We start from the raw sequence: 72089 nt of genomic DNA, 5'->3' as shown, positions 1-72089 counted from the left end.
CTTTAAATAAAAAATAGTTCTGTCGAGAAGCCTAAAAAGAGTATTGTGGTGCCTGAGAATGCATCATATGTATTTTAATTACCGCTACCTTCTCAGTGACGTTTCATAGCAGTGTGAGGCCACGGGGATACAGAAACTCGCGACGTACTAGCGGCAAATCCGTCATCTGCTCGTGGTGCACATAAACAACGATGAGTGAATTGTCGTCCAGTGACCCTGACTGAGATTTCTACGATTTAGGCTGCATGCAGGACGCAGAACTCGCCAACTCGGTGAACTTTCTTGACTCGTCGGGATAATGTCCATTGCACTGTGGCTGCCTTAGATGCTCAGCGACGAAAGATTCAAAGTCAAATTAAAATATTTTATGCGTGTTCTCAGGCTGCGGTGTGTCGACAGCGTTGACACTGCATACCAAGGAAACGAAAAATGTTCCTTTTGCGATGTCTCAAAATTGTGTCAGTACTCCTTTAAACTTCTGACGCTGATTGTACACCCCGTAGGTGGAGCCGCTGTTCGCTGTGTAATTGTTCTCAAAGCTAAAAAAAAAAAAAAACTTTTGCAAGACTTCGCACTGCAGTGAAACTTCGCGTCACCTAATTCAGAGCCCTGCGCACTCCTATGACACTACGTAAGTACAAGGATGGGTACCAAGTAATGAGGTTTTAAAAAAAGAAAAAAAAAAGCGCGTCTGAAAGTGCTGCTGTGTGCGAATGAAATTTGTGAGGAAACCGTTGTGCAAAAGCGTTGTGCAAAATGTGCCTGTCGTCTCACCGTGCCTAGTCGCACGTGGGACATTCTTAAAGGTGTAGTTCCACATCATGAACCATGTTTCTGTGGCGTAGCGTCGCGCTACCGTTCTAGAGGTGCACGGTTCAAATGTACCCATCGAGACACTTTCTACTCGAATGATTCAAATGGCTCATTCAGTGAAAAATTTGGGGAGGGGCGAAACATGTAGGGTAAGGTGTTTCAGCTCCACTAACGTGAAACCTGTGGAGGGTCGAAGCATGCTGTGTGCGCCGATGTTTCCCACGGCAAAATCATTGCTGACGGGCAAAAAAAGACAGAAGAGAGATTAGACACAGAGACCCGCAGTCCGCTTTTAGTTAAAGTGCACGCTGCGAATCTTTATTGTTCAACTACGCACAAGAAAAATACCTCACCGGCACTACATTGCAGGTCAAGATCCAGTGCCTATATATATGTGAACGGTTGGGCAGCGCGATTAGTCACTTGTTTCAATCAAGAGACTCGCTAGCAGACGCTGCCTGCGTCGGCGTTGTCTCTCGCGGGCGAGGGCGCGTTCTCGTTCCTTGCGAGCTGGTAGTTCAGCGTTCATCGCAGAAATAGTGTTTCCATAGTCAACGCGCGCCGTTCGCTCTCTCTCGCCACACGGCGAGCGCTTAGTCGGTGGCGCCCTCTCTTGCGATCAAGCAAATGGACCGTCACGACAGCAGACGACGATGCACGCCGTCACGCGGAGACCCTACTAAGGTGCTTCTGCCCTAAAACTTGCCGGAGTGGAAATTACGTTTGGAAAGTGAAGCCAGGCCGTCGCCATCTTACTCCAGGCACGATAAAACGATAGCATACAGCGACGAAACAACAGCGCTTGCCCACACGCAGTACGAATTTAACAGCGGTAATTGTCCCGGACACATACTGCTCAAGGGGTGTCCTAGTGCTACTGGTTTCCTACAGAAGCCTCAAGATCTTGGCAAATTAGTTGAAATGAAGTTACTTATACAAATACTGATGCATTACTTTGGTCGGGAACAGCGATCTCTCATTTTATATTTAGGCGAACAATCACGTTGGCAGAACAAAAGCACTTTATCTCAGATCGGGTATTACACTAGAAGGCCAGCCATGTTTTGATGTAAACTCTAGGCAAACGCTCGCTTCATATAAGGCTTGATCACTACTTCTTGCGCAAAATTTTCTAAGACGACGGACGAAACAGACACGGACGGACGCAATTTAAAACAAAAACACCAATGCCACAGGTGTGCAGTGTGTCAGCGCGCATCAGCTACTCACTCCCCCAAAATGTAGTGACCCTTCCAAGAAAGCCATTTCCTTCTGTGTCAATGACACTGACGTCATGCTCACGCAGTTGCTGCCCTCCCTTTGCATTTTGGCTGCCTCCACAATCTCTCGCGTGCGCTGATCCGCGTCATGAAAAACAGCAGTACACTGTTTATACAACGGTTTGCACACACTCGTGGCAATGAATGGCCAAATTTCCATCCCTGCCCCCGTCCGTGTCTGTTTCGTGCGTCTGTTTCGTCCGTCGTCTTAGAAAATTTTGCGCAAGAAGTAGTGATCATGGAGTACCAACTAGCTCGAACCCACACCTCATATAAGGCCTTGCGAAAACCTCCACTCCAGAATTGTTTTAAACTTCCTTGGTACCGACGTGACCTGTAACAACACGCCGACTGAGTTCTTTAAAATTTAAACGCAGAGTAAGAATTCAATGCATTGTATTGGTTTCTGTCCGTGTTGAGGCGCATATAATCAGTTTTACAGTGAAAGCTGTTATGAGATCACAACAAGGGCCGTTTTTGGCGCCGTAGATGTCCGCCGCCACAGGTGTCCGTAACCACTATCGCTCGAAATAAGAAAAAAAAACGAAATAAGATAAAATTTCCAGGATAGAACGAAGTTCGAACCTGGGCTCTCTGCGTGGGAGCCAAGTATTCTACCTCAGAGCCATGCCGGTGCTTGAAACTGCATGACGCCTCAAAGCTATAGTATACGGTTTTCAGCTAGATGGTGTGTTCATTCGTAGCCATGCAGTATATTCAATGCTCTTGTATGTTACCGTGCATGATTGGCAGCGCTTCGGTTCTGTGACATTTTATTGTCAGAGAGCAGTCGTTGCCCCTCGAACGGCCATTGGACCTCGAACACTGCCCATCGCCTATGCGTGATCGAGTGCCTGCTAACTTTCTTTTTGCGGAGAGCCTTGCGCATCGAATAGGGCTGAATTGAAATTTTAGGTTTGTGTTGTGCAGTTTTCTTTTTTTTCTTCGAGATCGGAAACCGGATTTTGTGATATAGCATTGCCATAGAAGTGCTGGGGGTGAAGCCTGACCGTGCATGTTGTGTCATTATTCATTCTTCCTTTCTTATTTCAAAGTTGTGATGTTAGCGTATATTTGAAGAAAAAGAAGGAAATACACCGACGATTCTATGACGTGATTGAAAGGCCGCTCAAAAGAGGCTGCCATCGCAGGTCAGGCCTAGTACATGAAAACCTATGCGAATTAGGGTTCACATTTCAAGAGGAGGTAAAGGAGTTGAACTGGCAGTCTCATGGAGTGTAGTACGCGCTGCCTCCGTGATCGAGAGTTTAAAAAAAAGTCGTCAATAATCTTCGATCGGGCCCACGCCGTGCCCATGCTGCTTGCATACATTCTTGTGGTAGATCCTATCGCTTCAATTCATTTCAAGGTTAAATGATCGACAGCTTTTCCCTTATCAGCCGCAGGCAATCTTGTCCAGTCGACCTGGCGGAATAACACCAACTTGGACGCTGGAAGTATACATCGTGTCTGGTGTGGAACTTTTTCTTTTGTTCTGGATCATGAAACAGCATCTCCTATCGAAGTCTGTCCGCTCATTGCTGGGCTCCCCGTTAATGGTCCATGTGGCCGTTCTATAGAGTTAGACATTCTCCTCCTGTCAAGCATTCCGGTCTTGTACGTCATATAGAAAACAAGTGTACCCTTTTGAAAAATGTATTCACCAAAATTTGATCAAGCCAGTGTAATGGGTATAACCTTGGCGGTTGCCTAAACCCTATGAATACAGCCGAGATACCTATATTATAGATTATATATGCGGTAGTTGCATTAGCATGGCTTGAATAAATTTTTGTAATAACGTAACGGGCTACGTTGTTTGAGTGAAGTGATACCTTTGGAGAACTGATCATGGGCAGTTCTAACTTTTTGTGCACCTAGTACCTAGCACTTAGCACCTAGTATCATTTATAGCGATGAACCACGAAAAACTGTAACCTAGGTTGTAGTCCAAAGTAACAAAAGGACATCACATGATCAGTACTTAGCACCACAGCAGCTTGTGCCTGTTACCACGAAGCACAGTGGATACAAGTGTAGCCAAAACTCGACAGTTCATCAGCGAAATTCTTTTGCGTGTATGATATGTTGTGTGAACTGCTGTGGAATATAAAGGCAAGCAAAACTAGCTTCAGCTTATTGTTTTGACACTAACATTGAAGAATGCAGCCCTGGCGCTTAAAAGTTGATGGCCCTTTGTACAGCAGTATCAGTCCATATATCTAGAAGTGTCAGCAGCATCGGTACATCAATAGTCTATGCGCTCAGCCACATGCGTAAGAATTTCCGTAGTGTCAATTCAATATAAGCTAAGAGGCTGTATTTCTGTTTAAGTACCCATTGACTTCAGTAAAGTGGTAGTACACTGTCTTCCAGCGGCATGTTTACATTTTTTGAAGGAAAGCACGAAATTTTAGTCGTCTAGATAAAGGAAGTGCAGCTGCATATCAATGGGCGGCCAGTACTCGGGCACACAATCAATTTTAGCAGTTTATATACGTTATAAAAGTAATATATAAATGGTTTTATGGTGCCGCTTTCCTTTCGCTGCATTTTATTTGTCCATTACTAGGCAGTCCTAACAATTTTTTTGTGAAGTACTGCTTATGGATACCTTAACCTCTTCTGCATAACTGCCAAATGCAAAACCTATTCGCTGCGTTCAGCTACCTAGATGTGTTCACCTGAGGAATGGCGCTCTAACAGAAACACGAAGTTTTTTGTTACTTGTGGTTTTCACTTCACGAAGACACAGGATCAAGAAGCGTAACATTTTGTAAGGCCTAAGTTGACACAGCCTAGCCCCCAAGAAATTATGGCGAACGAAATGAACAGGTGGAGACATCCGGGTCTTACGATTTCCAGTGTTTTATTGAATGTTCTGATTACAAATAGAGTACTTGAGAAGAGTGTGTGATGTAAGCTTTCTTGCTGTTTATTACACGCAAGAATAACAAAAAGATAATATTGATACTGCACATAAAGGTAGAAATAATTGAATGGGGAGGCCCTTCGGTTATCTTTATGGCATAGAATTACCAAGTTACCAGATTGTAGTTCTGCGTAGAATTTTGGGTTTAGAGTTCACTGACTTGTACAAGTTAAAGTGCTCAAACAAGGTAATTCAACTTATCCGTATAAGAAAGATACGCTGTTCGTTGTGCCATTAGAACTTCATTCTCCTATTTCAGCAAAAAAAAAAAAAACAGAGAAGAATATGGGGAGAGCTCAAAGTAGTGCAAAAATAATAATTGTTAAGGTTTAACTTCCCAAAACCAGGATACGATTATGAGGGACGCCGTAGTGGAGGGCTCCGGAAATTTCGACCACGTCGGGGTCTTTAACGTGCACCTCCATTTACGCGCATTGACCTCCAGCATTTCCACCTCCAACTAAAATGCGGCCCCGGCGGCCGGGATTCGATCCCGCGACCTGCGGGTCAGTAGCAGAGCACCATAACCACTACACCACCGTGGTGGGTTGCCTCTGAGGCCCCAGCAGCGCAGGTTTTGCGGCGAAAAGATCGCTGCCAGGTGCGGCCACTGCGTCCAATGATGATAATGAGGCACCAGGCGATGTACAGCGCCATCTATAGCGATACGTAATCCTAATCGACAAAGCAGTTGCCCAATAAAAGTGAGTTACTGGCGCTGTAGTCATATTTTGCTCCTTTTTTAACACGAAAGTGCTTTATGCCGGGTTGCACCAAGACTTTCATACGTAATTCCGTCACGGAAGTACGTCAGCAAAAATGAACGCCATCGGCTGGCAAAGAAGTTCCGTTAAGAGGGAGTCGAACCCATGACCTCTCGGTTCACGACGATGGCTGGCGGGTGTTCAGCCCACTGAGCTACCGCCAAACATATTAAGGAGGCTACATGAACGCGGCTTTTATCTTTCACACTTTCCTCTCGCAGTGCTCTTGGACTGATGGATGGATGCTATGAGCATCCCCCTTTTAACGGGGCGGTGACATCTGTGCTACCAGGCTTGAAAAAACAACAACAACAAAAAAAAACGCGCCGTTGCTACGACCGTCCCATTCGGCGCGTTTCCAATACGAATTTAATGTCGTCAACGCTTAAACGCACCGTGAGGTGGCAGCTTTAGCTCAAGCCTCGCTCATAGCATCCATCCATATCGAAATATAGCTCTCCGACGCTCGCCTGGCTGTCGCACCGCGTTCTCCGCTCGCCCTGTGAGAAGTAACGGCCAGGCTAGAGGGAATACACGACGCGCGTAGCGTTTTAAGGGCGAAGCTCCTTAAGGCGGCACCCGTTCGTCCCTCGTAGTCGTAGTAGTCGTAGTGCGTAACCAGTCGTAACGCTAGTACCAGATCTTGACCTCCAAGGTGGTGCGGTGGGAGATTTTTTCCTGTGCGTTGTTGAACAATAAAAAATTCGCAGCGTGCGCGTTAACTAAAAGCCGATTCTTCTGTCTCTCATTCCCCATTAGCAGCCATTGGCATGTTCCAGTAGGAAACGTTAGTAGAAGTAGAAGTGTAAGTGTTAGCTAAAAGCCGACTTCTTCTGTCTCTCATTCCCATTAGCAGCCATTGTTTACATCCAAGGTAGTGCCTGGTGAGACTTCTCCTGTGCGTGATTAAACAATAAAAATTTTGTTCAAAACGTCGTTGATTGATGAAATAAACCAACGAAAGACGCCAGATGTTTTCTAAAAGCAAAACGAAAGAACGCCAGATGTTTCTAAAGCAAACGAAAAGACGCCAGTGCTTAACGAAAGACGCCAGATGTTTTCTAAAGCAATGGTTTTCTAAACAATGAAAATTCACAGCGTACATGTAAAATTAAAGTGAGCTGCAAGTCGTCATAACTCTCATCGAACCTTTAATATAAACACACCCGATCTCACGTCGGTGATGATGTACTGGGCAGAATTCACGGAAGATTCACGGTTTACCGATGAACCTCCGCAGCTTCGCCCACTCATCATCATTGACTCCGTGGATATGCTGTGATTTTTTTCGTATTTAGTGGATGTGTGGTGAGTAATGGGATTTGCGCAATTTTTGCGGCACATACCCGTTTATGATCAGGATAATTTTCTGATAGGCCGCACAAATTAAAAGAAGAAAACACCTATTTATTATATTTAGGGGTGTACATAAGAACTGTCAGTGGTAAATGTTAATCCTTACTCTCCGCAATGCGGTGCGTCTGATGGCCATATTGTGGTTCTGGTACGTAAAATTCCAGAATTAAATTTTGAAGAATTCATGTCACGTAAAAAGCAGCCTATAAGCTACTTCAATTTCAAATAAATTCAAATACCGGGACCTCTGTCACGCACATGCATTTCGTAATTTGCAGAGCCAACTTCTTTCGTCAAGGGTGCTTCACTGCAGTGATGTAATGAAATGCAGAGAAGAAGCATACACGTGTGAATGTTTACAGTGAAACATTCCCGTGGTGTACAATGATGAAAAAATGGCAAAATAAGACGCGCCTAGATAAACACTCCTGACGCTCTTGCTAGTTGTGATGATGAGTGCCAGAATTAAATATGAAGCTCCAGCATCAGGTTCAAATGCACTCGTTACTGTTTGCAGAAACCAGTGCGCAGACGATTTGTAGCGGACAGCCAGCGCCATCTGTTAAGAATTTAGCCAACTCTCTCGTCAAAAGCACGGCCTTCGAGATGAGTTGGTGGGGGCACAACGCAACGGTACGTCTACGCATCCCGACCGAAAAGCAGTTGACGAGTGCAAAAGAGCATAGGCGTGCGCAGGGTTCCCCATCAGGGGGCGAAGGTTCATCGCAGCGCCCCCCCCCCCTACTAGGAATGTATGGGGTAGTTTATGCGCCCCACCCCCTTTTAGGTGACTAGAAGGGTCAATATACCGGGCAGATTTCGCGCCTCCCCCCTTCTTAGGTGATTGGGGGGGGGGGGCGCCCCCGCCCCCTGTCCCCCCTGTGCGCACGCCTATGCAGAAGAGGACGAGGTGTTTGTGCTGTCTAAGTTGCAGTACATGGAAATGACCTGCACAAAGTGAAGTACTCCTCAACAAAACGTCATCGTCGTCTGTGTGCACTATGTTAAAATATTTTACCGTAGCGCAATGAGAAAGTTAAAGGGTTACTGAGACGAAAATGTTCATTGTTTTCTTGCGTCGTATGAAATTCCAGGTGCTCAAGAGCCTAGAAAATGTACTTGAAAGTGTGAGTGCTCCCTGAAAATGAATTACGTGTTTTTTTAAAAGCTGGCTTCGGTTCATGACATCACCACACGGCATGGGCGTCTCGTCACGTGCTCTTCGTAGCGTTTCCACGGCCGCTCCACTCCATGTCTCCGCTGAGGAAGTGCAAGCGGTCAGCTTGTGTATTTCGATACGTGACGTCATCAGAAGTAGCCATACGGGTGCGTGAAATCAGTAGAATTGACACTGTAGTCTAACATCGCGGTTGTGCCATTGTCGGTGGGACTGCCGTGCGAAAATTGACACTAATGTAAAAATATAGTGTCTTAGCGTTTCCTAAGCTTCAGACTTGCTCACAGCCGTTTCAGTGTACAGGAGACTGGTATGCCGAAGTAAACTTAAAGTCAGCTTCGAAAATTGCTGTCATACCCCTTTAAACATTATTGCCTGCAACTTCAACTTGGTTATGTTTTGAAGACGGGGAGCTTCTTAGGCATTATAATTTCCTCCATCGAAAGGCAACATACGGAACAAGCAACCGCTACAGCCATAGGTGTACTTGTTGCACATTTGAGCAAACGTAAATGTGTTTTGTCTTCCTTAATCACACGCACAGTTGTAGTTAAACAACCCGCGTTTTTATTTTCTGTTCCAGCTCCGGGAACCAAACGAACGCAGCTCATTCTCTCAAAATGCAAACAAAATAAGCGCTTCATAACATGAAGTCCGTTGCAATTACACTCTTGAGTGCATTTCCTTAGAAGCAGTTGCAAGCAGGCCCGTTCCGAAAACTTTCTTTCTACATTTCAAATTCGTGGTACTCGAATTTACCAGTGCGAAGAGCTATCAAAGCAGCTCCGTCGATGCGTTCTTCGATTAGTTTGATGACTCCGAGAGCCGTTTCTTCGGGGCTGAAAAACAAGAGTAAGTCCGAAAAGTTCGCGACATGAGGACAAAGAGCCGTTGCTGCGATATATCGAACCATATAGACAATGTCTATCAAATCTGTGACGCATGCTGGCATGCTTTTAAAGTTTTAACACCAGACGATTCGCTGTAGTAAATCACCATGCTGGATTACAAAACGAAAGATACTTTTATTGCGACAGCTGGCGTTTTATGTTCGGAGAGTCAAAAAAGCGCCGTCATCGTGAAGCGCACATATTTCGAAGTATGCACCCCTACCAACTCGCTCAAGCTTCAATACTAATGCAACCTCGGAGAGAATTAAATATCGGAGTAGAGAGGGCATCGTTTGCTGAGGGCAGCGCGACCCGGACTGAGGACTGAGAGACACGTACACAAACAAGCGCTGACTGACAACTGATTTATTTCATCACACATGCAATAAATAAGTACACACAAAAAAATGAACACGTGGCGCGTGTCTGTCGTGATAGGCATTCATTTGATTACATGTTTCAAAAACTGCACTTCTTTATCATGCTGAGCAACCGAAGTCTGGCTGACGCATGCGCTCTGATTTATATGTATGTGGTATGCTTCCACAATTTCGTGAAAGGTTTGGTTAAAATTTCTGTATAAAACTCGTGTTTCATAAAACATTGGCTCACAATGGCACTCTCTACAATGTATAGCTAAGTTCGTGCTGGTGTGATTTTTGACGGCTGTGTGGTGCTCCCTGAGACGAACATTAATGCACCGTCCCGTCTGCCCAAAATACTTCCTTCCACACGATGCCCTCAGCAAACTACCAACTCGCCCAACTTGCCGTTTTGATTCGGAGTAGAGAGTTTCTCTATAAAAAGACAGGGCGTGCAAACACGGACACAAGAAAAAAGTCAGGACACCAGAAACGCCACAAACGGCGTTTGTGGTGTCCTGACTTCTTTCTTGTGATCGTGTTCGCACGCCCTCTCTTTTTAGAATGAATACTTGCCAACTAGCTCAGCTCTCTCTTATTCTAAGAGTACAGAGTGATTGACACACCCTTGAAGTTCTCACATGACATTACAATGACGTCATATCTTGTTACAGTTTTTTTGTGTTTAGCTATTCTTGATTTCTCAAGCGAGGGATCAAATAGCCTTCTAAATGGGCCAGAAAATGAATTCCTGGAACTTTGAGTCCGTCTATTTGCGGTAACAGTCAGGTCAAGCGAAAATGCATTGAAATTCGTGCCGTCATTAGGACGAACTGATGCGGAGCATCCGTAGATGAACTGCAAAAAAAGAAAACAAGAAAGGGAAAGCAGAAAAATGCTTAGAGCGCATTATGATCGTGCAAAGAAAACCTTACCGCAAACCAGATTGAATGAGTAGTGTTAAAGGGTGCTTTGATTTTTCGCGGAGCATCTATCATTTCGTTTTATTGTCCCTTCACAAGGATATTTCGCGTATTGAAATTGATCCTGTGACGCTCCGTAGGACGGTTGACATTGATTAACTTTATTGTGTTTCTAAGTGACATAGTGGACCTCGCTGTAGGGCGGCAGTAAGCAGATGACAATATATTATAGTTTGTTTTGGTGCCCGTACGGATCACATTTTTATTTTACGAAAGCGTGCAGCAAGAACATACCCGTACTCCACACTGAACATAGCAAAAAAATGGTGTGCAACTCTAAAAAAGAGATAAACGCGTAAGAGCCAATAAATCTATGCCAACTGGTATGGTTATTCTAACCTGTCATAACTAAATTATAATTTCAACTTAGATGTTGAATGAATTTAATTTACCTTATCACATATCGCAGTCTAACGAAAAGAATATATATATATATATATATATATATATATATATTATATATATATATATATATATATATATATATATATATATATATATATATATATATATATATATATATATATATATATATATATATTGCGACGTAGCACTTGGCACGCCTTTAATATACGCCTTGAAGATGTAGCGAACCGACCGCATCGGAGGCACAGAACGATCTAAAGGTGTATCCCCCCACAAGGGATGATGACGAAGAACCCTATGTGATGATGATCAGGTAGAGATGATATATATACAAATATATATATATGCACAGGAATAGAACGATGATTAAGAATGCCTAGAGAGAACACAAAATAGGCATCTTTCAAAGCAAGCAATCTGATTTTCAGCTTGTTGTGCCGTATTAAACATCCCGGTGCCTCCGCCGTGCATATGCAAACTTTGTACAGCATTTCTTCGAAGCATCAAACTCCCACCCATGTGCCTCACGTGCGTTTAGATTAAAGACAATGACAATTTATGGTCCTCAGTAAGCAACGTTGCAGTATCGTCACAGTGACTTTTTATGAGACTATGTGAGAAGGTTTTTGTAATATTGAATCGAATGATATATTTTGATGTTATTTCTTATTTTCATGGCTGTAATAAACGAAGGTTCAAGTGTTAAACTGAGTGTCTTTTCCTTCTATTAAGCCACTGGTAATCAAGCTATCACTACACAAAGTAACGATGCATAAGCCCGTACTCGAGTATGCTCTCTTTAAAATACTCAGCAACAGCCATAGATTCGGGGCCACCCTGCACGGACGAATCCAGCAGTCCCTTCAAAAGCGGAGTCTCCATTGCATCAGGACAGATGCAGTTCACAGTGACGCCTGTTCTGTTGAAGTGCTGGTCACTCTAGAATGAAACAACATCGATTAGTTGAAAAAAGAAAGCTATCTTGCTGGCATTTTAGTTATAATGTCATGCAACGCCCTCATGCTTTAAAGAATCTCGTGGTACGCAAGGACATTCACATTTGCTGGACGGTGAAACGCGAGCGGAAACGGACTAATCAACGCGCGAGGCAGGGAAAGTATGATACCTAATTTCTGTGTAGCTGGCATTTTTACCATGGAAGGAATCAAAATTGCGCTGTTTGTGAGCGCAGTACAGCATCGGTTCCACAGGATCCTGGCAGAAGTTCAAGTAAACGATACTTGAAAGTTCTACGAACATCGATATAATAGTTGATAAATGTCAGCGGAATGCATGTGATTGTCAATGGGAAATCCTTCGAAAGCCTAAAAGAAAGTTTAACCAGGTTTTAATATAAAGTGTGAGAGAAATACCGCCACAATGTCCGACATGGCATCAGCACTAAGCTGAACATAAACTTCAAGAAGAAATCTGCTGAGCTTCCATCATCAAGTTAAGCACGTCGGCAGAACGTTCAACAACATATCAACAGAAGGTCCAAGTAGACTTTTGGGTTCACATTCTTAGAAAGTTCTAGGCATTTGTGTGCGCTTCACTCACTCTCTCTCTATCCTCAACGGGGGAAGTCGGGACTACATTAAAAAGGGTTCTAAGGAAAGCAGACGTTGCCCTGACGAAGAGGGTACACTTTTCAAACGTAATTGGCTGTGGCGACGCTCCTAGTTCAAATACTTCTCGCCACTTGAAGCGTCAATCCTTTCCTGAAACTGTCTTCTTTGGCAAACTGATGTATAAAACTTCATTTATGTATTACACTATGGGACAAGAAGCATGATTCCGGCTTGTTTAATGTCACCTCTTTTAGACTATAGCTTCTTCTATTGTCTTTGTACAGACCGAATTTAAATGTGCAAACATGCGTGCCCACACTCCGCACACATTCAATTTTTCCGGTAAAGAAATACCGGTGCTCTTACCTTATACAGGGACAATCGGCGGACTACAGGTATTACAAACACGTGTGGCTCACCCCGAAAGATCTGGTGAAGCTGATTACCGCAGCTTTAGCACTAGCATAGGAAGGCACAGGTGGGCATGACATGAAACCTGTCCAGAAAAAAGAGACAGTTATTCCGCAATAATATCACGTTAGGTATAACAAAAATAAAGGAACGAAGCGCACTGTCACAGCAACATAACTTTCTCCCTTTCACGGGCTATATGATGGTTGTAGTCGTTCCTATTTACGTATTATATCCGAATTGACGTGGCATGAGAGCGATCATAATGCTTGTTTCTATGGTTTTTATTGCGTTTTTTTTACATTGACATTATTAGGCAGAAGTTGTTAGCCATGCAAAAAATGGTAACCAAAATTAGTAGCCACGTAAGCTTGTCAATATTTCATTTTAATTCTACTTGCCTATTTTGAATGTCTGTACATATACAGAGACATTGCTCCTCTTTACGTGACAGTTGGCAGTCTTGTCCCGCCTTTCAGTTCCTCAGCGTCAATTGCATATATTCATCTCGCAAAAGTATGAATAATTGGAATCGAGTGAATTCACGGCACATCATATGAACACGCAGTATCGAGCTCTATGGGGCAATGGCTATGACTTTCTCCTGCTGAGCGTGATGTCACTGATTCGAAGCCCGACTGAAGCCTCTGCATTCCGATGGGAATGAAGCACAAGAACAATCGTCCAGATAGATTTCATCATCATCATCATCATAATTATCATCATCATCATCATCATCAGCCTGTCTACGCCCACTGCAGGGCAAAGGCCCCTCCCATGTTCCGCCAATCAACCCGGTCCTGTGCTTTCTGTTGCCACGTTACACCTACAGACTTCTTAATCTCATCTACCCACCTAATTTTCTGTCTTCCCCTCACGCGTTTGCCCTCTCTTGGATAGATTTATGCATACGTTAATAAATACCTCAGTCTAAAAACAGTTAATTGAGAGTTGTGCACCACGGCGGGCTCATCACTGTAGTTTTGATTCCAAAAGCTTGCAACTTAAATTAACAGTTAATTTAGCATTGCGCTACGTTGTCCTTTATGCTCAACGTGTAGTTTGATGTTACATTCAAGGTTTAAGCCCACTTTCATGAACATAGCCCAGTATGCTGAACTAAGTGTGACAAAAATGCATCACTAATATTTGTTGGCAATAATATGCGCACTCCAGGGCAAAGTGACTGTAGAAAAGGGTGTGTAACGTTGTGATGCAAAAGAGATCATTGATGCGGTCCCAGGCAGCACCACTATTTTTCGCGTCACTTTGGGACATGGACAGAGGAAAAGAGTGATAATGAATACAACTTACTCTGGCCATTTCATACCTCATACTTGTCCATCTTCCAGTGCATTCTGTCCATTCAAGAATTATCTAATGCACCACTGCATGACTGGTAATTAAATACTTGTGTTCTCTTTTAGTACTTGAAGAATACCAGAACAGGGACGAATGTGATGCAGCTTTGAGAACAGGGGCCATCTCACCTGTGATAGAGGCCTACGTTGACAACGTGCCCCCCTTTCCAGCCACAGCTTTTGTCCATGAACTTCATGGCCAGGAGTGTACCTTGGTACACCGCCATCTGGAGGTGGCCGAAGCAGTATCCATTATATGAAGCGAGAAATACAACCAGGAAGACATTTGTCAGAGTAAAAGCTACTACAATATAGCGTCATGTTTTCGTGCTATCTAGGAGGATATGAAACTGCTTTGTGCAACGCGGTTTCAGCCGGTGAAGACCGACGGTTTCGTAGACCATCATATGCTGGGTGCCCGATTGTGCCCGACACAGATATAGTGTCGTAGCTAAAGGCATAATTTTAGCAGGACACTATCGCTGATATGTAGCGCAAAATTGAACAACGAATGTAGCGTTAATGAGTTTAAAAATACCATGAAAGCTAGTCAAAATGCCGTGAAGCTAGACATGACCAAGCACTGTCTCAACTTGAAATCTTCATACCATATAATTAAACAAAGGGACCCGGCTTTTCGCGTGCGTGTAGGCGGCTACACGCGTGCAAACGGCGATTTTAGGTTACATGGTAAGAATATCTCACGACACTTACGGCGTCAATGGCGAACACTTTCTTCCAGTCTGGGAGCTCTGGAACGCCAGCGCTGTTGACGACAATGTCCAGTTTTCCGAACTTGTTGATTGCCTCAACGAACGCTTCTGTTAGGGAAAAGAGAGATTTACAATTTTTACCCACAGCCATCCGTCAGAAATTACAAGACGACGTCTGTGAACTGTTTCCGAAATAGGTATATACCGAACAAATAATAAATGTAAAAGAAAGTACTACTTTAGTCATTGAAAGAAACTGCGCAGCAAATACGTGCGGCAACTCTTTCAGTGTTCCGCTACAGTACTGGTATGAGCAAGTAGACGCAAGTGGCCACGGTGAAATTGTTGACGTTAGCTTAGTTTGAGTAGAGATCCACAGTGAAAACTAACTCCAGAGCGCCGCGTGACGGAATCGTGGCTTTTAAGGCATATCAGAACAGATAAGTTAACTTTATCGATTGCCTTGCGAATTGGTGGGATGTGCCTGGATCCCGCCTAGGCTTCGGCCAAGGGTTGGTGGCCATTGGCGGCTTCTTCGGCACCACAGTTGGTGCTCCAGGTCCGAGGTGAACAACGCAGATTCACAGCGCACGTGGAGGCTGTCTCTGTTTAAGGCTGCATCACGGCTATTGTTTATTATTTCTGGACATCTCCTTAGTATATGATCTAAGGTGGCTCTAGAGTAGAAATGTCTGCACTTGTCTGTTGTGTATAAATCTGGGCGTATTATATGCAAGATATCTGGACTCGGGTAGGATCGGGTTTGTAACTGCCGCCATTCGACAGACTCTTTCTTGCTTAATTTCGGCTGAGGCGGTGAGAATGTACCCCTCTGCAAACTATGGTGTACTGTAATATCGTGAAATGTGGCATATGATACTTTCTTTTTGTCGTTGTATCAGCCGCGAGATTATATAATGCAAGTCTTGCGCAGTTTCACGTGGAAACAGGTTTGATAAAGCGTACGCAACAGTTTGACAATTTGAGATGATAAGTACTTGTATGGCCGATCCCTCCGAAAAGAAAACGCGGGTGCATCAAATGGCAAGTTAGAGTGCTTGAATTTACGAACTGATATATATTATGGGAGCACTCGGCGGCTGCGAGCGCTTATAGAAGAAACGAGGATCACGTGTGCGCTCGCGTCACGCGGTCAGCAGCCGCTGGCAGCGGGAAATTGCGGCCGAGGCTCGGGATACGTTAGGGGTTACTGGGCCAGACGCAGCCCGAAATCCTACAATATATATATATATATGCACATCCGGATGAGGTACATCTAGATTATATATATATATATATATATATATATATATATATATATATATATATATATATATATATATATATATATATATATATATATATATATACACCCGTCTCGTACCAACCACACAGCAGAAACAATGACGGTGATCGTCAAAATAACTTACGCTCGAATTGCTCGACATTTGTGACGTCACACTCAAAGAATGCTGTCTTGTCTTCCCCATACTTCTGGCTTAACTGTCGACAAACGTCATTGCCAGTCTTCGCCTCTATATCAACGATGCCGACCTGACGAAAAAGAAAAGAACCTTCAAACTCTAAATGTTCCGCCTTAGTTCTCAACATGGCTCAACATGGCATGTGCCTTCAGAAAGCCAAATGGAACATTTGTAGGAAGCATTTTTTTCACTGACGTCCACGGTAGAACACATGTCGATCACTTCAGGCGGAAATGCAGTTTGCTGCACCTCTGGGGTCTTTTATTTCGTGTAGTGTACGTCATGAACTTATTTTGTCCTTTCAGAGATCCGTCTCTTTCTTCACTCCCCTTACAATGAAAAAGGAAAAGCATTTTAACCAGGTTTGTATAATAAAGGAAGGACTCATGAAAAAAAGACATGAAAGAACTGCGGCAATTTTTTTGAAGATTTGTCGCTATAGGGTTGAGTAATATCGGTCGCCTCGCTGAATGAGTTCAGCATGACTGCATAACATGGGACACACATACGCGACAAGCTTTTTTTTTTTGGGTTGTTGTCTAAAATAGTAATGAAGACGCGACTGTAGAGGTACTCGCAGTCAGCATCCATCTATTGCCTGTCCAAATTTTGATTGAATGCCGGCGTGGTAGTAAAATTTCTTGCATATGCGTAGGCCAAGTTAAGCATAACATATGGTTCTATAGGCAGTTGTCCTTTCTTGCCAACTAAATTGATGTATCGGGAAAAATATCGCTCCTATCGTTCTGGTCGCGTAGCTCTTAGGACAAACCCATAACAACACACGATACTTGTTAACGAGACCAAAATGTTATTCTGTGCCTAACAGTGGCTTAGTGCTTCCCCACAACAGCCATTTGATTTGCCGCATTTTACTTTTGCACTCTGTCTTATACCCAGAAAATGCCGAATCCCACCAACATTTTCACATTGCAAACTCACAGTACATTCTAAAAAGACAGGGCGTGCAAACACGGACACAAGAAATGAGTCAGGACACCACAAACGTTGACTGACAACTGAATAGATGCACAACGGCGGAAAAGAAAGAAGGCACGACAACTTGTCTGTGCATGCCCATGCAATTGGCGAACCTATCAATCCGGCACGCGTGGGGGCCTACGCGAAAGATGACTGTTAAGGCATTTGATTTCATCTTTATGCAAGTTAATCGACGGTTGGCTCACGCATGCGCTACCACTGTTCTTGATATGCCATGCCTCAATCATCAGACGCGTTTCTTCGTTCCTATGTCGGTACAAAACTGCGCATTCATTGAATTTTGGCGTACGCTTACAATCTCGACAATGTAACGATAGGTTAGGTGGTGAGCCTCCAGTTAGTGATTTTTTATGTTCTAATAATCTCTGGTTAATGCAGCGGCCCGTCTGTCCTACGTAGAAGCGGCCGCAGCTGAAAGGAACCTTATACACCACACTTGTACGACAATCAGTGAATTTGTTTATGTGTTTTACGAAACAAATATCGGTTCGATTCTTGTCTTTTACTCGCTCATTCTTCCTCTGCACAACGGCACATATCTTACCTAGCTTATTGGCAGCCGTGAAAACAACATTCACGCCGTATCTACTTCCTACTTTTTTTAGCCTGTGAGACACGCAATGAATGTACGGTATACCTACAACACGTTTCTTCCTATCGCTTTCTGCAACCATGCTCGGACTTAACATAATGAAATTCTTTAAACGCTCAGCGACAGTGTCCACTGCATCACGGGGATAACCTACAGCTAAAAGACGCGTAAGCTGTGCGTTAAAGCTATCACTCATTTTGTGCTCACACGACTTGGTGAGGGCAAACTTAAGGCAAGACATGGCGATACCGTTTTTTACAACCTTCGAGTGCTTCGACGAAAAACTTAATAGCGGTTTTGAAGATCTAAGAGCATGCTGCCAGTACACGTGGTTCTTCGGAAACGTTAAGGAAATATCTAGAAATTCCATTATTCTGAGGCATCTCTTTAGTAAAGTTCAGCCCTCCTCCATGTAATTCAAATTTCTCGCTCACTGAGGTTACCACGTTTTCAAAGCCGTCACCACTACAAAAAATCACGTAATAGTCCACATAACGAAAAACCTTAATAACCGAATTACCTAAGGCGCCTTCCAAAAGTTTGTCAATCTTGCTAAGGTATAAATCACTAAGAACCGGAGCAACCTTACAACCAACACATATCCCTGATTTCTGCACATAAACGCCTTCCTTCCAACCTGCCAGCGTTAACTTTAAATACATGGGAAAAATTTCTAGAAAAGCCCCGGTAGAAACAGCACATTTATCGGGGAAAACAGTCTCGTGCCCTTGTTCGTTGATACATTCATTGACACATTTTAACAAGTCCTCATGCGGCAAGGAGTAATAAATGCATTCAGTATCCATACTAAAAGCTTTACAATGGCCGGGGTTCTCCTCTGAGAGGAACTGCACTAGCGCCCGCAGAATTACGCATACGAAAAGGGTCTAGAAAACTCAATGACGTTAAGCAGTTCTGCAAATAACTATATGCAGCGACTCGCCAGGTGTCGTTTGTGGTGTCCTGACTTCTTTCTTGTGTCCGTGTTTGCACGCCCTGTCTTTTTAGAATGAATACTTACTAACTAGCTCAGTTCTCTGTTATTCTAAACTCACAATAAATCGAAAAGCACATTGCTACCGCTATCACACCTAAACTTCTTGGATGCGAGAGAAACTCGTGACTCCAAGTCCCATCGTGGGCGGAGCCACGAACTTGATCTGGAGGCCTTCGGCTCCACAGATTCGAGTTCCTCAGGACTCCAATAAAGTTCATGTCATGTCATGTCCAAGCCGAGTGCCAAGAATACATTTTGTCGTAGAAGGAAGAGGGCGAACATTACACGCTGCATACTTTCCTGTGTTGTCTAACGTTGCGGCATCGTTGGGATGGATGCCCAGTGATGATGGCTGGCTATGATGTTTTCTTACCTTTGCTCCCCGGTCTAGAAGATGCTTAGCCACTGCCCTGCCGAAATAACCGCTGCCACCGGTTACGAGGGCAACTGTACCTCGAATCTCCATCGGTGTTAAGAATGAGGATGAGGTGCACAAGCCCGTTATATAAATAACACACGATATCGCTTGTCATTTGCATTGTGTACAACATGCGCATCCATTATTGCTTTTCAGCATGTAGATCAGACTAGATATCAAGTCTACACGAATGAAATGGACTTGCTTCGCTAGATGCCTTTCTTCTTTAAGATACATTACGATATCCGTATTGGGAACCAAGCTTGTGTGTCGTTCGCGCGTCCTATATTTTCAGAATCCTGTACCTTGCTCGGAACGATAAGCAGCAACAAAAGGACCTTTCAGCCAAGACTGAAGAGGAGTAGACGAAAGCACACTTTCCAGCCGCAAGACATCATAATGTCCTGTTTTAAGTAGGCACATATGTAGTGCGCGATGATATCTAAGGTCAATGAACTATTCACACGGGCTGATCTATTCACGGTTGCGAGAAAATGCAGTTCGCATGAGCAAATCAGTAATGTGTTGCATAGAAAATAGGCACCGCTGTCACGTGTTCATTGGACTTGCGTTTACTTTGCGCCGTGGTCGGAACGCTGGGGCAGTGAAGCATTCGAGCGACGTGGTTGTTTGCGCTTAAGCGCTCTCGCAGGGGCACACCTTATCGAAATGGGTCAGGCGGAACGCCGGCCGCTCCAGCAGGTGTGACGAAATCTAATGTGCTAGAGCTTACACACCGACTGCACAAGCAGAAGCAAAATGAAGATGGTTTCTGCTTGTTGATACGAAAAAATCTGTTGGTTAAAGTGATACGGGACAGTCGGCAGGAATTCCTCAAGATCCGCAGCCTCTCGTAGCACTCAAATGTCTGGTTGGTTGGTTCCTTAATGAACTACCACAACTCACCTCGGGGGAATCGGGCGGTGCATTCGTTTAGTATTAATAATAATAATAATAATAATAATAATAATAATAATAATAATATCTGGGGTTTAACGTCCCAAAACCACCATATGATTATGAGAGACGCCGTAGTGGAGGGCTCCGGAAATTTTGACCACCTGGGGTTCTTTAACGTGCATCTAAATCTAAGTACACGGGCCTCAGACATTTTCGCCTCCATCGAAAATGCAGCCGCCGCGGCCGGGATTCGATCCCGCGACCTTCGGGTCAGCAGTCGAGCGCCATAACCACTAGACCGCCGTGGCGGGGCTCGTTTAGTATTAAGAGTGAACAGAAAAAGAAGAATAAAAGTTACTAGATTTCACATTGTGAGGAAAATGTTACAAGAAAACTGAGTATATAGTACTAAATCATGCGCAGCATGAAGGTAAATTTTTAATGACGCCCTACCTTAAGCATGCAGCATTCCAGATTGGGCGCCCCATTGTTCAACACCTCACATGTCGCGTGCACGAAGCTTGCACACAAAGTATGTCTCTTTTACAGTGCAATGGTCGTACAATATATATTCTCTGCCGCTTCGTTTGCATAAGAGGTCTCCAGATGCAGAGGCATGGTGTAACCTAAATCATGTTTTGCGTCACCGAGTAGCAAGGAAGCCGTTTTGTTGCGCACGTATGCGATGTCTGAGAAAAAATTTATGATATTAAAGGTCAGTCGTGACACCGGAAAATAAAAATTGGACTGTAGGTGTCTCAACCAGGCCCTTTCGGAGCATTTGTCACGGCGATGAATGCGACGAGCAAGAAGTATAGAGATAAACAATCGCAATGTTGGTGCACAGAATTAGAGTTACTGTATATGCTACCAACTCTACCTATAATCATCATGGGCAGCTCTAACAGCTTGACAGAGCGTAGGCTTGGGAATGTTGTTAATACATTTTACTATTTTAGCACACTTCTTAAACAAAACAGAGAGAGTGTCCGTGTCGTTCTTCTGTCGTCTGTTTTGCTTAACAAGTGCGCTAAAATAGTAAAATAGGTGTGATCAAATGACATTCAAACCATAAGACAACCAACAAGAAGTGTTGATTTATAGTTTGCAGATCCACAGTGAAAGGTATGTGACAGCAGGGCTAAGTGGACTTGCCAAGGGCCTAGTTGATGCATATGCGTCGTAAACGGACTCCACCTTGAATAATAATGGGCTCCATATCAAACTGAAAGGGGCGCTTGCATGTCGTCGGTGCCTGTTTCTATACGGTGTGTTTATGTATTTGGGAGTACTTAATACTAGAACAGCCCCCCTACACCGTACTGAGTACTCAAGTGAAGTACTGCTTTGATGCTCGTCGTTTTTCTGTAGATATTTTGTCGATGGTGTCACTCACATTACTCAGGCTACTGATGTGGGTCATGTTGAAGTTGTTCACAAACTAAGAGCCGTTGACTTGACTAATGACTCAGGGATTTCGTGCGCGCATTCGCGTGTGTACATCTACGTACATTTTGAAATACTACAAAATAAAGAGCTAGACTTCAGAAATCTGCAGATGTTTATTGTTTTGTAAACAAACGTGAGTGAAACAGCCCCTCTTTTCTATTCTTACTTCAAGAACATTGCCTGCGGGCAATGTTCTTTAGTACCAGCGTATGCATCAGAACACTGTCGTTCCGCAATGTGAAATCAAGCTATAATATTCCCGCCCTCAAGAATTTCTGCGCTTAGAAGTATTTGCAAGAGGTTCAGTGAACAATGTTATTATAAATATTCTGTGACGTATCGGGTAGGATGTGAACCACAGGGATTTAAACATATTGGCAATCAATACTGCGCCCATTGATGGGCAGGATCATCTGACGCTTGTGAATGCATGGTACACTAGTCCTTCGTCATGGAGTGAAAGTAGTGCCGCGCCGTTGATGCCATCTTGAATGAGTTTAATCACTCCCTCGGCGACGTTCTCTGGCCTGGAAGAAATTATGAACGATAGTAAAACACAATGTGAGAGTCGATGCAATAAATGAATTCTATGGACCCAGAACATGCACCCTCTCTATAGAAGTAAAAAAAAATGAAGAGGCAAAATTTATAACGATTCCTCCAGTAAGACCTCAAAAAAAAAAAAGAGCACTAAATACATTTCGTTGGTTAGGATTTCACACCTAGGCCATGTCACTTCTTCTAAGCCGATACACCCAGACACCAATTTGTTCCTTTAATTCGATCCTTTTACCAATTTTTTCTCTCACAACCATCGGTTTCCAGTCGCTCGCAATTGCACCGTTTCAGTTTCGCCACAAATAATGCTCGCGATATTGCAGCTCTCTAGAGTAAAACCAATTCATAAAAAACAGTATGAATGCTCGAATATTGGACACATGCACAAAACGAGAAGTGTACGCCTCCTGCTGTCATCGAAGTCAAAGTCCTTAGGGTGAAGAAAATGTTGCTGTATGTTCGCATAACTTTCACTGTTGATATAGATGTTGTATTGCTCGCATATAAAAATAAACATGCTTTCAAACAAAGAGCAATGACGCCGTTTCTGTATGAATACTTGCCGAAATTCCAAAAAAAAAGAAAGACATAGGGAATGCATAATAAAGGTTGGGTTTTACGTCCCAAAACCACGATATCGTTATGAGGCACGCTGTAGAGGAGGCCTTCAGAAATTTCGGCCACCTGCTATTCTTTAACGTGCACCTATACCTAAGTACACAGGCCGCTAGCATTTTGCCTTTATCGATTCGCTCCCACGACCTTCGAGTCAGCAGTCGAGCGCCATAAATTCTAGACCACTGTGACAGGTATACTTAGTACAGAATACAGTATGCTTTACTTCACGAGTAAACTCCTCAAATTCCATAATACGGCATATCTAGGAATATAGCGGGGTAGTAATGTTTTGATTTTGTGATAATACTCGTGAAAAGATTACACAGAACGTTGAGGGCGTTTTCCTGAAATTCTTAATACAATTACCATGAGAAAGTATATTGGCAATCAAATGAGTGCTCTGAAGCTGCCGCTCTACATAGCACCTTGTTCTAAGATACGTGTGTTACTTTGGAAAACAATGTGACAGGGTACGTTTCGAGCACGCCTGAAGAAATTTTGATACGTTCCTGCGGGAACAAAAGCGCTACATATCGGGTGATGGCCACCCACTTCTCTCCTTGTTTAGGCTTTTATGGCATATTCCTCACCTCTGCACACGACTGCTGTAGTTCTCGGTGATGTAAGGTGTGTTCAGGGCTATCTCCTGGCAGAAACTGGTTATTCCATGCCACAAGTCTGTCTCCATGGGTTCCGGGCACAGACAACTCACCTTCACTCCCGTGCGTTTGTAGTAGAGATCGGTCTGAAATGCAATGGTTGAGAATAAAATTTTTTTTCTCGAATAAGAACCGTTAGGAATAGTGCGAGCAGAGTGCTTATCATATATAGTCATACGACAATAGCCTTCTAATGTTTATTAGCTGGTGTTCAATAGCGTAAGTGACCTCAGCGATACAAACGCAAGGGCACAGAAGAGTCCGTAAAAAATTATGGTCATCTGTGTATACCAGAAGGTGAAAAATATTCGCGCCATGCTTACCCCGAATGCTCTCGTGAGTCCGATGACGCCATACTTGGAAGCGTTGTAGGCGGGTATGGGAGGGCAGACTATCAATCCTGAAAGATAATGATTATACTAGTAATGAAGATTTACGTCCCAAATGCACAATTTGGATGGCTTGAAAGGCATGACATGTGACCACAAATATTTTCAAAAACAACACTAATTTTAACTGCTCGGGAATTCCAATAAGCGTAAGAGCATCTGTTCGCTGGCGCCTACAGGCTGTGGTTATGGTGGCCGAGAATAACGTTCACGTTCAGCAGAAACACATATTTGCGGAGTCGTCAGAGCGAATAAATATAAAACGATTGTGAATATATTTCGAAGTATATGCTTCTTAAAATATGATTATTTAACTAACATCGACAATGTAGCAACTGCTACACTAGGCAAGAAAAATGCTGTTAGCACTTTTACTGCACTAAACTGTGGTATGTATGAATACTGAGTTATACGAGGACTCCATATAACTATTAGGCAATTCCTTTTGCTGGGAACAGTTCCCTCTCTTGTGCGGTATTATGAAAGGCAACAAAAAGAGAAATTCTCACTTAGCTTACGTATCAGATGACGCAGAAACACATAAAAACAGGCTGTTCCCAGGGTGCTGAGAGCCAAGAAGCGGACGATAAGGCGCGCGTATATAGAGAGGCGCTCGCACGAATTTATGGACGCTTCATGACGAAGGTGCCGATCTCAACAAGCTTTGCGGTAAACTTCTGAATGAACGCGCATAAAAAACATCATGACTCATAGACTTTCTTGGCTGTCCCAACGTGTATCGTGTTGCTATGAGTAAGACTTCCTTGTTGCCCTCTAAATACAGATAAATATGACGAGATAAGCTCCGCGTTTTACTGTTGTGCGTGCTCTCGAGCTGCGTAGTTATCGTTATATAGAACGCCGATAAACACTTGGAGTTATTGCCGTGGCAATTGTAAAGCATCAGAAGCCCCCTTATGATAACAACTCGGTTTCGTTTTTCTCACTTGCCTTACACATGTGTAACGTCTGCGGAAGTCATTGACATTATTCGTGCTTGTGTTGCCCGGCAGAAAATTATAATTTGCTTAGTTCGAAATGCATGAGACTCAGTGTAATCAAATCAAAATTTCCTAGAGACTGGGAACGTGAATGCACTAGAAAGTTAAATTGATGTTCAAAAGCATCCGTTCATGACTCGACGTACCACAATATTCCAAGCGCTGCTTGCATGAGGTGGTCTCATTTAGACACAAAAAAGATATACACGCTGCTGCTCTTCCCCAGATACATGTGAGGCTGAAAACAGCATCTTAGTTTGATGACGTGGCCAGAAGCTTAGTATCCGCCATTGCCATATTCGCTTGACCTATCGCTGTTAGTTACAGTGGTGATTGTGTGTTTGAGTAAAAAAATGTCCAATACTTACCTGCAATGGATGCAATGTTGATGACGTAGCCGCCTTCTCCGCCTCGGTCCTTTCCCATATATTTTAGTGCCAAGAGGGTTCCAAAGTACACCGCCATCTTAAAGGTATATATGTTAAGGAATAAAGAAGGAATGTACACGCACAATTAAGACGTAATTAGGGGTAATGGAGGAAGTATACTGTTGTACGCTGTGCCGGAGGTATTTAGAGGGCAACAAGGAAGTCTTACTCATAGCAAGACGATACACGTTGGGACAGCCAAGAAAGTCTATGAGCTGTGCCGGAACAAATAAAAAGTAGGAACTCAAACATGTCTATCTTCAGGTTTGAGATAACGGTATCTTTGGAGTCGCAAGTAATGTGAAAGATCTAGTTGGGAAAAGTAAGGCAAGTTTGAAGGCATAAACCAATTAACTTCGGGACGTTAGATGTTGTGCGAATGTGTGCACAAGAATATGGCGCATACAGACAAGGAAAGTGCTATGATACTTCTGTCAATATTCATTTACTCAGGTAAAGCAATGTTTATGTTTAAATGAGGAAACTGCTTGACGTACAACTATTTAAACCAAGACAGATTGTTGCGCGAGAAAAATAAGGCAGAATATTGCGTGCTTCGTCATGGAAGCACAGAAAACCATATTTATTCAGCCTTGTTGCAGAAGGTCTCTCCCGTTTAAATGTTAAGCAAAAATATTATTCCGCCATATTTGGAGTGTCTAGGTCCGGTGCGGAGATCTTGGCCTCCCGCGTCTCGGCGAGGAGGTTGTTGGGACTCGTCGCCAGGGCCCGGGAGGCGATCGTGGCCAGAGGATTCCTGGACTAAGGGACCCTCCCACCTAGGGTGAACCCAAGCTTAAGAGCTCGGGGACACTGTTTTGGCAAATTAAAAGTTTATTTCATCATCATCATCATCTATTTGGAGTGTTCGAACTTAAATTGCTGGAACAGAAAACGACGGTATGCCAAGATTTCACGTAATGAAGGTGACGTTCACTGCTTGACGTCTGGTGCAAGCGACAATATTGTACGTCTAGAATAGAATGGCACCTTTGTAGCAACAAGGCAAATTGCAATTGTCTCCCTGGAAACGCGTTTGAACTATGAATTTCGTTACTACGTGAATTGTTCATCGAAAATAGGGATAAATATGTGCCGAAAAAAAAAAGATAAAGCTGCCTCGTCCACTGCACAAAAGTTATACAAGAATGGTTTCGTTAGAACGGTTCAGCCGGGTTCACTGATGGTGTCCGGAACATAACAATCGGCTTGTGCTGTTTCTTACGAGTGATTCTAGCGTATGATGTTTTTAGCGAATGCACAACCAGGTCCTCTATGTGAGGGCCACAGTAAAGTGAAGTAGCATTGATGTCATGTCTGAGCGGCGTGGAGGGCAATGCACTCACTCAGGCGTATGGGCATAGAATGCGCAGTTTTCAAGTACGAACCACTTACCGTGTTTATCTCAAATATCCTTCTCCAGTGTTCTTCGCCAGCGAATCCGGCGTTGTTCACCACTATGTCCAGTCGTCCGAATTTCTTTTTGACTCGTACAAAGCAATCTTCAGAATAAAGGAAAACACATTCATGTGAGTTAATGAATTTGTGACACACTAGGCAGGGCTTTTTGGGGGCTTAAGCTTAAGTTTCCTTGGGGATACCAGACGTGGTGGTAGCTTAGCGTACCAGTTATGCAGCTAAGGCGTGATTAACCCCACTTCCCTCAGCCACACACCCCAGCGGCTGCATTTCTACGGGGAGGGAGGGGGGGGGGGGCAGGTGATACAGGTGCTTAAAAGCCAAGGCGGTCAAGCTTAATTCGTAGTACCTCAGTACAGAGTACCCCGTGATGACGTTTGTACGCAAGATCCCAGAATTTGATTTTGAGGGAACTAACAATCCTGAAAATAGTAATTGCATTTGAACGATGACATCTACGATACGATATTGGTGATGCGTCAGGAAAGCACGAAACAATGTTTTGCCTAGCATTATGCGTAAACTTACCTTCGAAATCTTCGTCGTTAGTTACATCACATTTCATAAATATGACGCGGTCCTCTCCAAACGTTGCTTTCAAAGCACTCTCAGTGCCCATTCCAGTGCGCTCGTTTAAATCGATGAAAGCAACCTGCGGAATGGCAGATGCACAAAGGGAGATTGTGTAAACCAAGGGTCATGCGTTGCTGAAGCTAAAAAAATACTTTATAACTAAGTGCCTAAGTAGGAAGAAGAAGAAGAAGAGAAAGAGCAGAGGAAGGCAGGGAGGTTAACCAGAAGTTTGCATCCGGTATGCTACCCTGCACTGGGGTTGGGGAATAGGGGGTTGAAAGCGAGAGAGAGAAAATAAATAATAAGAAAAAACAAAACAACAAAAAAAAAAAAACAATCACAACCACACACACACAAGAGCGTTCCGCTCAGAGGCGCTCTGACAGGCCAGTGGATCGCAGGAAGGCGAGTAGTGCTTGTAAAGCCTTCTTCTGCGACGTTATGTCCGGACGATGGCGTAAAAGCCTTTCTTCTGATAGAGGCTGGTCGTCTATCTTGTTGAGAGCATGGCAAAGAGATTGTCTCTGTGTTCTATACTTCGGACAGTCACACAGAACATGCCGAATCGTTTCTTCGTCGCCGCAGTGTTCACAGGCGGTGGAGTCGGCCATCCCTATGCGAAATGCATACGCATGGGTAAACGCGACGCCCAGCCATAATCTACAGAGAACGGTGGCGTCACCTCGGCGAAGTCTTGATGGCAGTCGAAGGCTTAACGTTGGATCAAAGGTGTGTAGTCGTGCATGCATGAAATGTGGCTCATTCCAATTTGACATGGTGCATTGGCGAGCGAGCATGCGGAGCTTCCGAGCAGCGTCTGTCCTAGAAAGAGGTATCGACAGGTCGCGGTCCTCTGTATGGGCTGAACGGGCAGCTTGATCGGCCCGTTCATTGCCGATAATCCCACAGTGACTTGGTAGCCATTGAAATGTAATGCAGTGTCCTTTCTCGGTGAGGTGGTGGAACATCTCGGCAGTCTCAAATACCAATTGTTCGTGCGGACCGCGGCGTAAAGTCGACAGTAGAGACTGCAGTGCCGCCTTGGAGTCGCAGAAAATCGTCCACCTTTTTCTCATTTGGTCGTTAATGAAAAGCAGCGCGGCGCGAAGCGCTGTGAGCTCTGCTGCCGTCGATGTTGTTGGGTGAGCCGTCCTGAACTTGATAGTTGTGGCGATCGTTGGAATCACGACCGCCGCTGTTGAACTGCTCGGTAGGACGGAGCCGTCAGTGTAGACGTGAGTCGAGTCGTGATACTTCTCGTACAATAGAAGTAAAGCGAGCTGTTTAAGAGCTGGTGCTGACAGATCTTGTTTTTTCTGGACGCCTGGTATTGTCAGGTTGATGACTGGTTGTTTCAGGCACCATGGAGGAACCGAAGGTCTCGCCGCCGGTGTGAAGCCAGTCGGTAGAGAGTCGCCGTGTGCGGTTACTGTTCGGCAAAAGGAGGTGCGTGGTCTGTCCGCTGGTAGAGAGGCTAGGTGGTGGTGTGGTGTCCGGGCAAGATGCCTTATGTGGGTCCTCAGTGCTTCAACCTCAATGTGAGTCTTTATGAGGTGGTCCTTGGCGATGGCTATGGTCGCCGCTGTTGAAGCACTTTGAGGCAGGCCTAAACAAATCCGGAGGGTCTGGGCCTGAACACTCTGTAGCATGCGTCGACTTGTCTTGTTTGCGTTAGTTAATGCAGGCAAACTGTATCGCAGGAAACCGAGAAACAGCACCCTGTACAGTTGTAACATAGCACTGGGCGACATTCCCCAAGTCTTTCCAGCGAAAAACTTGAAGAGGTGAGAAATGCCTGCCAACCGCTTTTTCAGGTACGAGACGTGAGGACTCCATGATAGTTCTCTGTCTATTATGACACCCAGGAACTTGTGTGATCGACAATACGGTATACTTTGACCATTGATTGATACACTGTAGTTAGACATTGGTTTGCGCGTAAATGCCAGAAGAGCACACTTTCCGGTAGAAATTTCCAGGCCTCGATCACGGAGGTACAGAGCAACTTGAGTGGCTGCTCTCTGGATTCTCGCTCGCAGCTGCAGGCGAGTTACCGCAGATGTCCAGACGCAGATATCATCTGCGTAAGTTGACAAACAAACAGTGCTTGGCAGGTGTGTATGGAGAGCAATCAGCGTAAGATTGAACAGCACAGGGCTGAGCACACCGCCCTGGGGAACACCACGATAACTGTAGTGTAGGGAAGTGTCCCCGTCCTCCGTGATCACAAAAAAGGATCGCATGCAGAGGTAGCTGCGTATCCATTTGAACATTCGACCGCCCACTCCGACGTCTTCTAGCGCGGCAAGGACGGCTTCATGAGTAACGTTGTCATAGGCCCCTTTGACGTCGAGGAACAAAGAAGCGCAAAGACGCTTGCGGCCTTTCTCGTGCTCCACGAAGGTGATTAGGTCGATGACGCTATCAATTGATGATCGACCACGGCGAAAGCCGGCCATGGTACCTGGGTAGATGTTATTGTATTCCATGTACCACTCCAGGCGTCCGAGGATCATCCTCTCCATCACTTTGCCCACGCAACTTGCCAATGCGATCGGACGATAAGATGCCAGTTCCAGCGGTGACTTGCCAGGCTTCAACAGTGGTACCAAACGACTTGTTTTCCAACTTAAGGGGAGTGTGCCCTCCTGCCAAGATTCGTTATATAGCTCAAGCAGAGCAAGTCTCGCGCGCTCACCCAGATGACACAGGGCTCTGTAGGAGATTCCGTCAGGTCCTGGCGCTGACGAACGTTTGCACGAAGCGAGCGCTGCCTCAGTTCTTGGATGGAGAAGGGGAGGTCCATGCGGGGGTCACGTGGTGGTGGACAGCTGTTCGAAAGTTGTAAACTGTCGGGTGCTGTAAGTTGTCCAGTTAATCTGGCGCAGAATTCTTCTGCTACGTCAATATCTGGTCGCTTTTGGTAAATGCCTAACGCCTTGAATGGAGACCTCTGAACGGGGGATGACCGCAAACCTCGTACCGTCCTCCATAGCTGCGATAATGGCTTACGAGGGTCGAGAGACTCGCAGAAAGCAGTCCAGCGTTGGAATTCGACCTTATCCAACCGGCGCTGGATCTTTTTCTGCATACGTCTGGCAGTCCGTAAATCGTCAATGGCCTTCGTGCGTCGGTACCTCCTTTCAGCACGTCGCCGGATTGCGCGAAGTCTCTCCAACTCTAGGTCGAAGTCCGTGAATTTCGAAGAGCAGTTGAAGGTACGCACAGACTCCTGTACAGTGCTCTTGATTGCCTGTTCCAAGTCTAGTATGTGGTCTTGACATTGATCTTCCATTCGAGACTCAAATTTCGTCCAGTCCACTCTTCGTATCGTGTCGTGTATCTTGGAAGGTGACAATCCTCTAATCTTGACGTATGTGGGAATATGGTCACTCCCATGCGTTTCTATGTCCGTGAACCACCCCGCATGCCTCACTAAGCTTCGTGAAACAAAAGCCAAGTCGAGACAGCTGCTGTATGTGGAGCCACGTAAAAATGTAGGACTGCCATCATTCAACAACAAAGTTCATTATCGGAGGCGAAAGACACCAAATTTCTGCCTTTCACGTCGGTCTTCGGGCTTCCCCATAGAGTATGATGGGCGTTAAAATCCCCGATGATAACACATGGATCCGGGGCTGATGATAGGATATCTCGTAATCTTTTATGATCAAACCGACTTGATGGTGATAGGTATGCGCCCACAACTGTAATGGTAAGTCTCTTCTTTTTCACTCTTAAACATACATATTGATTATCATCATGAGGTGGTACAGGCTGAAGGATGTAAGTGAGATCGCGGCGAATGAACACCAGAACCTTGCTTCTTTCAGTAATGGCAGACGACATAAAAGGTTCGTATCCAGAAAGTCTTATTGCACTGGATAAATTCGGCTCGCAGATGACGATTACGGGAAACTTATTGGCGTACACGAATCGCCGAAAAACAGCAATGCGCGATCTCAGTCCTCTGGCATTCCACTGAAATATTGCTGCATTCCGGACCTCATCCCTGAAAGGCATCGGTGACTGAGCCATGGTCTATTCAAGGGCTGCCAGCACCGGACTGAGAGCGTCCAGTACTTGAAGGGCACTTCTAGCTGACGTCGTCTTCATGTTGCCTAACAACATGCGAATGGCGTTCATCAATGATCGCAGAATCGCTACCACTTGGTGATCTGTGTGCCATGCCGTTGTAGCATCTTGCACTTGTGGTTGAGGCTCCCTCTGCTGTGGCTTCTCTACTGGTCGCGTTTCCTTAAGTGGTGGCCATTCCTTTGTTGAGAGAGATCTACAAGTAGCCCCTGTTTCAGCGGCGTTGGTGTTTGCCGCGCTGGGAACCGGAGGAACGGACTTTCTCACTGAATGCGACATTGTCCTTCGTGACGACCTTCGACGGTGACGTCGTCTTCGCCTCACTTTTTCCGCTGCCTCTTTGTGAGTTGAGCTGTCTCTCACCATCTGTTTCAGAACAGAAATCTCCTTCTTTATCTGAGGACATTCCTTGGAGGAAGCACTGTGAGCACCATGACAGTTCGGGCACTTCAGCGTAGTTGCACTACAGTTGTCTTCTGAATGAGGTTCGGCGCATCGGGGGCACACTGCGGAATTTCTGCAAACGCCCTTCACGTGGCCAATCTTCTGGCAGTTGAAACACTGCATAGGCTTCGGTATAAATGGACGGACCTGGTGACGAAAATGGCCAACCTTCACGTAAGACGGTAGGCAGTCACCCTTGAACGTTACTCGCACACAACGTGTGTTACCTAGGCGACCTACATGCACAATGACGTTGTTTTCATTCGCCGGTTTTATAAGCACTGAGAGGTCTTCATTGGCGATTTCAGTGTCGATGTCATAGATGACACCTGCTACGGTGGCACCATCCGCTGGAATGATTGGCCGGACTTTGATGTTCCCCAGCTGCGTTACATGCTGCAGCGTGCTCAGCGCACTCGGGTTCATGACATCGATTGCCAAAATGTTTTTCCTCGTGTTTAGCCTGATATCCTTGATCTCGTTTGGCACTGTGTTTTCAAGGTACAAAGACAATGCTTGCCTGTTGAGGACACGCAGATTGTCGATAGCGTTCTGTGGCACAAACAGGATGGAGTGGGGCCACCGCTGAGGCGCAGTTTTCACAGTGGTTGTGCTTGACGCCGACGATGCGTTGATGATTCTTCGTTTGGCCTTGCGGTACAACACAGGTTGAAAGCCGTCTTCGGAGGACTCATCGCCTGATGCGGAGTACAGCTCGGTGTCCTCGCTCTCGCTTGCTGTGTTACCACGCTTCCTCGAGGCGATCCCCGCGGTTGAACCGGAACCGGACGGAACCTCTTGGGGTTGCACGTCCATCACCGTGATGTAGGGGGCGGCAGACCCCACAATTGCAGTGTAGAAACCAGAAAACGGCAGAGACGGGCAAGATGTGTTCCACAAGTAGGAAGTAACAACTAAACTAGTACGCATAATTTAAACGGGAGAGAACATTACATAGGCTTTCGAAAAGTGCTAACACGTTGCATTGCTGATCCTCAACCGACGTCGTCATTATCTACGGAACATTCGCTCTTAGTTTCGACAACTGGAGAACTGTTTTATAGTAATGAATGGATAGGCTTCCTCTCTCACAAAGCACTTCTTGCGCCGGTCAGTGCCTGGCAATTTCAATTTGACCGTTTCCCCAAAAGTTACGCTTCCATGCCGCTACCGTGTTTCAACATGTTGGATCTGCTGCTTCTTGCACCTGTGTTTTTGCGCACTTCGTTTGTGCAACGAGAGATCGCGGTCCATAATTTCCTTATTGCTGCTACTAGAATGTCACTTTAGTTGTTCAAGCCTACATAGAAGATCTTATAGGTCATCAGTTAGGCATATGCGCCTGGTATGCTGCTAGTATTGGTAGCGGTATACAAGGCGCATATGCCTCATCGGTGACCTATGTACGTCCTCAATATTCTCCCGAATTTTCATCTTCGTTAATTAGGCAGAATGGACAAAAATAGCACAATAAAACAGACTCTTCCTTTTTCAGGAACTGTAGAATACGCTGCCCCGGTAAAATAGACTACCCGGTAAATAGACTTAAACATTAAACAAGTTTCTTCTAGCATCCAACGGGATGTTCGATGTCGCAAACATATATACAGAGACAGTGTGCACCGCATGTCTTGTACAAATATAAATGAACGCCAAGAAAGTCTCTTTCGAGGTTCCTAGGCCGTCGCATTGTCTCATTGTAAGTGCATAACCAAGAATCAAAGTAATTTAGACATCATGAAAAACATGAACAGGCACGTAAAATGTGTCAACCATTGCGCAGCGTCGCGGTTAAGACAACGAGGACATGTCAAAAACACTGAGGTGAATTTGCATAAAGCCAGCCCTACATAACAGTAACGGATATATTCATTTCAAGGAATTGCACTTGCATCAGTATCGGAAGGGGTGACGCTAAGCTATGCCTTGTGAGTGGCACTCGAAAGATTGCCAAGCAAAGTGCACAGCTATCTCAGCCGAAAAAAAAAAGCGTGCCGAGATACGAACTGTTCTATTTTGGACGGGTCGCATTATTCAAGGAGCATTAACGTTACCACAGAACCTGCAGCTGCGCTTATTTTTTCGTGCATGTCTCGCTCCCGGAGTCTGAAGTTCACACTCACCAGAAGAGGTTCCGAGTGCACGTCGCACAATATATGCTATCGGATCAATGACGCTATGCAGCCGTCGAGCACGTTGAGATGCTTTATATGAACGCTTCCTATTCTCTGCCAGTATCCGCGCATTGCAGCACGTGCGGGTGCTCGATTCTCTTTCATGAGTGTTCTGTTATATGCAAGGACGAAGATGAATTCACGCGGCAATTATTGAATCAGCCCCATTACACAGGCTCGGCCAAGAATGTGTCGGAGCACCTTCATTATCATTAACCAGAAAGGAACTGACATTTCTTGACGCCTCCACGTATGCACATGTCTGAGTGTTTGTAATGAAATTTATATGTTTTTGATCTGGCCTCAAATAAAGAATCGTTGAAAGTAAGCGCTTCTGCGTGTGTTCCTTGCTGTCCCGTCCGGCAATATGAGTTCTCCGCTTAACATTGAATATTATTTATCTGTGTTCCAATCCACTGCCGCTTTCCTGCTTCAACGATGCAGAAATAATTTTTTGTTATATAAGTTACTGCTTATTTTCCAGACGGCTAGTTTTCTTGTTATGCTTTGTCGCAGACAAATTCTACAGGAGACACCACAGTGCAGTGGTTCAAAATAGTGGTCGCATTAGAATCACTCATGTAATACACACAACTGCGTGCTCAGCAGCGCAAGAATATTTTCACGGCACATCCCGTATGTAGGAGAAATAGGCATATCAGTAACTGTGCGGAATCTATTCCACCCTATCTTGCTGACTGTTGCAAATATATCCTATTCAACAAGAAAAAAGAATGGCGAAGCTTGCGCAAAGTCACGCAAGGCTTGAAAGAGCCAAGCTGGACGATCCTTAAGTCTAATCTGGTTGCTTCTAGGCTGTAGTTGGGCTTTCGCTAGGTAATGCTGGTTGTTTCTAGGTTGATTCTCAGCGCAGAGAGGTTCGAGTTAAACCACAAAAAGTAACAGGCACGACACGGATGTCCAAACTCCAGAGACAGAAACTCGCGCTGAAACCGAGCGTTCGCACCTCCCGTAGATGTAGGGGCACGTCATCGTTCGCCTAGGGCTTCGATTGCTTCGGTGTCTTCTCGCAGCCGCCGTTGCCTTTCCCGTTCCCTAGTATTCTCTCGCTGCACGTTCTGCTGAATCACTCCGTACAGATTCTTCAGCGAAGCTGAAATGTGCGGCCACGGTGTTCATCACTGGGCTAATCACGATGGTTTATTAAAGCTTTTCCCAGTTACTGGTTGCGTCTGTCTAGAAATCCTAATTGGTGTTTGCCGCCCGTCTGTTGCCTTCTTCATCTTTAGTGGACCAGCGGTGAGTAGTGTGATTTGCCCAATATCTGTGGCACAAACCGGTTCATGGTGATGGTAGTTTTTTTGTACACATCTGTACACAGGCGGTCGAAATGCTCGGCCTATGAATTTGGCTGAATAAAAGTCTATTACTACTACTACTACACACCGAAGTTCTTGCGACGGGCATACACAGCATTGCTGTTACAAAAACAAATCACGTTGAGTGAAACGCGTTCGAATGCTAGGTGTGTCGTAAAGAAAACATACCCGGCAGCCTTGCTGAAGAAGGCGGTCCGTGATCGCTTTTCCCAGACCCATGGCTCCGCCTGTGACCAGGGCCACTTTTCCGTTCAGATCGTCACTCATGGCGAACCTATCTCCACGCACTTGCGAATGCAACAGCGGGCAGTCTTCGCTGTCGACGGAAAACGTGGCCCGTGTTGTCCCACTTTTAGCAACTCTGCGTTTTATCGCGTAGTCGGTCGCGGGTGCTCAAGGGAGGCTCCGGCGGGAGGCCAGCGAGGGAAGAGATATCGTTCGCGGTTGATAAAAAGCGGTTCTCAGCGCTTGGAAGCCGTTGAGTTTGTGAAGTGCCCAATGCGTCACTGCCAAGCATATCGGTATTTTTTCTAATGTCTGTTACTTCGGCAAAAAAAAAAAAAGAGAATGCGTCGACGGAGAAAAACTGTAGAGTTCATTCTGGGTCTCTTTTCTGTACTTCATACGCCCCAGCCCACGTAGACAAGAAGTTCGTATGCATACTTCATCCTTGGTTTCCTGTAGTATTCATATAGTCATTGGAACCAGTGAATTATATTGAAATGGTTGTACACCGTAATAATAATAAATGTTGGCGTTTTGCGTCACAGGACCACTATATGATCATGAGGGACGCCGTAGTTGGGCGCTCCTGAAATTTTCACCATATGGTGTTTAACATGCACCTAAATCTATTTACACAGGCCTCTGGTATTTCGCCTCCATTGAAATGCGGCCGCTGCGGCTGGCATCCGATCCCGCGACCTTCAGGTCAGCAGTCTAGCGCCATGACCACTAGACCACCGCAGCGTGTCATTGTACGTCCATCGTAAGCCGCCACGGTGGCCTAGTGTTTATGCTGCTCGAGTGCACGTACCGCTGAAGTACCGCTGAAGCTGACCTGAAGGTCGCGGGATCAAATCCCGGCCACGGCGGCCGCATTTACGGTGGAGGCGAAAATGCTTGAGGCCCGTGTACCTTGATTTAAGTACACGTTCAAGAACATCAGGTGGTCGAAATTTCCAGGGCCCTCCACTACGCCGTCTCTCTTAATCATATCGTGGTTTTGGGACGTTAAACCCCAACGATTACTATTGTACGTCGTCAAAGAACTGCTATTTTGCCAAGTAATAGCAGCGGATGACTAAACAACCTTATAGAAGGCACGAAGTCGCATCATTCAGTGCCAATTACTACATAAATTGGCCACGTCAGGCCGGAGAGAAAAAGTCGGCATCGGAGCTACCAATAGCTTACCAAGAATTGAGGTGGTAAGTTCAGCTTTCTATTTAAATTTACAGTGCTATGAGATACTGTGCTATGATAACACGAGCTTTACAGATACTAAGTAGTGGAAATGTTTCTAAATGTAATGTAAAGGAGATAAGACGTTTAGAAACATACGCGAATTCGGTTTCCTCACATGTGGTCACGAAGGCTGCGAAAATGCCTCACCCTTTGGAAACAATGCTTTTTCTTTAGAGGAAGTTTCAGAGTGCCAGTAAACTGTAGGGTTATAAATGCACTTTGTCTGTTATATTAAAATGCGATGACAGTAAATGACTATTATCTGTGAAACTATAATGACCTTTCATGAATTGTGAGTGTCTCTGAAGTTTGCTTGCACTAGCAGAAATATATGGGCATTTGTATGAATAGTAAGATTTTGAAAAATGTATTCATCCAGGTCTTCAGCTTGATAGGAACTCACAGATATGTCAAATTTTAAGGGCATACATCTAGAGCATTTTCCAAACATTTGTAAGACATTGGCGTGTTTAATGAACAATAACTTTAAAGCTTGTACTGCCGTAATGCATGTTCTCAGAGATGTGAGGAATTCAAGTGGCTCTGAAGCAGTTACAACCGTTTAGTACAGAGGGAGCCACCGAAATACGAGTCAAAAGGGTATGCCAGCTACCAAGGGGACTGTGCTAATGAACTTGCTTCTATCTTGAAAGCTGCCTTCTTTAATGCATGAGAGATAGGTCGCTTCTTAGGATATTATTTCCTTCAAGTATTTCAAAGCTCAGACACTGCTTCACACATTTTGTTTCCTCATTACTTGATATGACACTTCCGTGTCACGTAATTAATTACCGCAGTTGGTGGCATGCTTTCCTCGAAAAATGGAGCCGAGCTAGTTTAATGGGTACTTCAGCTGTTCTACTGTAGGTATACTGATGCCGTCAAGGAGACGCAAAAGCTACTGTTTTCGAAGGTGAGCTCTTTCTATCGGGCGATCACCTTCCAATGAGAGCGCACTTAAAAAAAAAAAGGGGAGTCGAAAGTTAGCCTAGCTACCGGCTTGAGGATGTCATAAATAAAAAAAGATAGACCCATTGTTTGCCAAAGAAGTTAAAACCCAGGGAAGTGCACGCACGATAAAGTAGCGGACATAATGTAACAGAAAATAAAAGGTGCGAAAGTCAGATTCAATGACAGCGCAAGACAAGCTGCAGCGGCTTCTTTTAGGAGTGACGTCGGCACTGCGCAAACAGAATGCAAGTAGTACCAACAGGCATGCGCAAGATTTGACCGCGCTAGGCGCCTTCATAACATAAGAACGCAATATACGTACACCTTATCCAGGGTATCTTCGCCGCCGTGCCAACTTAAAAGGACACCAATGGCCGACCACTGCTCTATGCGTCTAGACCTTGCAATTTTTTTAATGACTTCGCGCGAGCGTTGACCCCCAGATACGGGAGCGTTAAATGTCGGCGAAAAGCAACGAGATCAGTGATACGACGGTCAGCTCCACGCAGGTTTGCAGAACACATGATCGCGCAGATAACGCTGACAGGGTGTACACATCTTTAGGTAAACAGCAACGCAGACAGCGCTCTCACTCCAGTGTTCGTTGTGCGCCTGCGAATCGTATGACAGATCTTGTTACTTCACGCCGATATTAGGTGCTACCATGTCCCAGGGTCAACGCTCGCGAGATATCAGTCAGCGACTGCAAGGGTGTACCTTATCCTAATACAGAAACCAGAGTTTTGTTTTAGATACGCTACCCGGCCACAACAGCCACTGCATTATTCATGGTGTCATGGGTTCGGTTACCACTTTACACATAAACAAATGATGAAATAACATGGGGATAATATGGGCGATTATAACAGAGACACACCATCAGGAATCAAACTTTCGTTTTTTGTTCTGTTTGTGCGTGCCTCGTTGTCACACCAATATCAACACCGCTATGCAAGATCAACTTACCCGGTAGTCGTTCTTTACACACTGTGTGACCCTTCCAAGGAGAGGTAAGGCTCTGTCTTCAATAAATCAGTCAGTGGCACTGGTGTCAGCTGCCTTTTGATGCTGTCCACTCGGAACATTACTGATGAACCGTACCAATTGAAAGCCCTTGCTACAAGACTCTCTGTTGAAGAGAAATGGCACCTGCAGAAGATTCCTCCTCAATATATTAACGTCATGATAAATACTGATGCATCATTGAAACATGCCGCAGACTTCTAAGTCTCACCTGCCCATCTCACTTTCGCCCTTCCCGTACCGAGCTGGCCTTCCTTTTGAATCCAGTCTGTTACTCTTAATGACCGGCTGTCACCTTGGCGTCTCACTACTTGCCCGCCATACCTATTTCTTTGTCCTGATTTCGACTACTATGCCATTCACACTCGCATGTTCTCTGACTCACTCTGGTCTCTTCTTGCCCCTTAACGTTATGCCTATCATCTTCCTTGCCATGGCTCGCTTGACGTGCTCAATTTTGAGTTGAACCCTTTTTATAAGCCTCCAGGTTTCTGCCGTGTGGGTAAGTATACCGGTGAGATGCAGCTGTTATTTACTTTTCTCTTGAAGGACACTGCTAAATTGTCATTCATGGCCTTAAAATACCTGCCAAAGCCACTCCACGCACGTTCTAATTCTTCTAGTTTCTGCAGTCTCTTGCTTGGGATCTGGAACTACTACCTGTCCCAGGTTGAGGAATTCCTTTATCACTTCCAGTGCTTCGCTACCTATCGCAAACTGTTCAAACTGTTGTTCCCTTCTAAGAGTGTTTCTTATTGATTTAGTTTTCCGCAAATTGATTTTTAGACTCATCACTCCGCCCTGTCTGCCCAATTCTCTAATTAACCTTTGTAATTCGTTCCCTGAGTTGTTCAGCAAGGCAATGCCATAAGAAAATCGCTGCTTACTAAGGTATTCTGCAGTAAACCTATGCAAAGTGTCCCCAATGCGGAGCTCTGAAAACCATCTGGTGAATAGCTTTGGAAAGATCGTATCTCCCTGTCTATAACAGCGCGAATGCATAAACGCAACACATAAATTGAAGCTTGATTATGAATATAGAGAATTAACGAAAGCGAGACATGCAATCTATTAACGAAAGCGAGACATGCAAGCGACTCCGTTCACACGACTAGCGGAAGCATAAAGAAGAATTCAGATAAACTGGCACCAGAAGCATAACTACATGAAAATAAATTATTTGAGGCACAATACTGCTTACCTACTGTCATCGGCATTTGTAAAACAAGTACAACACACTCGATATTCGGCACTCTGAACGAAGCGAAGAATCGGCAATGCAGCTCGTCACAACGGCAGGGCATCACATCAAAGATGTCGCTGTTGCGTTGAGACATGGGTGATTTACGACGGCTCGTACGGGTTTAGAAGTGCTTTTGCTCGTTACATCAAGTGTCATACGAGCAAAACAAAGTCAACTGACACACGTCCTCACCTGGCTCAGCGTAAAAGCATCGTCATAGTAAATTGATCAAAAGTAACGCGACTGTCAATTCAAGCACTGCACCAGCCGCAACTGTAAACAACTGGTTATATAGCACATGTGCGACTGTTCAGCAAATATGTGCGCGTATGCCATTTGCACATATTTTTAGCTTGATTTTGAAACGTTTCACTCAATCTAAAAAAATTACGCCACAGTCACCTTCCCGCCGCATGTTTGCTATAACATCGATTCCCACGGTACGTAGGATTTTCCGAATTTCTTTCCCATAATACTGGAAATAAGCGGATAGGTCTATTATCTTTGATTTTTTGATGTCTGAAGGATTTGAACTTACTGGCACAGTTGAACTATTAAGACAGTGTGTACATGACACCGCAAACTTCTTTATAAAAACCCTCAATGTTTGATGAAATGGACTGTTATGCCACCTTTTGCGGCCTCTTTTCTTAGTATATGTCTTGTAGAGCCCTCCTAACCACAACGAAATCTATGCAGGGCACTTCCGTATTTCAGTCAACATTGATTCAACTAAAGTTTGGATGAGTGATTTACACACGGCACAGTTTTAAATATAAGTATTCTGCCAGCTTTACCATGTCATTGAAATTGGTAATGACAATGCCCTGCTTATGTTTCTCTTCACGCATTTTGGTGTTTTTATCCCCTTCAGGCGCGAATTATAATGGAATATCTTTATTTCGAAAGTTTGCCCAACGGCATACAGAATTAAATATATACATGAAGGCCGGTTTCCGCTATATACATCAACAGTGCTCTCTGGTGGGGCCCATAGAGCCACAAATCATAGTCCGGTGGCCTCGTCAGATGAAGGCCCACTGTTTTCAGGTAGCGTCGTGGAATATCTACCCATGTGCGAAATTCACACAACGTAATTACAAGGCACTCACTATTACAATCAGCGAAAGAAAATGATGTTTTATGTTGTTTCTTGTGGGTTTCAGTAATGAATATTGATTAGCGTGTAATTCAATGTGTAATTATTCTCTAGTCAATCACGTTCCAATTTCCCAAGAAATAAAACAAATCATAGGCTCAAAGTGCATTTACGATTCGTTTTCTGTCGCATTCCTTTCGAGCAAAGAAAAATAATACCTTTGCAGTTGGCGCTTAAACGCGACACGTCGAACGACTTTTCCAACATTGTAATGCCTTCACCAAGGTGATGGCATTATAATCATTATAAACACAGGCTGCAGTCCTACACAGTACAATGAGGTTGTCAGACACATGGACTATGCAGCAGGCTCAGTTAATCCTACACGCAATGTACCTTGCTCTTCCCTGCCCACTACTTCAGAGAACTGCCAAAAACGAATTGCATTCACATATCTGGACACTGCGCCTGAAGGGGTTATACAGGGTTTCATTTAGTGGAATTAATGTTAGCGCCTGCCACATGTTTTTACTACTATATCTATAACTGACGTTCTAATCTCGTGTGTCAGTTTCGTATGACACATGGAATAGAACAAAGGTATGTGATATTAGATGTCTCCGGCCACTTGGTATTAAACCCTGCCAGCCAAAGAGAAGTGACAGAAGAGACAGAGAATCAAGAAATCAGGTTTTTGTTCACTTCAAGAGACACCTTCGAAGATTTGTTCTTAAGCACAACTTTTTCCGCCACTAAATTCGTAGTGAAGGGCTGCATTTCATATGTTCTGAGCGGCAGCAAAAGAACGAACAATGCGATTTTTAATGCGAAGTAAGCTAACAGATTGGCGTCAGATGTGTTCTCAGCCATTTGAAGACACATAATAAAAAAAGTGTTTCGCTGAGGTACTTTGATGACAGTGCCTATCAGGAAGTTATTTGACGCACTATTGTTTCTCCGGAACGCTGTCAAAGCAATACAGGGCAGGTAGCTGAGAGAGAGAGAGAAACGAAGAGGAAAGGCAGGGAGGTTAACTAAGCTTTGGCTCGGTTGACTTCCCTACACTTGGGGTGGGGGAAGGGGAATAATAGAAAAGAAAGGGTAGAGAAGAAAGAAGAGTAATAAAGAGATGGATGAACAGTTAGCTTGAAACTACACCACACGAACTCGCGCTGTTAGTTCACAGGCGCTCGTGAAACGTCAATGAAGGAATAGGCGACATTTTATGACCACACGACGGATTCAACGCTTATAATGTATCCGTGACATTAGAAAGACACCTTGTTGTACCGCAACTTACTTTAGGAGAATGTGATATTTTTCAAGAACAGCTCTGTTCATGATGAAACAAGCGCAATATACACGGACACTTAGAAAGGACACAGGACACAGGCTGAAATAAAAAAAAATTGTCAGCTACTAGTAAGCGCTCCGTCCTGCGTCCTTTCTAAGTCTCCGTGTATATTGCGCTTGTTTCACCATGAACCTTTACCAATATGCCCAACTGGCAGTCATCCTAACCCGCTCTGTTTTAATATTAAAGATTCAGAAGTGCCCTTTATTTACAGTTCATATGTGCGGGGAAAATTATATATTCATGGGAAAATTTATGGAATTCGGTTGCTCATATTTATTGCGAATAACCTAACCAGAAGCCTAGATATATTTGATAACAATATTAAAAGAAAATCTCCATAATATGTCAAGTTTTGTTTCTTCATATTGATGCAGAGGCGAAGGAGACAAATTTTTTGTGTTGTTGATATGTGTAGTTGAAAAATATAGTTCCGGTCAAACATGTTATTTAAAGATAGATGTTATAGTTCCACAGAACGCTAGTAAGTCAATAAGCATAAGCTAGCAGGCTGAATTTGGAAATTCACAACACATGATTAAAGAAAAAGAAAGACACAACGAGGACGCTCCACATTGAGGGCGTTAATATCATCATCTTTATATAGCGTGATGAAGGATGCACCTTACAGCGATGACTTAGGACGACATCTACTCCAGAGAGGGTTATTACGAGTAATATTTTGACAATAGAATCGAATACACTGTATTAGGTCCACCGCCCAAGCGCATATTTAAGACTAACGGGCGTTATACCACCCATAAAGTTTGTCAGGAGAGATATGCTTCACAACTTTTTCTACAATGCAATGTAGGGATTTATGAAGTGACTTGTATTTTTAGACGTTTAAACATACCTCAACACTGCTTTCATTTTCTATCTGTACCAGCAAGAATCATGTACTTCTCTGTCTTGTCCTCGTCGAAGGTAGCGCTACAATATTTTAAACAAGAAAGTAAGCAAGAGTCACCCAACTTCATATTGATGGATAAAAAATGTCCGGTTGCCCCGCCACGGTGGTCTTGTGGTTATGGCACTCGACTGCGGACCCGAAGGTCGCGGGATCGAATCCCGGCCGCGGCGGCTGCATTTTCGATGCAGGCGAAAATGTTTGAGGCCCGTGTACTTAGATTTAGGTGCACGTTAAAGAACCCCAGGTGGTCGAAATTTCCGGAGCCCTCCACTACGGCGTCTCTCATAATCATATCGTGGTTTTGGGACGTTAAACCCCAGATATTATTAAAAATGTCCGGTTCTCAGTAGCTTTGTTACGTCAGAAAAACGTGTTCGTGAAGATGCATAAAGAAGACAATGAAAAGCAAAAGCATGACGAAACTAGGTACTAGAAGCAAGCACAACGGCGTGCGCATAAACGTTCTCAAAATCAGTTACCACCTTGACCTGCCGTTCACAATTTGTGTGTTATCTCATAACTCCTGCTTCCTTGCCTCATGCGCAAAGAAAAAGTTCCTGAAGCTCATTCAAACAGCAGTTGTTTCATGATTTCTTCATGTTTTTTACGAGATAAGCGCAAGCTCTAAAAGATTTTCCTGCAGCGTCGAACGCGCCCACAAAATGCCTCTTGGAGAAAGGTCTGACGATTGTGCGACAGACAAGTTGCCAACGTTGACAAGAATACCCCTTAAATAAAACACTTCACTAAGTTTTTCGCCTGTTTGCGCACTCTCAAAGTGGCCTCTTTTAGCGCAAGGCGTTCAGAGCAATTTACGCAGAAGATTTTTACGCGCCAAAGGCAAGAGGATTTGCGCACGTGGACAGCTGGCCTCAAAAGTTCAGCTGACCCAGCTCGCTATGCTCTGTACTGAGTGACGTACTGAGTGACGCATTTTCTTCTTGTTGCAGTGTCCTCAGGTTGTTTCGTGTTTTGTACATGGCTTAGTTTACAATGAGGAAGAGTATTGCAGTACAGAAAGTTTTTGTCATTGCGTAGTGATAGCTGAGCATAATGAAATGCACTGACCATTGATCTTGAAGCTGTGGACGAGGCAAAACATTACTGTATAACATTTGAGAGAGTGATTTTTTTAACGTAACAGCAGGGGGCCGAGTCTCAATAAGCTGGCCTTCATTCATTTAGTATATTTCATGTTACAGATACCACATTACCCTCTAAAACCTCCTGGATAGAGCTTCATGGTATAAATTCTGACAAATGTCAAGGTTATGTAGTGGAGGTTATACGTAGTAAAGCTTCCTCTTTATTTTGTGAACTTTCAAAGAACAAGGCTTTAGAACTTGAAATTTCAAAAATTCGTAATCGCATCAATACGTTACTGGACTTTTGCTTGAGGTTAGACGAACCGGGCTTGTTTAGAACAGTTTTAACCATGAACAATAGGTGTGCGTTTTGGGACCTGTTTTGACTACACTGCACGCGTGTTTTCAATAGCGTGAGCATAATGTTGCTCAACATTTTAATATAATACAAAGCACAGATGATGACAATGAGGACTCGCTGTACATGTAGTTATATAATTAGCAGCAATGCGTTGAATGATGAAATGCGCATAGTGAAAGAGAAAGGAATGTCTTGTATGGTGTGCGCTTTTCTGTCGGCGTGAGGCCGTCACTGTGAGGCTTTGAAGACCATGTACAGCGCAAAACACAAAAACAAAGACAGACAAGGCACACTGCGCCACATGATGAAGATGATGGTACTTGGATTTTAATGACACAAAGGCCAGATTTGGCCAAACAGCGCGAGATTTGTGGGCTCTTTCATGTGTGCTTCGCAATATATTCATGAATACATGATTTGATAATTTTTATTGACGACTAACCAGCAAGCCCATGCTTCTCTCATTGTTACCTGCATAAATTATTCGTCGTTTTAAACAAATTCAGGAAATTTCCGGTTAATTCTGGTCAAGTTGCAGCAAAGGACCTCCTCAATGGGAAACAGAAGAATGCCTAATGAGAACAAGAAAGAAGAATGTCAGTCATAATGGCTCTATGCTATAAAAAAAGCAAGCATTGACTTCAACTTGCTTTAAAAAGTGTTTCAAAGGGATATTACCGTCTGGTGCGTAAAAAAAAAAAAAAAACTTGCAAAAGTCAATGTTACTTTTCACGATGTTTAAATGAGGTGCATTGCCGTTCACGTATATTTTCGATTTTACCGTTTTTTATGTTCACTTGTGAAACGGGCTTTTTTTATTGGTCTCCCATTTACAAGGAGCAAGTCTGACGTAACCATCGATTAAGAACAGTGACAAAACAGGAAGCAAATGAGTGCTTAATTGTAATAAGCTTAATGTATACAGGGAGAGGATTGAAAGCGACAAATGGAAAGAACGGAAAATTAGAAATTAGTGGCAAAAGGAAGAGATAAATATTGACAGATATGCGAGACAAAGAAAAAAAAGATTCATTAACGGCTTTGAGTGGGCTGCCAAAGCTCGAGCTCGTTGCCCGAAAGTGCAATGGATGATGTATTGCCACATGCATGTGGTCACGTGCCATTGGTGACTATTAAAGATGTACTGACGGAATGTAGTCAAATCGCCGTTAAGCCGAATGTGAGTGTGTATACAATAACTTAAGAAACATTTCATCAACGACACGGCTATATACGCAATAACTGAGAATAATCGTCAGATGGTATTGGCTGTAATTTCATGGTTTGAATAAACCGCGATGGAGGTGCAATATAATAATAACAATGCGCACTCGTGAGTCACAGCTTTCAACGCGCCCAGATAATGTGTTTTTGGTAAAAAAATAGTAAACATTAGGAGTTTCTGTTACATACCAACTAAAGAGAAGAAAACCAGTACATAGTATGTCGACTCCACAGATTGGCGATATGATTTTTTTCTAGAAACGTGATGAGAAGACAATGAGCGGTTTTTGCTGTCTCCTACATGAAGTTGTTGAAAATGACATATGACGTTATCGTGCTGGTCAAGTAGAGGCCTTATAAATAACCAAGTATCAGACATCAAGCGCAACACTTGTATAGTGCCAATCCGCGGTCAAGTTACGATGAATGATCTTATAATATTTCTTGTCTTCGGAGTAAGTTTCTGTGTTTATGGTAGCGGAACCATGAATGCAAGACTAAATCAGTTATGGATAAACGAAGAAAGGCTTGGGGGATTCCAAAACGCTTGGAAGGTAACGAGTGAGCTCTTACTGCCCTTCACCTATGCGTCCGCACCGTTGCATCACTTTTAAATTGATTTGATAGAAAACACGAGAAATTATGTATTGTATCATTTATAAAATGTTATGATACTTTCATACCATGGTTGGAAAGAGATACTGCTATGTCGAAAATAAATGTTACTTTTGAGCATTTGTGAGCGAAGCTGGCGCTGGAGAGAAATTGCATCTCGAGCCTTCAATGAGCCGGAAGGAGTCCCATTTCGATGCTCGTTGTAAGTAAGAAGCGCTTGCTTGAGGATTGTTGAAAATACTGATGTGGCTAGGCGGAAGGAAGAAAGTGAAACGTTTTGTACAGCGAGTGATGTAAGCTTGACGGTACGGAAGAAGCTGCCAATAAGAATGCAGGGGTAACGACTTCACTGGTCGTGATGCTTGCGCAGTTCGCTCTCGAATGAACTCATTTAAATACATATGAGAGATCGTGATCAGGCTTACCGAAAATGGGCTTGCTCCTGAGTAGACGTGGCAAATTGTAGAAACACTAGTAAGTAGGAATTTTTTAGTACTACGAGAGAGGTGGATGGATATTTCTCGGGCGCGAAAAGAGCAAAAGTCTAGCCATTGAACAGAAACCGGACATAAAGCTAAAAATGATGGAGAAAGGTGATATCACCATATTTAATGGGTAGTCGTACTCTTGTGCCGTGTTACGTTTTCTGTAATTGTCCTCCCTAATCATAGCCGAGTTTCTGTGACATCTAATGTTAATGTTGTGAAAATAGTCATTAAACATTATTACGGCGCCGTACGCGAACATTTGTTTACAGTTTAGTACTGTGGTTTCCTTGGTCATTTCGTACATGATCACAAAGAAAATGGTTCCAGCACATTTCAACGCGGGCAGAAGAGAGACGCACAGGACAAAGGCTGGTCAGCCTTTGTCTTGTGCGTCTCTTCCATTGCGCTCACGTCGTAACGTGCTGGAACCCTTCACTCAACTCAATAAGAGAACATTCCTGTGACCGGAAACATCAGAAAGGTGGCCAGCCGCGCTCTTTTGTAATGTATACATTGAGATGTATTATAACGAATCTCAAGTGAACGTACTGCCGGGTCGCACCGCGGTTATTAAGACATATACACACGTTTTTACGTCTCACGGCGTTTCTCAATAGTTTCAAGAACAACTACGCAAAAGGTAATTATAGCTGGATAAATTCATTAAGTGTTTCTGAGGACGCTCTCAAGTATTTTTAACACCCACAGTGGTCATTCGGCGGCTGCGGCCTTGCGCTGCTAAGGACACGGGTTCAATTTCAGGTCGCGACAACCATATTTCTGTGAGAGCAAAATGCAAGAACGCATCTGTACGCAGATTGAAGTGCACGTTATAAACCTCAGGTAGTCGAAATTATCCAAGAGTCTCCACAGTGACATGCCTTATATCAGATCGTGTTACGGGCACGTTACACACAGATTCCATAAACGAAAAATGTCTGGTAAAAATTATGACATCAGTACGTCATCAAGATACCGAATAACTAAGCCTAATCATAACAAGAATCACACTTCACAAAGAATGCGAATATTAGCATAAAAGTGCGAAAAGATTAAACTTGACTGTATTTTTCGAAAGGAAGCCCATCCGGAACAGTTATGTTCAAGTTTCTTGACACACACGAAAAAATAATGAATTTTGGACAAAAGTCTTTCCGACATTTGAAAACGTTTAGAAATACTAGCGTTAAATACATTTACAGCGTCGCGAACACCACTACACAAAATATACTGAGCCGCGTAGCTGTTGCGCTGTTGTTTCACGAACAATATTATACGTCTGCCTTGTTCTGAATTCGACGGAGAAAGTTGCAGGTAAGTTTGATCTTATAGGTTTTTCACACATGAGCTAAGTTTAAATTTTCAGAAGGGAGCGTTTTTACTCGAAGTAAACTAAGAGCTTTCTCAATTTTGAAAATATATCTTAATTTCTTATCGCCGATGGAAGCACATGCATAAAATTTAAATTTCTAGTGATAGTTCAGGCAGTGTCCATAAACTAAAAGAATTAGGTAGGTCGAAGAACGCTGCCCGGCATGAGATTTACTAACGTTGATTCATTTCAGTCCATTACAGCCAGTTTTGAGCAAACATATTACCTCGTAAACGCAACATACGAAACTAACGATGTATGGGGCGAAAATTTTCGTTGCGTAAGGATGAAAGCAAGAGTAATTGACAAATCTAAAGAAGTTGTGAATGTTGACAGCTTTTACAACAACAAGCAGCGTACTAGAATGTGAGTATCTCAAGTTTGTATGCGGAAAGTAATGCAAACTGTTCTTGAGACAGAAAGAAGTATAAAGCTATAAAGTCGACTGTAGTGATCACAAATGCACTAAAGGATTTCCTATGGTTTGGTTGCAACAGAACTTCGACTTCTGCTTTCGCTTTGTTGGGATGAACAAATACAAACAGGAAGTAGATTCACGATATCTGTAAACTACATATAAGTTAATCAATATAATTACATGTATAATAAAAACACCAGCTCCCGCTAAAGGGTACCATGAGGCGATGGGAAGCAGCGTTTCGGCATGTAGAGCCCGCGTTTCAGAGGGGGAGGGGAGAGAGGCAAAGGGGAGAGGGGAAGTGGAAAGGGTGAGGGAAAAGGGGAGGGGAAATGGGAAGAGGAGAGGGGAGGGGAGAGGGGACTGGAGAGGGAGAGGTGTGTGGAGAGGGCTTGCGCATGCGCAGTAGGAGTGCTCACGCCGCACACCACCACCGGATTGAACTCCGCTATAAGATGCTTCACATCTAATATTGCTGGGGTTGCATGTCCCAAAACCACCATATGATTATCAAGGACGTCGTAGTGGAGGGCACGAGCAGTTTTGACAACCTGGAGTTCTTTCGCATGCATCTAAATCTAAGTTCACGGGCCTCTAGCGTTTTCGCCTTCATAGAAAATGTTGCCGCCGCTCGCGGGCTTCAATCCCGTGACCTTCGGGTCAGCAGTTGAAGACCTTAATCACTAGACAACCACGGCTGGTAGAGCACGATATGATGGCTGACTTCTTTACGATCACTGTGCATTGCTATGCGAGTTTTTTCATATGCCGTCCACCTCGATGCGCTCACACGGTGCGCTCACACGCTCACGATGCGCTCACGATATACGACCACACACCCGGGGTTTGATCCCAGGTGTGTGGTCGCATATAGATGGAGGGGAAACGCTAGAGGCCCCTGTGCTGCGCGATGTCAGCGAGTTAAAGAGGGCCAGATCGTCGGAATTTCTGGATCCCTCTTCTACGGCGTGCCTCATAATCACCATGACGTGGTTTTGACATGTAAAACCCCATATATTATTATTTTGTCGTACGCTTACGAAATACACTTTGTATAATAGAGCGTTACTGTGGGCTAGTCGTCCACACAGGTGAACCTTACAGGCTTGAATTTCGCTACACCACAGCGTAATGTCTCTGGATGCCGATGCGCGTACCAGACGAAGATGCGCACTGTTACTCGTGTATGTGAGCATTGTTTAAAATAAAATGTGGACTTATTAGGCCTATTAGCAGCAATTTCATGACAGCGTAACGCAGAAACACACCTTCACAAAATTTGAGGCCCATGTTGAAGAATACATAGATAAAGATGATCACGAATGGCTTGTACCAGCGTAGTTATGAATGTTAGCCATATATACCGGCTGTCCCTGCTAACTCGGACCAAGATGAAAAAAAAAGAACCATGCGCACGAGAAAAGTTATACTTGCTTTATATTAGTGGCACTAGTGTGTACATACAAGCTGTTTTTCTCGATCGACGTATGTAACTGCGCGGTAGTAAACACGGACGTGTTTACTACCGTCGTCCGTGTTTACTACCGCGCAGTTACATACGTCGATCATGAATCACCAACTCGCCCAATCGTCCACCCTGTTTTTCTCCATTGCTCAGCACTAATTGATTAAATAACTTTATCAGCTAGTATTTGTATTCTTGCTTGAATTGAAAAAAAAAATATTTATGTTAAGGTGCAGGTCACCTGAAATAACCCCAGAATTAAACATTTATTTTGTGCTGAATTCTGCCTCTGTTTTTTTTTCCGAGAAAGAACAAAAGTGCGCAAAACACGCCAAATATGAAATAGACGCGCGCTCGCGCGCCGCTACTCGAGCGCTCCCCAGCGTTCCTTGGTTAACACGCGGCTGCCTTCGATCATCGTCGTATTGTACAGAGCCTCACGATTTTTAGATGCGAAGCAGCTTATCTTCGGGGCTATCTCACTCCCTCCCTCCGCCGTGCGGCGTCCACACCCACACTGCGCATGCGCATCTTCCCCCCCTCCTCTCCTACGTTCCCCGACTCTCGCGCACCTCATTCTCTCCTGCGCAACGCCGCAATGAACGCCAGCGCATGCGCGACCTCTGTCCTCTCCTACGCCCTCCCCCCTTCTCGCGCGCCTGTCGACCGCCTTCCCCGCTCGCCCTGTCAGAATTAACCGCCTGGCTAGAGGGAAGACACGACGCGCGTAGCGTTCCTCATCGCGTTCCACGACGCTTTGAATGGATGGATGCAGCTTACGACGTGGGACTTCGCCCCAGCATAAGAACCTGGCGAGCCAGCTCCTAATAAAATTACGCCATCTCCCCGTTGTTTCGTATCCACACATGGTTCCCTTTAGCGGGAGATGGTGTAATTTTTTTAATAGACGCGTACATCAGCGGCGTGTTTTGTTGCGCGTCCATAAAACAGGGTCAAGCCCTGTACATTGAGGGAACGCCGCCGTGCATCAACTAAAGAACGCGTGGCGCGCGAGCACGCGTTTATTTATTATTTTGCATGTTGTGCGCGCTTTTGTTTTTTCACGGAAACAACAGCCAGACGGATTCCAGCGCAAAATCAATGCTGGATGCTGGGGTTATTTGAAGCGACCTACAACTTAAAGTTAAGATTTTACCGATTCGAGCAAACATAAAAAAATAATGCCATATCCACGAAGTGAATGATGATTGAGAAGCTGGCTCGGAGAAAATTGGGAAAGCCCGTGAACCTTCCGTACAAGTCCTCTACCATCATATGAAGACATGACACACGTTGTTATATATACATATGTGCACAATGTTTTATTAATTTACAATTTTGATGAACTATATACCAAGTTTACAATTTTATACACATTGATGAAGTATATATACAAGAAATATCTAAGAGCGTCTGATTCTCCATTGTCGACACTTGCAGAGGCAACAGTCCTAATATTCTTTCAATTTGAAAGCTGCCCTCAAAACACGCACGATAATGTGGCCCTAAAGATAGCCGTCCGACGCTCGCCTGGCTGTCGAACGCGTTCCCCGCTCGCCCTGTGGGAATTAACGGCCAGGCTAGAGGGAAGACACGACGCGCGTAGCGTTCGTCTTCGCGTTCCACGACGCTCTGAATGGATGGATGCAGGTTACGGCGCGGGACGACGCCCCAGGTTAAGAACCTGGCAAGCCAGCTCCTAAAAGTTGGTGAAGTGAATTCAGTAATCATTGTTTAGTAATGCAAAAAATACAGGTTTTATGTACACATGACCCCCACCATATAAAGCAAGTAGAACTTTGCTCGAGGGCATGTTTTTGAAAAAATCTTGGTCAGAGTTAGCAGGGACACCCGGTGTGTATATATATATACTTATTTTTTATTTTTTTATTTACAAATACTGCAGGTCCTGTTCGGGCCCAAGCAGGAGTGGGTAACAAATGACAGTGACAAAATCAGAACAAAAAACATAATGAATATATATATATATATATATATATATATATATATATATATATATATATATATATATATATATATATATATATATATATATATATATATATATATATATGTATATATATATATATATATATATATATATATATATATATATATATATCTTGATAGCTCTCGAAACAATTCTTTAAACCCTGGTGTTGAAGGTGGTTGGAGCCTCACCTACGTAGCAAAATGTTCCCTGGGTCTCTATGAATACTGATAGTGCACAAGTACTAAAATAGACATATGCAAAACCAATAATGTACTGAGATATAGAGAGCCTATGCGGAGGAGCGTGGGAGGTCTTTCTGGTTATGCTAACCGAAAAATACACATTAACACCATCGTCGTCTTCAAGCTCATTAATTTACCTATGCATACTATCTATCTATCTATCTATCTATCTATCTATCTATCTATCTATCTATCTATCTATCTATCTATCTATCTATCTATCTATCTATCTATCTATCTATCTATCTATCTGTCTATCTATCTATCTATCTATCTATCTATCTATCTATCTATCTATCTATCTATCTATCTATCTATCTATCTATCTATCTATCTATCTATCTATCTACGTTTGGGTGCTCTCTCATGATCGCCTCCTTAACGTGGTGTAGACGAAAATTGGCATGAGAGGGCAAGAGGATTTGGCGAATATGACTGTCGGGTCATGACATGAATAACGTGAAAATCCCGTCGCGTACGTCGTCAAACCTTTTCCTCCAGACATGGGTGGCACATGCCCGTTTACCACGGGCCGCGGTGTACGAGTATGCGCCACAGGTGATTGACAGTATATATCTACCCAGCAACGGCGAGAACAGACATCGGTAACTTAAATTCGAGAGCATTAAGAGAAACCGACATCGGCAGCGAATGGAAAGATTGAAAATTAGGATCCCAGCAGGCATCGACCCCAAGAATTCTGCGTGTCAGTCAGGTATTCTATTACAGAGCCGTGCCAAGTCTATAAATTGGTTTGGAAAAAGAGCCTATGCAGGCTTAATGTCAGTGCAACGTCACTTGTGGTTGTGTTGCTGGCTATCTAATTTTACAAGAACGCAATAAACACTACATATTAGAGCACTGCACGGGCCGTGATTCTCGGCCCGGGCTCGGCCCGGGACCGGGACTCGTTCAAGTTTACCCACCCGAGCCCGGCCCGCCGTCTAGAAATGAGACCCGGGCCCGGCCCGAACCCGAGAAGAAATTTCACCTACCCGGCCCGGCCCGGCCCGACCACAGATCGGGCCCGACAGGGGCCCGAGCCAATAATCTATAGGTGGTGCTGCCCGAACACAGAATCGACCGCAAGGCGTTTTAAGTGGCATATATCTACGCATGCTTGGCGCATGCTTCGCTAGCAAGTATACTTTAAGTACGGTAGTTTCTTGTAAAAAGGGGCTGGCTCACCGTGGAAACAGTTGAGCGGACATACTGGGTACGATGAACGTTTGTTCGGCAGTGGATATATTGTACCTATCTTTCTGCAAATACAATCGGGATCATCAACAGCGTTTTGTAGCAGATATTGTAGCAAAAGAAGTGATTTGCAGCATGAGTCCGGCTTCAATAGGGAGCGCAATCAAAAACGAATGGGACAGAAAACGGAACGCTCTCTCCGTTTTGTTTTAGGGGCGAAGCTCCTTAAGGCGGTACCCGTTCGTCCCTCGTAGTCGTAGTCGTAGTAGTCGTAGTGCGTAACCAGTCTTACGCTTTGACCTCCAAGGTGGTGCCGGTGGGAGATTTTTCCTGTGCGTTGTTGAACAATAAAAAATTCGCAACGTGCGCGTTAACTAAAAGCCGAATTCTTCTGTCTCTCATTCCCCATTAGCAGCCATTGGCATGTTCCAGTAGGAAACGTTAGTAGAAGTAGAAGTGTAAGTGTTAGCTAAAAGCCGACTTCTTCTGTCTCTCATTCCCATTAGCAGCCATTGTTTACCTCCAAGGTAGCGCCTGGTGAGATTTCTCCTGTGCGTGATTAAACAATAAAAATTTTGTTCAAAACGCCGTTGATTGATGAAACAAACTAACGAAAGACGCCAGATGTTTTCTAAAAGCAAAACGAAAGAACGCCAGGTGTTTCTAAGGCAAAACGAAAAGACGCCAGCTGCTTAACGAAAGACGCCAGATGTTTTCTAAAGCAATGGTTTTCTAAAGAATGAAAATTCACAGCGTGCACGTAAAATTAAAGTGAGCTGCAAGTCGTCATAACTCATCGAACCTTTAGTATAAACGCGCCCGATCTCACGTCGGTGATGATGTACTGGGCAGAATTCACGGAAGATTCACAGTTTACCGATGAACCTCCGCAGCTTCGCCCACTCATCATCATTCACTCCGTGGATATGCTGTGATTTTTTATTGCGCTCTGTATTTAAATTTAAATGGACACGAAAGTGAAACACTCAATCGGCTTAAATGGATTAACTGTACTCTGAAAAATCTAATGCTGTTAATTTCACCAATAGAGATGGATTAATAAAGGAGAAAATCAAGGTGAAAGTTTCATTTTTAAGTATCGCGCCAAAATCTCCACGCGTGATAACACGGATATCACAGCGCATTTTTCGTATTTTCGTGATTTTGACTTTTCGAAATTTTCTGAAGCTTTGCACGTTAAGTCTATGGCCCCCTCGGAAGACAATGCACTTCATGTCTACCGATTAGGAACTGTGTATCAGTGGCGTAGCCAGGGGGGGGGGGCACACCGGGCCCGTGCCCCCCCCCCCCCCCCCGAAATTTTTTTTTTGCTATTGCATACTGAGCCCAAAATGACACTTGACCACATCTGCCTGCCCGGCCCACACTACAAATCAAGGAGGTGCCTCCCCCCCCCCCCAAGAAAAAAAATTTCTGCCTACGCCCCTGCTGTGTATGACCTATAGCAGACGCCGTCAAAATCTACATGGCGTTTCGGCGTTTGGTGCGGGAATTTCAAGGTGGCGTCACCAGCCGTAATTTCCTTTGTTACTTTGTTACCTCTTTAAGGCATGCTGCAATGACAAAGTGAACCCTTCTGGATGTGTATCTTCATCATAGTAGCACCTTGCCACATGGAGAGAAATTGAGGAAAAAATCCAAATTTATTACATTTGTTGTAAATACACCAACCTAGATAAAAATTACAACGAACCGCGCGCACCACGTGTACTTTGGAAATACGTGTAAGAAGCCAAATGGGGAAAAAATAAACTATTTGTCATAGCATTCTTTTCATATATCACACCTCTGCTATCATATAGCTTATAAGTTTTTGTGGCATAGTTTACAGTTTATTTGTTCGCATGTTATTGCACAAAAAAATCGAATTATAGAGAGATTCCGCTATAAGCACACCACTCGCCGTTGCATCACATGTCCTGCCGCGCTAAAGTTTCTTGCACTGCTAGCGCTAGCCGCAGGGGCGCATATCTGCCTTGCGAAATGTGAAGGCGTCGGCAATCGTAGTTCTTAACTTCAACCACTGGAGATAATTTAGGATGTCTTTTTGGACCTCTGCAGAGTGAAAATAGCTGTCCAGCTGATCTTTTCATTTCTATCATTCCCGAACGTTGTGGCACTCTTCAATATAATCTATCAATACCTCTGAGGGCTTCTCGCAGTTTTAAGCAGTGTTTGTTACGGACGGCTTTCACGGGGCTCTTTTTTTCCATATTTTAGTGGTGTATGCCTTCCTAACAATGTTGTACCGGTAGAAGGTGGCCTACGCTGGTAGGACTACACTGCTAGGACTGGCAATAGGTGGACGAAGGGATTGCGATCTATTTTCGGGGTTCATTCCAGTTTCGTAATAAAGGCGCGAATAAGCTTCTAGACGCTTACTCATAGGATGCATATGATTCGAGGTAAGGGGACATCACCCGGCGTGCAATTCGTTATTCTTATTTCAAGCCAAAAATTTCGACAAGCGAATATACTTTGCCTTTAAAAATGAATATACATGTTTAATGGACGTATATATGCTATTCCTGCACATTCCAACGCTGTTGTGGCAGTATGAGAGATAGAGAGAGAGAGAGAGAAATGTTTTAATGAAAAGCTGGAGATGTTTGCCTGGCTATTCGCCTGACATGCTACTCCAGACAGTAAGATTGTAGCTTTCGCACTATATAGTGCAGGGCTCTCAAACAAGTGGCCCACGGACCTCTCGATAACGGCCTGCGGCCCGCACATGACTGTGTTCGTCCCATTTTTTTCTTTTTTCTTCATAAGTGCTTTCTTGTGCTACACAGGCATGACAGATCAAAAGCAGATTTTTTTTTTTTTCGTGAGGCACCGCCGGCAGCTACCATGTGTTGATACATAGCCGTGAAACAAAACTCTATATTACAGAATTGGCGTCAAGATTTTAGTCATTTTAGAGCTGGTATCGATATGTTGGTGGAATCTTGTGGTCAAGTATACCCTTCAGAAATGACCCCTATATAAAATATTAAAAAGGTCTCTCAAATGGCAACGTTAGCTCACGTCTGGTACAACCTACTCCTCCCATCACCCTTCCACTCCTACGTTCGTCACTGTCTTGGCCCTTGAGGAAGTAAACTTTCGTGAATGCGGCCAGTTAGCTGAGGCGAGTTTGAGACCCCCGATATAGCGGAACAAGACGAAAGCTCAGATGTTAACAATGTGGCCACACAAAGAAGGATGCGTATGTCCATCTCGCGTCCCATGACCTCTGAGAGCCGAGACGGAGCCACGGAAAAGGAATGTCTTTATAGGGATTTCATGCAACGAGTCTCCGCGCTGTCTCTTAGTTTTAGTGGAGGGCTGGAACTTTCAAGAACGTTTCCCCGTCTTGGAGCTCCGTTAACGCACTTGCGATGATAAGTTGTAACTTGTAGGTATAAATTTATTATATTACATTTATTACTGCGATTACAGAATAACATTTGGGATATAAAATAATAATGAATGCAAATAATGTAAACAATAGTGAGATGTTAAAGACATAAGCGCCTGGTCTATTTGCTTTTAGCTCACCCGTTTCAGATAAATCAAGTAGCCCATATGCAAGAAGCAAAAGAAAATCAGTACTTGTCGCTCATAAAACTTCTCCAAAAGCTTGCCCCACATAAAAAAATCGTTTTGTCGAGATAAAATGTGAAATGTATAAGTACGCGCAACGTATGAGGAACACACTTGAAGGGACACTAAGGAAAACAATTGTTCTATTATCAGTAAATTATGCTTAAAATTCCATAATCACCACGCTCGCTGCGACAAGGGTCTTGGTAAGCGGGAAAATGCCTATGAAGAAAATGCGGGTACCGAAGCCACCTTGAAAATCGTGCAACAAACACCATGACGTCATAGATTATGACGACGTCTACTGGGATCTACGTAGTTTCTAATCGGCAAAAATTAAGTATATTGACCTCTGAGAGGGCCATAGACTTAACATACCAAGTTTCAAGAAGGTTCGTTGACCCAATGTCCCCAAAATCCGACAAATACAGTTTGAAGGAAAGTAGATGACTTTTAAGGGCTCGTTTTTCTTTGTCAGACACAACATTAATGAGACAGACAATATTATCAAGGAGAGTTTAGGGGACGTTATTTGTAGTAATTAGAATATAAATGTGACGCAAGTAAAGTGGGCGAAAAGATGACTTGCCGCCGGCAGGGACCGAACCTGCGACCTTCGAATAACGCGTCCGATGCTCTACCACTGAGCTACGGCGGCGGTCATCCTCTCGTCTACTTTATGGGGTATATATGTGCATTTTTACCTAGGAGTGCTAGCGCCTATCGCAGCCATGACGGCGAGTATGGAACACTCTTTTTCTGCCTGTTGGCGTCACGTAGCACGTGGTATTTTTACGATCTGGCAGCTGATGAATAATCCCTCGCATACTACATGAAGGCATCAAGTCTGCCAGAACGAGACCCTCACTATGAATTAAGGAAAGTAGATGACTTTTAAGGGCTCGTTTTTCTTTGTTAGACACAACATTAATGCGAACTAACAGACAAATACAGTTTGAAATGCTGACGTCACGCGCGGAGGTTTCGGCGCGAAATTAAAAAATGGAACTTTGCCCTTGATTTTCTCCTCATGATGGTAAAACTAATTACATTCGAGTTCTCAGTGTACACTTTATCAGTCTTGACCGATTCATTGTATCACTTTTGTGTCCCTTTAAGAACTGAGCAAAGTCCAAGCCCGGCCCGACCCGAGCCCGCCACCTCAAACCCGAGCCCGGCTCTAATCCCGGAGTTTCAGGCCCGAGCCCGGCCCGGGCCCGCCGTGAAAACTACTTTACCCGGCCCGGCCCGGCCCGGCCCACAGGCCGGGCCGGGCCCGAGTTTTCGGGTAGGCCCGAGCCCGTGCAGTGCTCTACTACATATATACTCCTACGATAAAGGCGTCATATCAGATGAATGTTTGCGGTTCCAGTGCTGCCTCCGCTTTTATAGCAGTCTAATAAACATTACATTTGTGTTCCTATGATTTAGAAAGCTACATTGAAGGATTGCTCGACCCCGGAGGAATACATTGACGAAAGTTACGTACGATATTCACATGATTGCACCATGAAGTGCCCTCAGTTTCGATAAAACTGACGTATGTACTCTAACGTGAAGCCTGGCGTTATGTCGCAGCATAAGTTACCCTTTAAGCGCCAGTGTTGACGTGCCTGGTAAGCCCACGATGTGCAAACAGCTACTACACTTACAAAAACACTTCGATCCACCTCGTAACGCCTGGCTCAAAGCCATAAAATACAGCATAGAAGTACTCGTTGTAGAAGTACTCGTCGCATAGAAGTACAGCATAGAAGTACTCGATACCGATTCCCACAACGTGTGGGATCTGCAGAATTTTTTTTCGATCGTAATCTTCCATTCGACAATCGAAACAGGGTTGTGGATAAGCCTCGTAATTCAGAAGAAAGCTCATCCATGTGGCATGCTTGTGCCATCCATGTGGCATGCTGCGTTGTAGCTTCCCCTATATCTACTTGCGTTTGCTAAATGTATTGCTGAGGTTTGTGAACCATACCATCAACATCGCTACCATAACAATTGACAGCCTTGTTCGTTGTCTGAGTAATTCGTACGCTTTAGAAACGTTTTATCCAAATTTCTAATAGGAGCAAAACTGCCCCTTTTTGTGAAGAGAGCGGGAGTGAGCATAGCACAGCAATATTCTATTCTGGTCTGTGTTTTCGCGCCTGTGCTCGATACTGTGCATTGATCATCATTTCTAGGGAACAGTCCAATAAGTTATATTGCGTGTCATTACCGATTGTTTGCGTATGTCCCTCCTGTAGGTTGTATCATATTCTGTCGCGCATGTAAGGAAGGAAGGAAAACGGGAGAGAGGAAAGACAGGGATGTCAACAAGTTTGGCATAACCGGTATGCTACCCTGTACAGGGGGGGAAGGGATTCTCCGATGTCATCCTGATAAGTCATCGAGAATTCAAGCAACCAAGGCATTGCTTTAATTCCCAAGGACAACAGACTTACACGAGCGGCTGCAGACTTTTAATGATGCCGCATACCGCACAAGACTGCCCCTCTGCGCTGTGAAGTTATGTGCGTGCGTGTGTTGCGCATGTGAATTTTCAACATTTAAATAGGGGCGGCTACTTTAGGGGGCTGAGTGTGTCCATGTGAATTAACTGCTTGCTTGAAAATTTTTCAGGTTTCGCCCATGGCGGGATCAGCAATTAGGGCCCCTTCGTATGTTTAACTACACCAGCGTGCTGAACGGAATCAAGTATGAGACAGTTGGTAAGCGTCTGTTCTCAGTGTTCCTGACGTAAGCGAATATGAATTAACATATGAGTATGAATGGTGGCTTAGTTATAGGGATGAATATCGCTATATATTTGAATACAAACACGTACATCGCAAAAGAGGGCGTGTTCTCGCTTGCTACGTATTTTTCTTTTGTGCAAACGTTCAATGAAGAGTAGCTTTTTTATACTACGGACCTCTGAACCATAAACAAGAAGAAAGAAGTATACTTGCGTTCGGGGGCAGCGAATAAATCATTTTCAAGTCGAAGCGTTGATGGTGTATGCAGCAAGTGGAGTTGCAACTTTATTCAAAGCGACAAAAGTGCAGATAAAATGAATAAAATTTACAGCCAATTTACTGCGATGGAATTTCATCAGCGCACAACAGCATGGCGCGAAGCTTAAAAATCCTAAACGTGATAGCGAACAACACACACTAGCGCCTAAAAGTCTCCACCTTACGTAGCTACCATCTCTAGCATTCACATCATTCAGAAGAGGATTTTATTTGGCGTGCTGAACGTTTTTAAATGCGAAGCATTTCTTAGCGAACCTCTGGCACTTTGAGCGTTTCTATCTACGTATCTATCTATCTATCTATCTATCTAGCCGCCTACGTCTGGGTGCTCTCATGATCGCCTCCTTAACTTGATGTAGACCAAACTTGGCATGGGAGGGTAAAAGGATTTGGCGAATATGACTGTCGGGTCATGACATGAATAACGCGAAAATCGTGTCGCGTACGTCGTCAAACCCTTTCCTCCAGACACGTGTGGCTCATACCCGTTTACAACGGGCCGTGATGTACGGGTATGCGCCACAGGTGATTGACAGTTTATATCTACCCAGGAACGGCGAGAACCGAGATTGGTAGCTTAAATGCGAGAGCGTCAAGAAAAACCGACATCGGCAGCATTGACCCGACTAATGGAAAGAATTAAAATTAGGATCCCAGCAGGAATCGAACCCAAGCCTTCTGCGTGGCAATCAGATATTCTACCACAGAGCCACGCCAGGTATATAAAGTGGTTTAGAAAAACAGCCTCTGCCGGCCTAACGTCATTGCGACGTCAATTGTGGTTATGGTTCTGGCTATATAATTTTGTAAAAAAGCAATACACACTACATGATACTCCTACGATGTGTACTCCTACGACACAGGAGTCATATGAGATTAACATCTGTGGTTCCAGTGTTAGCTCCGCTTTTATAGCAGTCTAATAAACACTGCATTTGTATTCCTATGATTTCGCAAGTTATATCGAAGCATTGCTCGACACCGGAGGAATACATTAACGAACGTTACGTATGATATTCACATCATCGCACCGTAAAGTGCACTTAGTCCGCCAGAACGACGCAGTGTCCTCTTCATTTCTTACGAGGCTGGGTGATGGCCTCATGCTGACCGAGGATGGTGCCAGATTGATTGCCGGCCTCTTTGTAGACTAGGCTACGTATGCCACATGCGCCCAGGTTATTCTACGAATACGACAAGCGCCATCCACTGATTTGGTCTACGTAGCACTATTCACGCCTACCAGCCTCGACGGCCTATATGTCACCAACGCGACGGGTGACTTCAGGTTCCGACATTTCGCCGGCTCTATCGACAAACGATTTATCGACGAAATGACCGAGGCATCCATGATTTCCAACAGCTGTAGTATACTTCATACTTCGCTACACATGGACCCCTCATCACCACGATCACGACCGGATCCAATAACAAATCATGACCAGCAGCTGGTGCTCACTGACCACGGTGATGATGACCTTGTTCAAGAACTGTCAAAAACCTCTTCCACACATGCACACGGGTTCGTGAAACTTGCGTGCGTTCTCCATCATAAGAGACAAATATAAGCACTACGTATCAGCTAACCGCTTCTGGTGTTCGTAATACCCACGTTGCCGTTGGCAGCGTTACCCAACTGTAATCAGCTGGTTATATAGCACATATTCAGCTCTTCAACATATATGTGTGCGTATAAAATTCATACAAATCTTTAGCGTCACTGAGTACAAAAAATTACGCCACAGTCAGTTTCTCACCGCATGCTTCGCATAACATCGACTCCCACGGTACGTGGGATCTGCCGAATTTTTTACCCTTCCTACGTGATTCCGGAGTTATAAGGGTAAAAAACGTAATATAGCGCAGATACACCACTTGCTTTTTGGGCACGATGAGAGTTTATAGGATAGCTGTATTGATTTACTATAGGGAGTCTTACATTAAGATATTCTAGTGTTATAAAGATGCGTCTACCTTCTAGCTACAGAAAATATATAGCCCCCCAATTCAAATGAGATGTAACTTCACACCCCGCTCAGTGTTACATAGTAGCATCGCCGGAGAAAGGAAATGCTGAGAAAAGAGAGTATGTCTTCAATTTCGTTTGAATTTTTTAACGGGAAGGATAATGCTAGAACTAGGAATATCGACCAAGGACGCCTTTAACAGATATTAGTAGACAATTATTCATTCTAGGGTTCTTTTTATTGTCTCCAATTTGCGCGAGTAGATATCATAACGCTAAAAACGTTTCTCGCACGGAGCGCCCCGCAGTCACATTGTGATTTAACCGGCAGTCTACTTGTTGTACTTGTATGCAGGTGCAGACACTACAGACTCGATTGATTTATTATAAAAAGTAACCGAAGAATTCAGGACCAGCTTCATTTACAAACTTGTTTGTGCCTTCGTGCGCGAACGTATCAGCTGGTACGCACACTAAGAAGAAAGACGCACACCTATGAAGTTTTATAATATAAACTTAGGAATAAACTTGCTTAAAATGTACTTGTGGGCTAGTTGGTTGATCATTACGGCATATGGCAGCGCACGCCGGGTGAAACGAGGACCAGAACAACAAATGGCCAACACAAGCGGTTGTGTTGTTCATTCGCGTTTGTGTTCGTCGTTTCATCCAGCGTGCGCTGACATATGCCATAAACTTAGGAATGTAATTGAACGACCTCTTCAGAGAAATTCTGTCTGATTGAAACAGCAGTGTACACGATATTGAAGTCTTAGGTGACACGGACAGGAGAAAGACATTTGCTTCATAATTCACAGCACTGTTGACATAATTATTTCAATATTATAAATAATTACTGTCATATTTATTATAATTATAATATTTACTATTTCCTTGGTGACACTGACTCATTTTGTCAATTGCAGATAAATGTATTGAACTTGCTGTAGTATTCACTGATGGAGATACGTGCCATGTCATTTATGTTCCAAGCGTGTCGAACAAAAGGAACAATGAAAGTATAGACGGTAAGCATAAGTAGAACAGGGGATTAGACAAGGGGCCGAAAACTTACGGGGCATCACCCACCTCACTCTGTTGAAAAAAAGCATTATTTATCGCTCGGTCACGCAAGGTGGCTAAGCAAAATGCGCCGGAAACATCATGAGGTGTTATCTAGTTTATCTTTTGATGTTTAAAAGAACACGTAAGCCCTAGGTTTGCGAACGTGGGCTGGCTCTCGTCACAACACTCACTCGTACGGAGCCATATGACCTAGCATTTCGGTCGGCGATCGGATGTGCAGTATCTACTCTGTAGATGGACTTGAGAAGTTCCCCTGAAGCCACCCATAGCGCCTTTGGTCCCACAGGTGCGCTACCTTTAGTAAATCCATCCATCGCAACAAATGCTAGTTTTTGCCAGCGCGTGGGCCAAAGCCATATCAATGAGCCATATCGAGAGAAGCCAGTTCCACAAAGCACGAGACTAAGGAAACTGCTGACATGAGAATTATACAGTGGACGCTCTTGAAACGCAAATCAACGAGGCGAATTGCTGTATTTAACAGACATTGAGCTTACCAAGAGACCAAGTTCAGCGGTAGACAAGGTTCTCTGAAGTGGCAGAAATATTATTTCTAACATCAGATAGTGGTTGCAAGAGAGTCGTAAAAAAAGTTCAAACTTTGGTTCTTGTTTAGTTAGCGCTCACCACTAACGCTTAGGCGCAATAATAGAACTACTTCTTAGGCAGGTACACAACCAAGCAGTGCTCAACATTCTTGCCGCTTCGCCAATAGCAATCTCGTTCTCTGAGGAGCATCCCTCAGTGAGGAAGTGTCCTGCGGCTTCTTTTCTAGAAATGTCCCAGCAAGAGGGATTTCATGAGTGTTGTATTGCTTAACACGCGCGATTTTCGGGAAGCTGTCACACTTTCAAATTTATGGAAAGTTAGTCACTATAGCCTGCCCTCCATTTGTCACTATAGCCTGCCCGCCGTTAGTCGTTATAGCCTGCCCTCCATTTGCAACTAAAATTTTTGTCTCTCAGTACTGACAATAAAGCTGGCTATATATATATATATATATATATATATATATATATATATATATATATATATATATATATATATATGAATCAAAGAACATGACTCGTAAGGGTTCGTTTTTTCTTTGTTAGACACAATATTAATGAGAACTAACAGACAATAACGCCAAGGAATGTATAGGGGGTGTTATCTGTAGTATTTAGAATAGAAATGTGAAGAAAGTAAAGTGGACGAAAAGACAACTTGCCGCCGGCAGGGACCGAACCTGCGACCTTCGAATAACGTGTCCGATGCTCTACCACTGAGCTACAGCGGCGGTCATCCTCCCGTCCACTATATGGGGTATATATGTGCATTTAAACCTTGGAGTGTTAGTCAGCGCCAATCGCAGCCATGGCGGCGAGTGTGGAACACTCTTTTTCTGCCTTTCTGGCGTCACGTAGCACGTGATCTTTTTACGAGCTGGCAGCTGACCAATAATCGCTCGCATACTACCTGAAGGCATCAAGTCTGCCAGAACGAGACCCTTGCTATGAATGAAGCAAAGAAGATGACTCTTAAGGGTTCGTTTTTTCGAACCCATAAGAGTTCGTTTTTTCGTCGATCAGCCGACGATCAGTCGATCAGCTTTGGTTATAATACAACGTTTGCCTATATTCTCGAAGGTGTAAGGGGGTTAGTGATATCCACAGCTCCTTACTAAGCGTTCTCGACGAGCAGTTTCTCTCGGCTCACTTAGTCTTACGCACAACTAATGTAATGTACAGCTTCGAAGACTTCATCGGTCTTGATTTTTCCATCTGTGGCCCCAACATGTGCCATGGACAGCAACATCTCCGTGTGTTTTGCGTTTATTTTGCAGGATCATCATAACGCCTCTTTGATAAAACAGGAGTTTTAAGTCACAGCTTTTAGAAAGAATACAACGCTGTACATTTGGACAGATGTAGTCGATCGATTTTATGGGCACGCCAGCTTGTAGTATATATGTTATTTGCCAATGTATTCACTAGAATTCACTATGAAGGCCAATCGTTTCCAGTGGCGTAGGCAGAAATCTTTTCGGGGGGGGGGGGGTGCACCTCCTTGATCCGACATTGGGCCTGGACAGATAAGTGAGGTCGAGTGTCATTTTGTGCTCTCTATCCCATGGGGAAAAAATTTTCGGGGGAGGGGGCACGGGCACGGTGTGTCCCCCCCCCCCTGGCTACGCCACTGATCGCTTCTACTGACAATGCCAAGATGCATTTCGTCAGGGTCTACTGCAAGTGTGTCTCATTGCACCTTCTGGGTGACCGGCATAATACCAGTAACCAGGCGACTGCGGCAAAGCATAAACAGTTACATTTTCTTCAGTTGTAAGGAAATTGGTATTACGAGAACGAGCGCATTCACATATGCCCCAAGAGCGGCACGTAGGTTGCCTGTTAAAAACACGACGAAAGGAACACATGAAGCCAATCACAAGGCTAGTCGAACAATCAGTTTCTAAACTGCTCCGATGGTGGGTGTCGCTATGTTCTTTTATTGCGATAGCAATTATATGGACAGTCTCGGCTGGATTTTGCCGTCGCCGTCGCCGCCGTCATGCACCGTATATGTGTGTGTATATATCTATATCTATATTATATATATATATATATATATATATATATATATATATATATATATGTATAAGCCCCAAAGAAAAATAATTCAAAAAAATGCTTCCGAAGCGCGGAATCGAACCAGGGACCGCTTCCTCCGCAGCGAGTGGCGCTAGCCACTACGCCACGAAACGCAGATCCTCCACGTAAGTAACGGTGAGCGTTATATACACACCCTTTACCGCTGGACGGACTCAGAGACGGCTGCGCTGATAAGCGTTTCTTCATTACCAGCGAGATGGCGTTAGGAGCGCGACAGGCGCATTTAGAAGTCGTCGGCGAGCTCGCTCGCGTCTTCTTATACTTGCGCAGGGAGAACCTTGCCCTGCCGCTGTCTGCTCGCGCGGTTTTCTTGTGCTGAGGGGAAGAGGGATGTTTCACGCTTTCACCGTGATGTCCGCGCTCATGTTACGGAGCGTACGAAAGCCACTCGAGCTCAAGGGACGCCGCTAAACGAACAAACAGAAGATGAGCGCGAACTATCAAGTGTCACAGCTCGACACTTGAAGTTTCCTTCGCTGCTTTGGCCGCCTTTGCAACAGGAGCACTGTTCAAACTGAGAATATCCATTGGCGAGCCTCACTTCATATAGCATTAGTTTCTTGCTATCGCATTCATTGCTCCGGCCTTGCGGCGAAACTGTGACTTTTTTTATTATGAAATCATTTTCTATTCTGCGTTTCAGCTACAACCATTCACTTGCACATTACCTCTATTTGGTATAGGGATGTTTATGTTCTGTACCCAAAGCTTTATGCGGAAAATAATGTGCCGCGCGTCGCCACTTTGCAGGTTACCAGCTTTGGGTCCATGAGGATCACCGTCAGAAGCGGACCGTTCCCTGCACTTTCATCTTTAATGTGTTTGCACAAAAGGGAAACATATATCAGATATACAATGGAGACCATTGCTTGTATTAGAAAGAAATGAACGACCCCAACGAAAGTTGTGAACTCACCGCAGTTTAGTTCACGTGTATCTTAAATTTTAGAAGCTTTCTTTACGTACATTAAGTGCCCTTTACAGGGTGTGACACCGATGACATATTATCAGTCTTGCCATGCTCTGAGTATCAAATACATTATAAGCCAGAAAAACTTATATAAATAAAAAAGGTAAACAAACAAACAAACAAATAAATAAATAAATAAATAAATAAATAAATAAATAAATAAATAAATAAATAAATAAATAAATAAATAAATAAAAGATGCCTAAAACGTTTGCAGCGTTAAACTACTTGGCTGCAACAAAAGGGAAACTTCACCAGAAAACTACAGCGCCTATGGCCGTCATATGAAGTTAAATCTCTCTCCGGGCATACTGCGCAAAACAGTTATAAAAAAGAAGCTGAAAGTAAAGATTTCGTAATATACGGAACTGATAACCGTGCGCTACGGATGGCACCACTGCTTCGTGTGCGGCGCACTTATGCCCTAAGGCAAATTTACCCGAAAGAGGAGTAACGGAGCCCAATAGGCGCGCGCGATGAACGGATAGACCATTGAGGAGCAAGTGCAGAGGGATGCGTGCCGTTTGCAAACCACTTAGTCTGCGAAGAGATGAACCGCGCGGGAGATGCAGGCCGTGGGCAGAGATACGTTCCGTGTGCAAACCGTTGTCAAGGGAACTAACCGTCCTCCTCGCTCGGGTCAGTCTTCTCACTTGTGTTCGTGCTGGCGTGTTGGCGTTTGTGTCGCGCTCGGAGAGTTCACCGATCTAGGAACTACTCCTCGGTGCCTTTGGTATACACGTATGCTTGGATGAGCGTGTCGTGCTGCTTCTACGTTTCGCCGCAGCCATGAACTTTCTTGGACTTTCTTGTTGAAGAAAACGTGAATATATTTTATTAATGGGTGCGGTAAATATCCCCACGGCTTATTGAGAAAAGACATGGTTATCAGAAGTCCCGAACCTTCCAGATAAATTGTTCAGCAGTTCGTGGAATGTGTAGTTCTTCCGAGCATGGCTTTCAGAATTTTTTAAAGCCAGTGTTGAGAGTAGAGTGTTTGCTATTTATTTAGTCCCCCGCTTACTGACGGATTACAGGATGTCATCGGACAGGTAAGTAACAAGAATCGTAGCGCCGCTCACAGCATGTGTGACGTTATTACCTTGATTACATTAAGATCGAATAAAAGGAAATGCGATCCTTCATAACTGTGGTTTAGCATTTGGCAGATTGTCACGGATGTCGACCGATTGGCCGATTGTTCATAGGCAAAGGTCAAAATGTTCCGTCATTGCGCTACTTCTTATCTACTGCTGCGTGGAATTATTGGCTGTTTCGACCAAACGGCGTGAAGCAGTCGTAAATGCACAGTTTCGACTTTCTGGCAATTGTTGCACACATCAACCAAAAAGCAGCTGTCGTCTCCTGATGCTCAGCGACACCAAACAAATAGCAAGGAAGCGGTGTGTGCTGTGGTGCAACGTTTCTTGTAATGCGAAAGAAATGTTGCCAGGAAATGATGTTTAAGAGACATTTGAGGACCTCGTGCAATTTTGCGATGAAGGTGCGGGTGGCGCGGCGGACATATCTTGAGAGACTTTGCACATACGCTCGATTGAGCAGCGTTTATGCCAAAGCCTTAACTTTAAACACGACGAACACGAATTCTTAACATTATTTGAGAATCGCTTAAGATCACGTCTCAGTCTCTGGGGCTGTGGAGCCTTCAGTTCCGAACGTTCATGGTTCATTCCTTCGTGGATCGACATGCAGCGTTAGCTGCTATGACGAAAGGGTTTGGCTTGTCACATAGCCGTGGCTGAACTCTTGGCATGTTGTTTGCGTGGTTGTTGAAAGGGAGCCTGACTGAGGTTTTTGTTTGCCCTATACAGTAAAACCACAGGTGATACGATCACGGCTCGTACGAATTTCGGGGTGATACGAATTTTTCTGTGGTCCCGGCCAACGCCCATTAGCATGCAATGTATTGGAGTACGCTTGTTGCGAACCGATTTTCAGCCCGCGACGTTTGATGCGAACGTACGCTAGCGCACAGGTATGAACAGTTGCTGCCCGCGCTGTCGCGGAAGACGCGGCAGTCGCGGCGGGAGCGGGCATGCGCGCTGCGCGACCGTCAACGGTGAGTCGTTGCCTCCAAGATCGTGCGCGCGAATTTTGGAGGCCTTTATGCGCCTTCGCGTTTAGATTACAGATGGCGTTCACGTCGCTTTTCTTGTTTTTTTTTCCCAACGCGTTGACGCGTGCTGTTGTGCTCGAGGCAGCAGCGTCTTTGTACTGTGTTAACACGTACTTGCCATGTCAATGCAAGTCATGTCCTCGCAATCAGACGTTGTATGAAAGAAGACTGAAACTTGGACTCCGTGTCCATCATGAAGTCCCATGAAAGGTGGAAGAAGATCCCAAGAGACGAAGCGGACGGTCTTGGCGAAGGAAATGGCCTTGCAACGTACGCGCGCATCGGCCGACTCTCCGATTTGCACGGCAGACTCCCGAATTTTGAGCGAACCTCCCGACTGCGCTGGCACTGCCGTAAATCTCCCAAAAAACACTCCTCACACCTCCGCGATAAGAAAATAACAGCAACAAATGACAGCGATTATAAAATTTTCTGGCCTTCATCTATCGCGTGCAATGCGCTTCTTAAGTTACCTTCGCTGCACTACTTTACTGTCATGCAGAAAAGCGTAGTAAGATTAGGAAACGGCTATTAGCGGTCATGGGTCACAACACATCTGGCTCATTAATTACACACGCGCGCACGCATCGTATATTTACGAGTACAGTTATGATCATTGACGTCTAGAAACTTTACTGGCAATCATTCAGAAATTTTCATGACGTCGCTGCGGCCCCGAGAAACACAAAACCAAAACGTACGCCAACTGTCTTTTGCCGCGTACTAATTTAACATGTTTTCCGCTGATACGAATTTCGGATGATACTAATATTTTTTAAATCCCCGCGAGATTCGTATCACCGAGGTTTTACTGTATTTGCATTCAACGTACTGCCACACACGCTCCTTTCTTTGTATGTTTTGTGTTACCGGCCAACTGCAGGTGCAGCTGCTGACTTGCGCAAACCGCGCCAGAATGTCTAACATTCGAGATGATTTTAGGATCGTCTGTTTTGCTTGAGCGCGCAAGGACGAACAGATTAGTTCATTCTCGAACTAACGCGGCACCAGCGATAAGGCTCGAATGTTCATGTATGAATGCTGACACGCCTTGCCGCGGCTCAGTTTTATTGACGGCCGACACTCTGTTAGCCTCTGCCACTGTGCAGTGTGTATTGCTGTAGTTTGGCTTTCCGTTTCCCGGCCACAAGTTCCGCCAAAAAAGGAGTTTCATCTTGGACACGCCGACTGCTGCCTTCGTCGACGTAACGACCCCGTGACATCAGGTGGAGCTCCTGTTCGTTAATGTTACGGACACCCCCGTCAAGCCGTGAACCCAACACAAGTCGCAAAGAAGAACATCTACGCGAACGCCGAGCAGCAACAAGCCGCAGGCAACAAGGTCTACCGCTAGTGTACCTGAAAAGACCCGGCAAACCAAGACCCTGACCTCGACCACAGCGACGATGACAGCCACTGTGCCGCCTGCACCGATTCTGCTCAGGCAATCCAGGGAATCGCCAACTGGAGTTTGCACAACTGCGTCGTGTCCGTGACTATCTGTGGTTCAATTCGAATCTCTCTGTGCTGAGAATCATCGTAAATATAACCTAGCATCACCTAGCTAAAGCCTTGCAACAACCTAGGAGCAACCTAGAGCCTGCATCACATTGCTAAGACCTAGAAACAACCTAGGAGCAACCTAGAGCCTGCATCACATAGCTAAGGCCTAGAAACAACCTAGAGGCAACATAGAAGCAACCAGATTAGTCTTCGGAATCGCCTAGTTTCGCTGTTTCAAGCCTTGCGCGGCTTAGTGCAAGCTTCGCCAATTTCTTCCTCTCTTGTCGTCGGCGTCCTCGCATTTTTATTCTTCGATTATTCCTCGTGCCTTCCTCGCCTCCAAGACCATTACTTGCATTAGTAGAACCTGCCTATATATGGATAGCATTTAGGCTGCTTGTAATTAAAAGTGAACATTTTGACAGAATTGCCTCTTTATAATTTGGATACCTCAGGCCTACAGATACCATTGGATGGTTGCTGTACGATATGAAAATTGCTAAAGCATTGACTTTTAAAATTTTAAAACTTGCTTATTCATTGAAAATAATTTATTGGTAGGTATTGTTTAAGCTTGGAAAAACAGGCATGACCTATAAGCAATGGAAAATAAGTATTTTTAAAGCAAGAATGCGTGCCATTATAATATGTCGTATGGTGAATACCTTATCAATAGTAATTTATTGTTAGCAAACACTGTCTCCCAGCATATGCCGGCTACTTGGTTGCTTGAGGCATTTAGCGCGACAGCTCTAGTCGTCCCGATACATACCCAGAAAACGGCTCGTTGCGTCAATCTGGCCTTCAGGTTCGGCGAAGGCCACGCCAGCGCGTGTAATTTGTCCACATCGTCTTTTCGGCGTCGCGTTAGTGAATAAGAGAAGCACGCGAGCTGTGCGTCTACTTTGTCCACGTCGTGTTCGCACCATTCCCGGGAGTAGCACTCAGTAGGGCCATGAAGGACTGCATCTCGCGTCGGCTCAACACTGCCCAAAAAGCATCAGCGAAACGGCAGTCGCGAAGAAGAAAGAATATCGATAGAGCCCTTCCCCTACTGTGGAGATGGCAGCCAGCGGAGCTATTACTATGGTGGGTCTGCTTTAGTGAATACTGCTTTACTG

At 44.4% G+C, this 72089-nt stretch overlaps 3 protein-coding genes across 3 annotated transcripts; 1 reads left to right on the top strand and 2 right to left on the bottom strand.

The window, feature by feature from the left end:
- Nucleotides 1-14391: 14391 nt before the first annotated feature.
- LOC119403225 (15-hydroxyprostaglandin dehydrogenase [NAD(+)]-like) lies at nucleotides 14392-19520 on the bottom strand. The gene is made up of 4 exons (XM_037670171.2): nucleotides 19428-19520; nucleotides 16410-16533; nucleotides 14981-15087; nucleotides 14392-14493 (listed from the first exon to the last, which is right to left on the bottom strand). The coding sequence occupies exons 1-4, from the start codon at nucleotides 19518-19520 to the stop codon at nucleotides 14392-14394; spliced, it is 426 nt and encodes a 141-aa protein (XP_037526099.2).
- Nucleotides 19521-21917: 2397 nt separating this feature from the next.
- LOC119401895 (15-hydroxyprostaglandin dehydrogenase [NAD(+)]) lies at nucleotides 21918-35886 on the bottom strand. Its single transcript, XM_037668900.2, has 7 exons — nucleotides 35688-35886; nucleotides 27422-27545; nucleotides 26870-26976; nucleotides 25415-25511; nucleotides 23980-24056; nucleotides 23588-23742; nucleotides 21918-22348 (listed from the first exon to the last, which is right to left on the bottom strand). The coding sequence occupies exons 1-7, from the start codon at nucleotides 35784-35786 to the stop codon at nucleotides 22231-22233; spliced, it is 777 nt and encodes a 258-aa protein (XP_037524828.1). The 5' UTR covers nucleotides 35787-35886; the 3' UTR covers nucleotides 21918-22230.
- A 13099-nt stretch (nucleotides 35887-48985) lies between these two features.
- Nucleotides 48986-67236, top strand: LOC119402738 (uncharacterized). The gene is made up of 4 exons (XM_049418236.1): nucleotides 48986-49080; nucleotides 60261-60349; nucleotides 63548-63649; nucleotides 67109-67236. The coding sequence occupies exons 1-4, from the start codon at nucleotides 49001-49003 to the stop codon at nucleotides 67234-67236; spliced, it is 399 nt and encodes a 132-aa protein (XP_049274193.1). The 5' UTR covers nucleotides 48986-49000.
- Nucleotides 67237-72089: the final 4853 nt, after the last annotated feature.

Source organism: Rhipicephalus sanguineus, chromosome 8 (genome assembly GCF_013339695.2).
Source record: "Rhipicephalus sanguineus isolate Rsan-2018 chromosome 8, BIME_Rsan_1.4, whole genome shotgun sequence".
Classification (NCBI taxonomy): domain Eukaryota; kingdom Metazoa; phylum Arthropoda; class Arachnida; order Ixodida; family Ixodidae; genus Rhipicephalus; species Rhipicephalus sanguineus.
Note: the sequence above shows the minus strand (reverse complement) of the source record. Positions and strands in the feature narration are given on the sequence as shown.

What these genes read in the sequence shown, in the direction of transcription:
- LOC119403225 (XM_037670171.2), bottom strand. Translation starts at nt 19,520, where the DNA reads ATGGAGATTCGAGGTACAGTTGCCCTCGTAACCGGTGGCAGCGGTTAT. An exon ending in AAATGTCGAGCAATTCGAGC is followed by an intron (nt 15,088 to 16,409) that starts GTAAGTTATTTT and finishes TTTCCCTAACAG; the next exon opens with AAGCGTTCGTTGAGGCAATC. An exon ending in AAGTGTTCGCCATTGACGCC is followed by an intron (nt 14,494 to 14,980) that starts GTAAGTGTCGTG and finishes GGCCACCTCCAG; the next exon opens with ATGGCGGTGTACCAAGGTAC.
- LOC119401895 (XM_037668900.2), bottom strand. Translation starts at nt 35,786, where the DNA reads ATGAGTGACGATCTGAACGGAAAAGTGGCCCTGGTCACAGGCGGAGCC. An exon ending in CAACATTGCATCCATTGCAG is followed by an intron (nt 24,057 to 25,414) that starts GTAAGTATTGGA and finishes ATTATCTTTCAG; the next exon opens with GATTGATAGTCTGCCCTCCC. An exon ending in GACTCACGAGAGCATTCGGG is followed by an intron (nt 23,743 to 23,979) that starts GTAAGCATGGCG and finishes ATTGCATTTCAG; the next exon opens with ACCGATCTCTACTACAAACG.
- LOC119402738 (XM_049418236.1), top strand. Translation starts at nt 49,001, where the DNA reads ATGAAAGCAAGAGTAATTGACAAATCTAAAGAAGTTGTGAATGTTGAC. An exon ending in AATCAAGTATGAGACAGTTG is followed by an intron (nt 60,350 to 63,547) that starts GTAAGCGTCTGT and finishes TGTCAATTGCAG; the next exon opens with ATAAATGTATTGAACTTGCT. An exon ending in GAACAATGAAAGTATAGACG is followed by an intron (nt 63,650 to 67,108) that starts GTAAGCATAAGT and finishes GCCACTTTGCAG; the next exon opens with GTTACCAGCTTTGGGTCCAT.